General features: G+C 32.4%; 3 protein-coding genes across 13 annotated transcripts; 2 read left to right on the top strand and 1 right to left on the bottom strand.

Annotated features, from left to right (window-relative positions):
- The first annotated feature begins 32868 nt into the window (after positions 1–32868).
- LOC122292030 (interactor of constitutive active ROPs 3) lies at positions 32869–39437 on the top strand. Of its 5 annotated transcripts, none has more exons than XM_043100192.1 (5): positions 32869–33037; positions 34445–34548; positions 35850–36021; positions 37387–39082; positions 39175–39437. In XM_043100192.1, exons 2-4 carry the CDS (start codon positions 34529–34531, stop codon positions 39064–39066), a joined length of 1872 nt encoding a protein of 623 aa, XP_042956126.1. In that variant the 5' UTR covers positions 32869–33037; positions 34445–34528; the 3' UTR covers positions 39067–39082; positions 39175–39437. The 5 variants fall into 5 exon arrangements, with proteins under 5 accessions (XP_042956126.1, XP_042956127.1, XP_042956128.1 ...); XM_043100193.1 differs by having other exon boundaries at positions 37387–39085; XM_043100194.1 differs by lacking the exon at positions 32869–33037 and adding an exon at positions 33485–33635.
- A 5166-nt stretch (positions 39438–44603) lies between these two features.
- Positions 44604–47187, bottom strand: LOC122292812 (dof zinc finger protein DOF2.1-like). Its single transcript, XM_043101334.1, has 2 exons — positions 46766–47187; positions 44604–45725 (listed from the first exon to the last, which is right to left on the bottom strand). The coding sequence occupies exons 1-2, from the start codon at positions 46790–46792 to the stop codon at positions 44841–44843; spliced, it is 912 nt and encodes a 303-aa protein (XP_042957268.1). The 5' UTR covers positions 46793–47187; the 3' UTR covers positions 44604–44840.
- Positions 47188–63817: 16630 nt separating this feature from the next.
- On the top strand, positions 63818–69338 carry LOC122292001 (arogenate dehydratase/prephenate dehydratase 2, chloroplastic). Of its 7 annotated transcripts, none has more exons than XM_043100143.1 (13): positions 63820–64261; positions 64390–64457; positions 64558–64650; positions 66069–66269; positions 66345–66425; positions 66732–66827; positions 66926–67003; positions 67158–67247; positions 67340–67407; positions 67592–67673; positions 67775–67850; positions 69058–69070; positions 69165–69338. In XM_043100143.1, exons 1-11 carry the CDS (start codon positions 63994–63996, stop codon positions 67832–67834), a joined length of 1185 nt encoding a protein of 394 aa, XP_042956077.1. In that variant the 5' UTR covers positions 63820–63993; the 3' UTR covers positions 67835–67850; positions 69058–69070; positions 69165–69338. The 7 variants fall into 7 exon arrangements, 5 of the variants coding, with proteins under 5 accessions (XP_042956078.1, XP_042956077.1, XP_042956076.1 ...); XM_043100142.1 differs by having other exon boundaries at positions 69162–69338; XR_006236837.1 differs by having other exon boundaries at positions 63821–64261; positions 69033–69070.
- Positions 69339–72089: the final 2751 nt, after the last annotated feature.

Here is a 72089-nt window from a genome sequence, read left to right as displayed (position 1 = left end):
ATGCAGTACTATGCTGGTACTATGCACTGTGCTATGTCGGCCATTTACCATGCCAGTTACTATGTAGTACTATGCTGGCACTATGCTAGCACTATGCACTTGACGACTAGATAAATGTGGTCATACAATTCAAGATAGTTTATAACACTTCCCCTTTAGATGACCATATTTAAAGAATATGCCTCGTTAAAACCTTGCCAAGGAAAAACCTTGTGGGAAAAAACCAATGGCGAAGAAAAAAGAGTACAGTATTCATGTGTATCGCCGAGTGCTTTAGGATTGCCTCATTAAAACCTTGCAAAGGAAAACCCAGTGGGATAAAACCTTAGTGAAGGAAAAAGAGTACAATCAGCACAAGTCTTCAAGACATAACTTCCCCTGAAAAGTGCATGATAACAGGTCTTCAAACCTCCGCATTCCAATGTTCTGCATAATCTTCTTAAATGTTGAGTTGGTAGTGTATGATAATAGGTCTTCAAACCTCCGCATTCGAATGTTCTGCATAATCTTCTTAAATGTTGAAGTTGGTAATGCTTTAGTGAATAAATCTGCCAGATTTTTACTTGACCGTACCTTCTTGATATCAATTTCAACTTTCTTCTCATGAATTGCAATGATCTTCTTGTGTGTATCTGAAAAATAACTCCATCTGTACATCCAACTAACTGTGGACTTGATCCATGTTGATAAAATAATCTCAACTGGATCTTTCTGCTCATCACTACTTTTCTGGAGTTGTACTCTTCTGGAGTTCTTGTAAATAACACAGTTAGTGGAGAATTCATCAACATTAAACCGCTAACCTCATTTTTTAATAAAAACGGTGGCCAGCCTTTTAAGATCAGACAAGCACCTCGGATTTTCAACTCCTATGTAGGTGTCAGGCGTGCTGTCAGGCACCGCAAAGCTATGAAGATATATTCCATCTCTTTTCTCTTTCTTCACGAGAGATGCTGTATCATAATTTTCTCTATAAAAGAGATATTCAGCTCATCTTCATTAGCATCTCATCTTCTTCACTTTTCTGTAATCATACTGCATTTTTACTCTGCAATTTCTTTCTGCATTGTTATCCTGCAATCTCTCTCTGCAATGACTCAGCAATCTTCTCAGGGTCAATATATGAGGTATTCGGCACCTCGTTCATCAGTTGTTCCTGCTTATACCACAGGTGCTATCATGCAATATAATGATCTGACTCGTAGGGCAGATAATAAAACTATCTATGAGCTTGTGAGTCTCGGTACCCGATACTCATCATCCATTGTCGCATTTTCTCAGCGACTGCAATCCAGAACTTGTGGAGTTGACGATCTCCACGAGAATATTGCTATACTTCAGCGACTTCTTCTGGAGTCCAACATGAAGATAGAATCAATAAAGAAAGAGAATAGGAATTTAAAATCCTTGCTTAAATCTTCTTTTCGATTGCCCACCCCTTTAGATAGGGATGCTATGCAGATTCTTGAAGAACAAGAGCGTTTGAAGAATGAGGCAAAGTGTCTCAAATTTTTGTAATTCTTGCTTCAAGATAATAAAATAATATTTCACAAATATTCATATTTGTGTTTCTATCTTTTGGTAGATGTTCTGTGTGCTGTTTTTTCTTTAATAATGCACATTTCATATCAAACTCATAATATGAATCTGAAATACTAATTGTATTAAAAGATGGTATTTCATGACTAATAACATCATCCATCTTCCCCTTGAAGCCGCAAGGGTTTCAGATTTATATTTCAAATATGTGCAGTTTTTATGAGCTCTTCTGGAGCCTCAATGACATTTAAATCATATATATAAACTGCAATAATAGCTTGTTTTCATTTGCGTTTGGATTGCTTTAGATTATATAAGGATCTTTGAAACTTGATAGAATACATATTTCCAGATGTATTCATATTAGAAGTTTCAGACATTTTCTATCCTTCATGGATTTTCATATATATATATATCATGATCCAATGATCCATATAAATATGCAGTTAATCATGCATATCCAAACTCTCGATAACTTTCAAGCTAATAAAAATCTTAATATGATTTCAACCACTTTAAAATCATATCAATATTGTTTCTTCGAGAAACTAACTTGTGATTTCTATATCACATTTTCATATTAAAAGTTTCAGGCTTTTTATATCATGTATATAAATATCCACTGATATTTAACAAAAATTACATCTTTAGGTGTTTGGACTTCAAGTCCATATTTATCACATTTTACTTAGTGATATCAATTCTGCAGGAATTGAGAAACTGACTCGTGATTTATATATCACATTTTTATTTCCTTTCCATAAATACCCACTGACATTCAACAAGCATCACCTCTTTAGGTGTTTGGACTATAAGTCCCGATGCATCATATTTTACTAGTGAATCAATTCTGCAGAAATTGTTTCTTTCAAATATTGGCCAATATTTTACGTCGGTATTCTTCGACGGTTCTTGATTCACTTTCTCCATTACTTCTGGTAATGTCAATTGCCATCTCATATGGAAATACTTTATCGACAACGATTTTATTTCTATCCATAATTTCTCCATTATTCATGAAATGTAACAAGATCTCGTTATTTTCAGGTACCTGTCCCTCTTCAAGGGAATACATTTTCATGAAAAACCTCTTCAGGAGGCACTCCTCAAGAGTTTATATAGGAGAATTTTATACAAAGAATTTGGATGGACTTTATTGCTTGTTTTGTGGGTATGACCTCTTCAGGAGTATCAAATTATTTGTGTCTTTCTCTTTTGAGATACTCTATCTTTTGTATCGATAAGTCTCACATGCCTTTATACATGTCTTTAGACTGTTAAATTTCTTAATTGTCCTACAGGGACTTCAATCCTCGCTGGGATTTTAGCAGCTAGAATATGAGACATTTTTATCTTATTGTATCTAAAATTTAATTATCATCTGAACTTCTGGTTCACATATGATAATCAAGATAACGTCGAATAATTTCATCTTATTTGCTTTAAGCAAATTTTTCTTTCCACTTCTGGTGGTAAGACTTTATAGTAAAAGAATCTTCTGGTTCTTTTATGGACGTCCATATGAAAATCATTCGACTTATCGTAATTGATTTTGAATGATCAAGATAACCATGAAAAGATACAAATATTTTGAATCATATCACCTTTTGATGCATCATAATATTTGATTCAATAATTTGTATAATATCATCTCAAAGAGAAAGCTTACAGCTTTTCCAATACGAGTTTTTGGCCTGAAAAGATATTCATTATCACGTCCAATCTCTTAGTTTCTTTGAATGAAACGCATTATTCTTTTCACTTCAGGAAATAGAATGATATAAATTCATTATTATTCACTTCAGGGAATGATGTAGATCTAGTAAGACGTGAATAATGATTCTTATTAAAAACTCATTATTTTGTTCAGTCACTGAAAGACCTGATACAAATTTATAATATATTGTGAAAGTTTACATTTTATATTGTTACTTCAGGAGCATACTCGATATTGCTATTTCAGGAGCACATTCGAGACATTCATTCAAATATATATTCTTTCCACAATTTCAATTATGCAACTTCAGGTGCATAAATCATAATGAGCTTTTGGTACAAGTATCACTCATATGAGATACTCAATAAAATTATTGATTTAGGGCGATCCTTCAGGGATGCTCCATTTTCATTCTCAGATAAATCATATCATCAATAATTTATAACAAGTATAAATAAATAAAACTTTCATTACTACAAAACATTGTAGAATATAAAAATATTTTATAATAAGATAAAGGGAATACATTAATTAAAAAGGAACACTTTCATGATCAACTCTACCACTAGAATCCTCAAAAAAATCAGAAACATCAAGACTTGTAATATCTTCTCCATCTATAGAATCTAAAGCATATGATGGTTCAATAAAATTTGTTTCAAATTTCTTTGTTTTTTCTTTTATAGAATATTGATATAAGTCAACCAAGTGCTTATCTATACGACATATACGAGCCCAATGTCCAGTCATACCACATCTATGGCATCCATCTTCTTCTTTCTTTAAAAATTTGTTTTGGGAACCTCTGCCCTTCTCTGAGTTGAACCACTTCTGGTGGTACGATGTATATCTATTATTGTCCCTTTTAGTGTGGTCACTTCTAGGACCTCCACTTTCATAGTTTTTCCTATCACGTCCACACCCTCGTTTTTTTTTAAAAGATGCACCATTCGTTTCTAGGAATGATGTAAATTTAGTACCATTCATTTCAGGAAATGATATAGAACCAGTAGGACGTGACTGGTGATTTCTTAACAAAAGTTCATTATTTTGCTCAGCTTATAGAAGACAAGATATAAGTTCAGAATATTTTTTGAATTTTCGCTCTCGATACTGCTGCTGCAAGAGCACATTCGAGGCATGAAAAGTAGTATATGTCTTCTCTAATAAGTCATCATTAGTGACTTTTTCACCACATAATTTCAATAGCGAGCTAATTTTAAAGAGTGCAGAGTTATACTCACTAACACTCTTGAAGTCTTGCAACCTCAGGTGCATCCAATCATGACGAGCTTTTGGGAGAATTACAGTTTTCTAGTGTTCATATCTCTCCCTTAAATCATTCCACAAAATAAGTGGATCTTTCACCGTTAGATACTCAGTTTTTAATTCTTCATGAAAATGGTGCCGAAGGAAAATCATTGCCTTAGCACAGTCCTGCAGGGACCCTTGATTTCCTTCTTTAATTGTATTTCCTAGGTTCATCGCTTTCAGATGGATCTCAGCATCAAGGATCCAAGATAAATAATTTTTTCCAGAAATGTCAAGAGCAACGAATTCCAATTTTGTAAGATTTGACATTTTTTACATATATAAATCAGGAATATAAAAATATATTGAAAAACTTACTTGAAGTAGAGGATTACTAGCTTCAAAATCGTCAAAACTTTCGTGCTGATAACGTGTTATAAAACTATCGAAAAGGAAAGAGAGAGATAGATTTATTATAAAACTTTCTAAAATGAGAGAGAGAGAGATAGAGCTCAGAAAAGTTATGAAACTTATGAATTTCTTAAAAAATTCAACGATATATATAGGCGTACAAAGGGAACTATACTAGCTTACTATGCAGTACTATGTTGGCACTGTGCATATGTCGGCCATTCACTATGCTAGTTACTATGCAGTACTATGCTGGTACTATGCACTGTGCTATGTCGGCCATTCACTATGTCAGTTACTATGCAGTACTATGCTGGTACTATGCACTGTGCTATGTCAGCCATTTACTATGCTAGTTACTATGTAGTACTATGCTGGCACTATGCAAATACTATGCACTTGACGATTAGATAAATGTGGTCATACAATTCAAGATAGTTTATAACAAATAATAAAAAATGATAGTCTTATGAGTACATGATTACGAAGGGAGATTATGTTGGGGCCTTGGAGGATATCTGCATGCCCATGTGAGCCCACAACGTGTAGAGACGAGATTGGATAAGATTCCAAGATATTTCTTTCTCTATTACTCGATAACTATAAGACTCGTTTAAATTTAAGAAAGATGAATGTTAGGCACAGTTTTCATTTGAGAGTGTAACGTAAGTATAGGTAATTTTATTTTTAAAATTATAAAAATATTTTTTTTATAATAATAATTTTTTTATTTAATAAAAAATCTGTACATATAATCTCTATTAAAAATTGTAAATAAAATTTCTTTTTAAGAATAGGATAAATTCATTGCTATTTTTGGAATGATCTATTAAACTATTATATACATTATAAAATTGTATCGAGTAATTTCCTTTGAAATTTACGTGGGTCCCCTTTTTATAATTGAAAAATGATTTGAATTGGGGACCAAGTTTTGTCTCGAAAGTTTTTTTTTTTTTTTTTTTAACTTAGTGATTAAGGTTTGATTTTTTTTTATGATATTGTATTTTTAAAAATATATATTTAAGAATATAAAAAAATGAATAAAAAAAATAAAATTTACTTTTTTCGGTGGATATTCAGGCTAAGTTGCAGTACCCTTTATGATTTGAATTAAAAGAATCTCAGCTCATTGTCATTCGGTCACATCTATGTGTGAAAGGATTTTTCATATAACGGCCAACAGTAGCTTTACGAGATATTTTAAGAGAAATAGAAATGTTTTTTTTTTTATTAGAACAAATATTAGATAAAGTTTGAAGATATATAAATATTACGTATTTTATTTAAAAAAAAAACGAGTTTCATCATTGAAGAAATTATTTTTTTATATAATTCTTAGATTTATTCAATTTTTTTAAAAAAATATATAAAATTCTTACGTTCTAAAATTATAAATATCATTTTTCTTTTTATTATTATATAAGTTTGATTAGGAGTTGTTTGGATACAAGAAACCTCTCAACTCATCTTATTTAATTATTATAATTTTTTTAAATTTTTACACAAAATAAAATAAATAATTAAAATTTTTCAAATTTTAAAACTAAAATAATATTTAATAATATTTTATTTAATTTTTAACTTTTAATATCTCATTTAATATCATCTCCAACCTATTCTCTAAGAAAAAATTTAGTTATAAGTATAATTGTGCACTAATATGTACATCAATATAATGTGATTAGTCAAAAAATAAATTTTATCGAAAATAATACTAATTTAAATTTTAAATGTAAAGAAATCAGTATTAATATATAAATTAATGTGTAAATTTACTTGTATATAACAAAACTCATTATCCAAACCTTCCGAAATAAGACTTGAGTAGTCTCGGCTTGCGATCCAAGTAATCATGTTCGACTTGTAGAAGGGGGCCAACGTTCATACGCAAAGGCACTCAACCAATATCCTAAGTACAATCCTTTAAAAACAAAAAAATCTGTAAGTAGAAGGAAAGAGTATGGGATCCCAGGCTGACTATCACCATTCATATCCTTTATTTTTTCCTTGAACATTTGAGTATGTAAGATGAAAATTTTGAATTTTAAGATATTATTATTATTTTAAGATTTAAAAAAATTAAGAAAAAGTTAAATTATTTATTATACTTTACATAGAAATTTGAAAAAATTATAATAATAAGATGAAAATTTTAAATTTAAGATAAAAATTTTAATCAACCAAACCGAACCTAGTGAACTATGAAAAAAAGTCTCTTCTATTATTCCAGTTATTATTCGTAATTAAGAATTTCAATTGAAAAAGAGAGATAATGTATAGTTCAGATCTTATAATATTTATTATTGTCTATATAAATATTTTTAAAAATATTAAATAAATAATAAATATTATAAGATCCCTCAATATGCTCACAAAAAAATAAATAATCAATGAGAAAAAGGTTGAATTTATGCTATTTTTCTCACTCTAAATAATACAATACTTCTGTCTCGAGTGTTTGTATAAAATTATTTAATAAAATGTTTATATGATATAATTTAATTTAAATAATAAATTTTATAATTTTTAAAAATCAAATTTTATGATTTAAATAATATAAAAAATTATGTTAGATGTCTCAGTTTCTATTTTCATGACAATATGGGGCGGGGCCAGCCTAAAAGATAGGTTCGGCTAAAAGATGGAAGAAAATATTTAGGCTGCCTCATGGTGACATTGTAGTCTTCCTTATCTAAAGAGCAACGTCCCTCTGAACTCTGGATCTGGACAGAAAGCCAACCTAAACGTTTGCTAAAAGTTAAAATCTATTACGAAGCTAAGGTCACCTAACAAACTGACTCAGTCCAAGGTTTCAGATTTTTATTTAAAAAGTTGTACGTACTCTCCTTTCGTAATCCACACAAATGGTATTGGCAAATAAATCAAACCGTCCAGAGACAAAATGGCTGAAAGCTACGTACGTACGTAGTTCAAACATATTGCGGAAGGGAAATTGGAGAGGGCTGAATATCTCGACGGGCCAACAAGAGTTTGATTATCAGATCTGGGCCACTGGTCAGGCTTCTGGCAAAATTCCCACTAAGAGCTTGGCCCATATCTCGGGAACCCAATCCACCCTAGTTACCGGCGGGATGAATACTTAAAAATTTGTTGGATGAGAGCGGTTATAATTTGAATATCAATAAACCCTTCATCCCTTGATTTGAATTTTGAATAGCAGATAAAGTCCATTATCTCATAAGCAACAAACTGATTGCAAGTCTTATATATCCGAAAAGCCTAGGTATGAAGATACATCTAATTTATTAGTATTCAAGAGAGTTTATTCGATCACTGACTTATGCATCGGAGGCATTCCCTTGAATATCTTAAGTCGTCTTATTCTTTTATTGTAAGTGATCATGAGTCGATACTGGTGAAACACGTCCATAACAGTTGGTGCTGTCTGTGAGATACTATTTTATCCTACAACCAATGTGCTTTTCACATACCCACCACAACTTGATCGTAGGCAATTAGAGATCAAGAAGTGTCGTCAAGAAATATGGAAGGAAGACTCACAAAAAGGGAAGAAGTAGTGAGAAAACTCACTGCTGAGTTGGAGGCATCGTGGAAGGAGAGAGAAGTCCTGAAGGTGAAACATAGTCCTTTAGGAGAGGACCAAGGGGAGAGAGTGGAAACGAAGGCACACAATGTAGGAGCAAGGAAGACTCCTAGGAGAACGAAGAGACAAGGAAAATGCATCATGATTTACGGAGCTTAATGGATAAATATGAAGACATAGCAAAAAAAATAGGGATGTCTTCCACGGTCAACCAGTTATTATCTAGCACCAATACTAGGGGTGTACAGAAAACCGCTGAACCGACTACCACTAACCAACCGAAACCAATGGAGAACAGGTTGGCCGACTGTTGGAAATATACAAAACCTAGTGTCGACCTGTTTGGTCTCGGTCTAGACCAGGCGAGAACCGAAGAACTAACCGATGTAATGTTATATATATATTACATATTTCACATATAAAACGACGTCGTTTCACATGAAACGGCATCGCCTTGTTTTAATGGGTATGACAACAAAAATAAAGCAAACGGCGCTGTTTAATTGAGATCAAACAGCATCGTTTCTTGGTTAGGGTTAACTTACCCTTCGTCCCCCCTCACCCCCCCAAATTTTTTCTTCTTCTGTGCCGTTTCTCTCCATTTCTCCCTCTTCTCCATTTCTCTTTCTCCAATCTCCTCCCAACGAACACATACCCATAGCGGCACAGTTTTCAAAATTTCGCTAATCCTCCAAGCGCCTCCTAGCCGGGGATGAACCCCCACGAGCTACGGCTTTCCCTCTCCTCCGCCAGCCCTATAAACCGACCATGAACCGGCCGGCAACTATCAAGTCAGTTTTCCCCCCTTACATGGTCAGTTTCGGCCGATTGCCAAACCAAAAATGATAATTTTCGTCAGTTTCGGTTTCTTCATAAAACTAAACCAACTAGGTCGGTTTTCAGCCCTAACCAATATGCCATTTTGCACAGAGATTATGGTAGTACCCCTGCCATCGAAGTTCAAAGTCCCCTCCATAGGTCTATATGACGGTTCAAAAGTTCTAGTGGAACACTTGGAGACCTTCAAAGTTCACATGAAATTTCACGGATTTCCCAAGAAGATTGCATGCAAGGCGTTTCCTCTAACCCCAAGAGGTATAGGGCGAGGATGGTTCAGGGCATTACAACTAGGATCCATAGACGGCTTTAATGAGCTAGGCCAACAGTTTTGACATAGTTTATGGCAACTAGAAGGCATAGAAGGCAGCTGTGTACCTATTGACAGTAAAGCAACAAGAGGATGAAAGCTTGAGAATGCATCTTGCACGCTTTAATAAGGAGAGGATGACGGTTGACGACTACAACAAAAAGATTATGTTGGTCATGTTACTCAGGGGCGTATGACCAAGAAGTCCCTTTATGGTTGAGGTACTGCCACCGAAGTTCAAAATCCCCTCCATAGATCTATATGACGGTTCAAAAGTTCCAATGGAACACTTGGAGACCTTTAAAGCTCACATGACATTTCACGGATTTTCCAGGAAGATTGAATGCAAGCCTTTTCTTCTAACCCCAAGAGGTATAAGGCGAGGATGGTTCAGGGCATTACAACCAAGATCCATAGACGGCTTTGATGAGCTAGGTCGGCAATTTTTAACTTAGTTTATGGCAAGTAGGAGGCATAGAAGGCCAGCAGTGTACTTACTGACAGTAAAGCAGCAAAAGGATGAAAGCTTGAGAATGTATCTTGCATGCTTTAATAAGGAGAGGATGACGGTTGATGACTACAACAAAAAGATTATGTTGGTCATGTTACTCAGGGGCATATGGCCAAGAAGTCCTTTTATAATTGAGTTGGCGAGGAAAACCTCTTCCACGTTACATGAGTTCATGGATAGAGCCGACAATTTTGTCAACACAGAAGATTCACTTATCACCCTAACCGCCCCATCAAAAAGGAAGGAAGAGCAGGTGTCAAAGGGAAGTTAGAAAAAAGATTGGGACAAAGGGCAATAACCGAGGAGAGATCAACATGAACCGAGGCAGGAGAGGAATGCAAGGAGACACAATGGTGGTTACATACACTACTCTAGTGTACATAACTGAAACAAAGCAAAGGAAGAAAGGCAAGATGATGATAATAGGCAACAATCATGTACCTACTATAAAACGAACGGGCATAGGATCGAGGATTGCCATAATTTGAAGTGAAAAATTGAAGACATGAGAGATAGCGGCAAGTTGGAACGATTGCTCGCCCAGAACGCCACCCCCCCAGGCTTACAAACGACCGAAAACTCAAGCAAAAAGCTTGGCGAAGCGAGAGCCCTAGGTGACTGGATTCCCTGAAGAGAGGAAGGAGATTACAGGAACCTTGAGATCGGCGACCAAGGGCGAAAATGGACCGAAGAAACCCCCCTGGGGGAGATACATACAATTGCTGAAGGATATGTTAGGAGTGGTTGTAGGTGATCGTGAGCCGGTGGTAGTGAAATACGTCTATAACAAAAATGATATTCCCCACATACAAAACCACACCTAAAAGTCACCGATTAACCTTTTCTTTTTAAGGTTAAGGAAATACTTTTTATTGAATTTTTTATTTTTTATAAAAATGTTTAAAAAGTTTTAAAAAATATTTGAAAAAAATAAAAAATAAAAAAATTGCTTCTTATCGCTATGGGTGGAGACTTCGGTGGAGAGTCCCGCAGTACATGACAAAGTTTTCAAGACTTTAATCTATTGCATCTGTGTACTCAAAAGGATGATGATATCCTCACCGATGTTTACTACCCATAGCCAACGTGATTTTTTTTTTACCTTTCAGCCTTATGCACAATTATCACCTGACCCGGTCATAGAGCAATATGAATAAACAATAAAGAAAAACACACAAAGCAAGGGCATCTTTTGGACACCCAGAAAAATAAGAAAAACATGCAGCTTTGCATTTTACTAATTTTGAATTTACCATCTACAATTCCATAATAGAAACTTGTGAAAAGGATGGGGGAACGGTTTTCTTAGATTTCCCGAGTGACTTACGAATCTGGCTAGTTTGGATTTAGAGATGAGATGGGATAGTTTTAAATGAAAGATAAAAGTTTAATAAAATATTATTATTATTTTGAGATTTGAAAAAGTTGAATTGTTTATTATATTTTGTGTGTAAATTTGAAAAAGTTGTAATGATAAGATAAGATGAGATGAAACGTTTTCCAAATCTGAAATTTAAACATTTACGTTATGTTTTCACCAAACAAAGAGCACTTAAAAAAAATGCCATTAATTAATTTTCCTACGCTTTCAGCAACCAAACATAGGCAATGGTCAATCAAGATAAATGGCTTCGAAGACACAAAGGGCTCTTGGTCGGAAGGGGAGAGTGGTTGTGAGCCTCTCTGACAACATTTTTGAATCTTAGAGAGCAAAAGACAAGAAAAAGAGAAAGAAAAAGGTAGTCAGCTGGGTAGTAGAGAATAATAGAGAACATGTAAGGGTATAGTTACCCCTACTCAAAAATACATAATCTAATTCCCCATCAGATATCATTATGAGTGTTTAGAAGATGAAGAATCTTGTCCAAGTTAACAAGGCATGAAGAAGTATACACATCCATCCTTGTGTATAGTATGTGGCATATGTTTGACTGTTACTATTCTCCACTCTACTCAAACAAAAATTCATCCATTTTTAGGTTGCTAGGTTTAGAAAGACGTAGAGCCCCGCCACCCAGCCCTAGCCCTTCCCTAGGTCGGGTGGTGGCCCCGTCTACCAAATGCGGGTGGTTGGATAATCCACCCGAATCTTCGCACCCAACGGGTGTGAGGGGTGAGACAGGCTAGGCACCCGTCTAAAAATAGCATCGTTTTACTAAAAGCCTAAAACTCCCCCTTCTCTCAGCTCCCACTCTCTCATACCTCTCTCTCTTTTTGACTCTCTGGCTCTCCCTCTATCTCAAACTCTCACTCTCACACCCTGTCGTCCATCGTTATTGTTGAGCCATTGCCGTTGTCGAGCATCTCTCCCTTTACATTCTGTATATATCTCAAATAATTTTTTTGAGTTTAATTGTGTCCTGAATTTTGGATTTTGAGGATGAGGTTGATGAATGGATTTAGACGATGAGATTGTGATTTATGTGATTATGCTTGAGTATCTAGGGATCCAATCTGAAACCCTAAATTATGTTAGGAGTTTCATAATTGAACCCACAAATTTAATTTGAAATTTCGGATTGAAACCCTAAACTAATTTAGGGATTTCAAACTAAAACTCCAAAACTGTTTTTATGTTCATGATTGTATTATTTTAATTGTTGTTTGATTTTTATATCATCTCATCATGTTAGGTTTTTGTGAATCAACGGAAATGGATAGTGAGCCAAATCCAACCATTAACATTAGTGTTAGCTCTTCTACCCCTACCAAAACCGAGACCCCTACCGAAACCACTACCACTACCCCTATACCTACCCGTACCGAAACCACTACGACTACCCCTACACCCACGAGCCCACCAAGTAAGAAATCAGTTTCAATTGTGTGGTCTCACCTCACCTCACCAAAATAAAAGGTGATGAACCTAATAACCCACAAGTTAAGTATAACCATTGTGGTAAAGTGTACAAATGTCACTACAAGAGACATGATATGAAAATCAATACAATATTTTCATACTTCAAAACAAAGCTAAAATTAAAAAATAATATTTAAATAATTTTTTAACTTTATAATATTTTTATGAGAAATGCTACTTATTATCCCTATACCATACATCATAACGTGATTTATCATTTTTGTCTTGTTATTTAAACACATTTATTTACACATTAATATGTGTTTATTTAAATAGAATGAAAAAAAATGATAAATCACACGTTAGTATATGGTACAGGGGATGTTAAGTAGAATTTTTCTATTTTTATTCAACTTTTTCTCTCTCCCTTCTCAAAATTCAATAAAATTTCTTAATTTAAACCATTTTACTACTATTCAGATATTATTTCACTATTATTTACAAAATTATGAGATACTCCAAGTGTCTAGACTAGCTCTTAGTTTACATTACACTCAAGTTGCGCATGGTCTTTTTTTAAGTGAAATTTCAGCACACGTTTATGACTTTCCTCTCCCCCATAGGAATTGACTTTGGCTATTTTTAGGCTTCGTTTGTTTTCACAATACTTTTTAACTCATCTCATCTAATCTCATATAACCATTGTAATTTTCTCAAATTCCAACATAAAATAAAATAAATAATTCAATTTTTTCAAATTCTAAAATAAAAATAGTATTAAAAAATATATTCTAATAATATTTTAATAAACTTTCAATTTTCATCTTGAATTTACATCTCATCTACAAAAATAATGATTTGGTCATTGCTTCAATATCAAGGCAGCAAAGATTTCCCATGGCTTCATGAAGGGACCATTTTTGGTGATTTCCTGCTAATTTCCTCTCACCTACTTTAGTCTATTGCATCACTCTACCTTTAATATTTTCTCTTTCTGTGGTAAAGTCTAACTTTTTTTCCTCTTGGCTTTTCCTTAATGAGACATTGAAGGTAGGGGTGTACTGAAAACCGATAAACCGCCTCAGACAGTCCGGAACCGACCTCGGGACACCGGAACCGGCCAAGAACCGGTCGGCGGTCGAGGGAATTTATCATGAATCGACATCAGTCGGTTCGGCATGCGGTTCAGGGATAAATAAACCGCTAAACCGACCGACCGTTAAGTTATATTTTTTTTCCTTTTTATACATACAAAACGATGCCGTTTCACTTTAATAATTGAAACGGCGTCGTTCTCTGACGTCTTAACTTATTCAGTTTAAATATAAACGGCACCGTTTGGCTTAAGCCAAACGGCGCCATTTGGTATTAGGGTAAAATACCCCCCTTCCCCCTTCGGCCTTTCCATTTCCGTTTGGGGTTTCCGAGTTTCTGAAAACAGAAACCCCCGATCCTCCATACGGCCGGCGATCGCTTCTCCTGCATCTGGCCCTCTCCCGCTCACTGATCAGCTCCCTGCGTCTAGCCCTCTCTCGGATTCCCAACCTCTGCTCGACGGCACAACGCCCCTTCCTTTATCGGTGATTCGGTGTAAGTAATGGCTATGAGTTGGATTTGGGTAGGATCTTGCTATTTACCAAGTTTCTTTTTTTTTTTTTTGGATAGGATCTTGCTATTTACATTTTACTAAGTTGGATTTGGGTTATAGATGAGTTAGCTCTAATTTAATTTAGATTAATGTTTATTTTTAGTGTTATATAGTCCCGAATATGATATATGTTTAAGTGTTATATAGTCCTGAATATTAATGCTTTTTAGTGTTATTTTTAGTGTTATGATATCTGTTTATAACTTTATATAGCTCCCATGTGCAAATGATCAGGTTCGTGAAGATAGTTTATAGAGTTGGTTTTCCCATCTTACACAAAATGAATCTCATTAAATTAAAATTTCAAATGTAAGGTTGCTTCGCTCTTGTATAACAGTAGTGTGGAAGCATTCTTTATGAGTTTTTAACTTCTTGAGTTTCTTTGTCATTATGCTTATAGTTTGAGGTGCTCTTGCAATTCCTGTTTGTTTTGCTGATGAGGTACTTGTTATTATTTATTTTTATGATTGCTTAATTCAGAGAAGAGGAGGGAGAGAAAGAGAGATAAGACAATAAATGATAAGTTCAATTTCAAATTGTTGGTTTGCTTTCCTGATGAGGCCTAACCCACCCCACACTTTTTCTTGCCTGTATTGAACTGTAATCTTTGTTTCTCTCCCTTTTATATATTATTTTGTTGGTGTCGTGAATGATATAGGCAAAACTTTGTTCTCTTGTTGATGCTATTATTAGTTATTGTTATTTTTATCACCATATATTTTATTGTATCAACTATGTTTCTTAATTAATTTTGAAATTAATGTTTCATATGTTAGATGGATTCCTCATCAACTCCAATTGATCTTGATAATAATGAGCAAACCGTTAATTTGGGAGAGACCCAAACACCAAAACCTTCAAGTGCCCCTAGTAGTACTTGTCCACTTCCTAGGAAACGGAAGGTGAAGGACCCGTCAGTTGTTTTGGATCATTTTACGAAAGTTGAGGTTGTCCCATAGATGATCCGAAGGCTAAGTGTAACTATTGTGGCAAGATTTATGCTTGTCACTCAAAGAGGAATGAGACTTCAACTATGCAAAACCACTAATCTGCATGTCCAAGAAATCCTCATAAACGCGGGCCTCTAGATAGATATCAACAAACATTGGCGGGTGAGGAAGTTGGAGAGAGTGATAGTAGCGTGATAAAAAATCTTGTAACCTACAAATATAGTGAAGATGAAGTGAGGTTGGCCATTGCAGAAATGGTAATTATTGATGAATTACCATTTAGAATTGTTGAAGGACAAGGATTTAAGAAGTTGGTTTGGTTACTTGAACCAAAATTTAAAGTGTCATTCCGTGTTACAGATGCAAGAGACTGTATGAAATTGTTTACATCTGAAAAGGCCAAGCTTAGAAAGTTGTTTAAAGACAGGGAGACGAGAGTTTCATTGACTACTGATACATGGACATCGATTCAAAATTTGAATTATATGTGCCTAACTGCCCATTTCATTGATAATGATTGGAAGTTGAAGAAAAAAATCATAAATTTTTGTTTAATCCATAATCATCGAGGGGATACAATTGGAAAATATATTGAATCATGCCTCCTTGATTGGGGTATTGATAAGATATTTACTGTCACTGTTGATAATGCTAGCTCAAATGATACTGCAATTTCTTACTTGAATCATTTTTTGACGGGGAATGTGTTGGGTAGGAAGTATATGCAGTAGAGATGTTGTGCTCATATTTTAAATCTTGTCGTGAATGAGGGTTTAAATGAGTGTAATGACGCCATCACAATGGTTAGAAATGCAGTTAGATATGTGCGATCCTCCCCTGCTAGATTAGACAAGTTTAAGAAGTGTGCAGAAAAAGAAAAAATTGATTGCAAAAAATTGTTGCGTCTTGATGTGCAAATCCGATGGAATTCAACTTACATGATGTTGGATGCGGCTGAGAAATTTGAAAAGGCTTTTAGGCGGATGGAGAGTGAGGATTATAATTTTCTATCTTACTTTAATGAGGGACACATAGGGCCTGCTAGAGCTGATGAGTGGGAGACAGTGCAGGATTTTGTGAAGTTTTTGAAGATGTTCTATGATGCCACTTGTCGCTTTTCTGAGTCTCTTCATGTCACGGCAAATACAAGTTTTGTGGAGATTTGCATGCTCCAAAAAGAATTGGTTAGGCTGAGTTAGAGTTCTAATAGTTATTTGATGAACATGGCCATAAGCATGAGAACGAAATATGATAAGTATTGGGGTTCATTGGATAAGCTGAACTTGTTGTTGTTGGTTGCCGTTGTGCTTGATCCTCGAAATAAGTTAGGCCTTCTCACCCGCAACTTGAGAAAAATTTATGATAAGACTCGAGGATTACATTTGGTGTCTAGTGTGAGACAGTTACTATTCGACTTATACGATGAGTACAATGCTACATTTGATTCTACTTCAAGTAGCCGAGAACATGTGCCCGTTTCGACATCTATACCCTCAATAGAAAGTGAAGAAGAGTCACAAGTGTATATGGATTGGTATGAGCCAGATAACGAGATTGAATCAGCTACTGCTAAAACAGAGGTGGACCGATATTTATCAGATGGTTGTAAGGCACTCAGTTCATCTTTTGATTTGTTGATCTGGTGGAGACGGAATGAGGTTAATTATCCTATACTTGCAAGGATTGTACGAGATTTGTTAGCCATGCATGTTTTCACTGTTGCTTCAAAGTCAGCATTTAGTACAGGAGGGCGTGTACTTGATCAGTTTCGAAGTTCATTAGCTCCGAAAACAGTTTAGGCACTTATTTGTACTCAGAATTGGTTACAACATCCGTCGGCGCCAATTGATCTTAGAAAGGCCATGGATAATGTGGAGAGCTTTGTAGTAGAATCTGGTAATGTATTCATTCAATATTAATTTATTCTTATAAGTTAATTTCATTTATTTATTGATTATCCAAATTTATTAATATTTGATGTTTAATCTTAATTTGTTTTTTCATATTTATATAGAAATGGGAGCACAATCAGGTGTCACAACTATTGAAGATTGAAGACTTTTTGAATTTGAACTGAAGAATTAAAGATCCAAGATTTTAATGTTTAATTTGTGTTAGTTGCTTTTTTATTGCTTAAAACAATTTGTGTTGGTTTGTATTTGTATTAAACATCTACTCATTTAGTGGATACTTTTATTGATTACTTAGTAGTTAGTTATTAACTAACTTATTAGATTTTAAATTATTATTTAGTAATTATAACTTACTAGTTACTATTATTAGTTTCTAAAACAATATTAGTTTTATTGTTTTAAACTAGTAATGAATTTTAAAAATACAAGAAGAAAAATTTAAAATATTGTGAATATTGACTAATAAATTCACTACATTGAGTAGAAAAAGCCCAAAATGAGCAAGAAAAACCTTCTGAAAAGGGGCCCAAAAGAGGCCCAAAACAGTGGCCCAAACCGCTAAACCGACCGGAATCGGTTCCCGGCCGGTTCCAGCCCCTTGAACGGTCGGTTTTCGGTCGGCAAAATTAGGAACAAATGCTGGTCGGTCGGCGTCGGTTCGGCCCTTTACCGAACCGAGACTATCGGTTTTCAGGCCTAATTGAAGGTCACTCTTTATAATTAAATCAAGCTCGTTGAATTTGCCCCAACATTGACAGCTTGTACAACCCCCAAAGCATCTGAGTTGTTTCCCAAGATGTCTTGAACTCTATGAGTCTGTTGGGAGGCAAACATTTTTGAGAAGTTTGCCATGAATTGTGAGTTTCTCTAAATGGTCCTCTCTCCCACCATATTGCCCATCTTCAAGGCAAACAATCCCCCCTCCTAGTCAAATGCTTCTCTCTCTAGTCAACCAACACCATTAGTGTTGATGCAAAAGGGGTTGCAAAATAAGAAATAGCAAGAGAAAAGTTTACTTGAAGCGCATTACAATGTTACTTTTCTTAAGATAACATTCGCCCCTACCAATAATTGTATATATATGGGTTACAAGCAGATTTACCTCTGAGATACAATGAGGTCCAAAACAAGTTTGTTTGTCTAACTGTGTTATACACACTCGAAATTAAACCCAAATACCCTTAGATTTTACTATTCAATCAAGAAATTAGAAATATATTCTTTGCAGAATGAACATATCCTAATAATTTATTTTGAAGAAATGAAAACTTTTGACAGTGATAATTTTAAAATTGCCTTCTTCGACTTTTTACTTCGTAGGCCAATGGATCTATTTTTTAAGAGTTCCACTTCTGACCAGTTGGGTTGATGTTGGACATTTAATAGCCTTCAATTAAAATATGACACATTAGAAATTTTATATTATAAACACTAAAATTGGTCTCATATGATTATATCAAGAAAATGTAATTTCTGATAGTAGAACGCGAGAAGTCATAGGAACTTCATCTTCTTCAAACCATCTGCCGCCGCACCAAATCAGGTTCGTCGCCTCCACAATCGGAAAAAGCCACCGCACCACCCAACTTCGTCGTACCCACGAAACTCTTTCTCCCCCACGAAGCTCCATCGCCCACCAAACCGAAATCCATTTGAGGAAAAAAAAACTAAATAAAATAAAAATAAAAAACATAAGAAAAATCCCCATGAGCTCTTTCTCCTCCACGAAAGCTCCATCGTGGTTCAAGTGGAGATCAACCATTTTCGAAGATAGAGGCACTAAAAGAATCGGTGTCGGTCTGATTGGCATCGAGAATCCACCATTATTATGGCTTAGATCTAGCTCAGTTTCAGGAAACTATCCAAACAATAAAAATGCTGGGAAATTAGTCATTGGGATTCATTATTTGGGTGGTCCTAATACAATAACTATAATAATTAATGACATCCTTCTGCAAGTGAGAGCAATCCCAACAAGTAGGACGCCATGAATCACAACACTTTCCATTTTTCTGCCATTTCGCGCTTCTTCTTTTTTCTTTCTTTTTGTTTTTTTTTTTAAAATAAACGGAAGCCCAATGGTGAAAGCCTCCCATACCCAGGCTTCGAATCCACCTTCATGTCAATAACTGCAAACCTTCTGGTTGCGGCATCAACCTTTCTCGAGGTATTGCTAAGAGAGGGGAAGGGAATTTTTTTGCGACATCAAACTTTCTCGAGGTATTGCTGAGAGAGGGGAAGGGAATGTTTGCAAGAGTGGGCAGAGCAGAGGGAAATGAGGAAGCTTTTTTCACAACAAGACCAGCTGTAGTAGGCACATGAAACATGAAATAGAAGAGTCTACGTGGAAAATATTTATTAGAGGGTTGTTATTAGAGGTATATCAGATCGATTGGTGGAAAGATATTCTCATTTTTTATTTTATAATAATTTTTCGTTTCACTAACATCTATACTAACCTCTCTTCCGTTCCGAATATATTTATTTTGTCTATGGGCATAAGACACAACCCTTGGACTTAATTTAATAAAAACCCCTCATCTTGTTAGGGGATGACTCGAACCTCTTCCCACTTGTACAATTCAAGTGTTGTATACCATCAGGGTAGACAGTGGTGATCAGGCCACTTACCAACTAGTAGCAAATAATGATAATATAAGAACAAGTTTACTTAATTTCTCTCTTTTCAAAATAGTTCATAACTTTTAAAAATAAATCTCAAAATATTATTAATAATAAATATAATATATATTATTTTAAAAATATTTTCAACAGTGACACAATCAGTGTCGGCACACATGGTTGCCACACACTGCAACACTGCCTCTCCCAAACCAACCCTATATCCCTCTAGGAAAACTCTTATTATAGGCAAATCGTGCACCAAATCATGCACCAATGCTGACATGACATGGCTGGATGCTTAATAAAACGGTGCGAATTGGCAAGAGAATGGCTGGGTATGGGTTTGGAGTAAACCAAAAATCATTCTTCCCTCTAAACCCACGTGTTTCACCCTTCTGCTTGTCCATTCTTCTACCCCCTAGTAATTTCAAGGGAGTAGAATTGAGCTTTTTGGTTCAATGGAAGACACTCTTCCCATCAAGTTATTTTTTCTCCTCCTTCTAAGTTGATGGCTTTTCTGGTAAATAATTAATCAGTAATTATTTTGGTTTTCTTTAGAACTCATTCAAGCATTCTTCATAGAGTATTTGTTCAATCCCTTGAAATGATCGAAGAAAGGGAATCTCATTTTATATCTATGATCTGCAATATCTTTTAATACTCAAGAGAGATGAAGATGGTTGGTGTTGGTATATGCAAGAGGGGATTATTTTACGGAAAACCCATTTAACAAGGGGAGAGTTTTAGAAAACAAAGAAAAACAAATCACAGAAAAAACTTCCAAATTCTAAAGCAAATAGCTTTAGAAAACACTAACTTTACATATTCGTTGCATACTTCTTATTGGATTCGTCGGAAACAGTGGAGACCGTCCATTTACCGTTACCACGGGGTGAGCCATGGAGAGCAGAGCATGGGAAGAAGACAAATCCTCCATAGCCATCTCCATTTCTCGTAGCGAAAGAAAAGATTCGAGGCTATTCAGAGGGAGAGAAAGTGATGGAAATAAAAATAAGAATGAATGAAAATTTTGGGATAGGAAAGTGAAACCAATCTTTACAACTAAATTTGAAGAATAGAAATGTTTCAGATCTTCTTTCTAATGTTTCTTTTTCTTTTATCATGGTTTTCATTTTTTATTAAATAAAAATAACATCTGACAAAATATTAAAGTAACAATTGGTATATGGGTTGGCGCACCAACTCGCTTGTACCTAGAATAACTACTCCCTTCATATCCTTTCCCCTTATGAGTGGCAATCCTATTACATTTTTTTGCTTTTATTTTTGTGTTTTGCATGTGTGTTTGGAGGCTAATTTCATTAGCATCTTCGACATGTACAGCTCTCACACTGTAGAAGATATTATCAAATTAATAATTTGATTTTTATAATCTTTAAGATATTTAATTTATCTTATTTTAATGTAATTTTTTTTTTTTATAAATAGATATGTATGTCTTATATTTAGCAACACTTCAGAATAGTATAGATGTTACCCTAAAAGTTTCTCTCTCTCCTTTTTCTTTCCCCCATCTCTTTTTCTATTTTCTATTTTATTTTTATTTTTTTATCATAGTCTCATTTGAAAATTATGAAAATCAAATCAAGAATATCAACTCATGCTATTTTCTCTGAGTATCGTTACTTTCTTTTGTCTATAAATGGCTTTTGTCTACCTACTCTTATCTAAAAATGCAAAAAATCTAGAACTTATGACATTCTGTACTGTTTGGTCATATAAAATTTTCATTTTAAATATAAAATTCTCATCTTATCATTATAACTTTTTTAAATCTCCTACAAAATATAATAAACAATTTAATTTTTTTCCTACTTTTTTAAATCTCAAAATAATAATAATATAATATTTTAATATTAATCTTAAAATTCAAAATTTTCATCTGAGAATTCTATCTGGCCAAGCAGAACCTTCAAAACATTTAGACTTGTTCTATATATTCTTAGGAAAAAGCTGTTTGAACCAAGAAAAGTGATCGATTAATGTATTACATTTTACTTAATAATTAACAAAGTGATTATTAGTGAATTTGTGTTTTTTATTTTTTTTTTTTAAATATTTAAAAATGTATAAAAAATGGTTGAAAAAAAAAAGTATATTTGCACTTGTCCGTCCAAACTATCGGTACTTTTTATCTGTACAGGTAGCAAGACTTATTTTCTTATTATGGAATCATCTCACAATAGATGAATCATGCAATCCAATTAGTGGGTAGTTCGGTCCAGTCCGGAGAGATTTTGTGGACTAAGATCAGACTGGACCTATTTGGTCTAGGGTTTTTCCACCTTGAACCGGACCAAACTCCATAAGGATCAGGACGGTCCGATCCAATTGGTCCATTCGGTCCACCCTTCCCTTCTTCTTCTTCTTCTTCTTTTTTGAATCTAATGTCATTTTGTTTAATATTTATGTAATTATATTGTGATATATTTAATATATATATATATATATATGGTATACTATTATATATATTATATTTATTAGTAATACACTAATACTAATACTATTAATCTATTAGTATATAGTAAATTAGTAATAGTTATTAACTTATTTATTATAATTAATAATACACTAGTGCTAATATTATAGCTAATAACTAGATGTAATAACTAATAAATAATAATATGTAATAACACTAGTACTAATAGATAATAACTAATAACTAGTATTACTAATTTACTATATCTCTTCATTGTCTTCAAACCCAACACATTTACTAATACTCTATGTAATACTATATTCATTTATTAAATAAGAGTAATACTCTATAGTCTTATAATCTTATTACTAATACTAGCATATTAGATATTAAGTTAACTAATACTAATACTCTTAGTCTCTTATAATCTTATTACTAATACTAGTATATGAGTATTAATTTAGACTATTAGTAATTTAGTCTTAGTATAAATATTAGTATTAGTATAAAATTATAAATATTAGTATTATAAATATTAACCTATTAGATTAGATAAAAATTATAATTATTTATATACAATTATAAATATTATATAAATAATAAAATATATTTTATATAAATATATATTATTTATTCGGTCTGATCCAGTCAGGTCTGAAATGGCCGGTTCTGACCGGCCGATACTCTCTCCTAAATCCGATCAATTGATTGCTCCTACAACTGAATTTACAATGGCCAAATATGGAACCGGATCGATTATTTGGTACTGTTTTTCAATTAGGTTTTAGCTTTCGCGTTGTATCTAAAGCTTTGGACTTGCTGCTTTTTGCAGCATACACAAGCTCAAATTCCCCTATAATTTTGCAGTATTATAGCTCATCTGCCTTTCCTAATCGGATTCATCAAGAACACAGGTCGAAGGAGCTTTGGGTTTCATGTATCATCATTTTGGAGCACTAGGATGTAGACATGAACACTCTCTCTTTCCATATGCTTGTGGATTTTCCCTATTAGATCAAACTAATTGCAAGAAAGCAATTAAAGACATTTTATTTTTTCAAAATTCTTCAGAAATCCCTAATTTTCCTTACAATTGTTATGGTTGAAAATGAGAAAATTATTAAAAGAGCGATGTAGTTTTTTTTCCTCCAATTATCAGGCCCATCTATAAGAATGTACTGAACTCATGGTTAAGCCCATGGGCAATGTTCTCTCTCCAATGGATAGTCCAAGCCGTATATATCATCTGGCCCAAATGGTTATTAACGAGAACGTGAAAAATGTTTCAAAGGGAAATATATTGTTGGAATTTGAAAAAGTATCATCTATTTTATTATTATCTTTTCATTATTACATGATATGGTATTAAATTATTAAAAATTATTTATTATGTTCCACTTATAAATTTATTATTTAATGTCACATCAATAAATATTAAGAGGACAATTATCAAAATGATAATAAATAAATTTTTCCATTATTGAAAAGCTAGTTGTTAAAATTGTTGCCGCATTGGGAATGGGATAATAAGTAAAAATGATATGCATATAATTATTTATATATATAAAAAATCTATTTATCATTATTTTTATTATCATCTTCTCAACCTCTCTTGATAAATCTACAAGTAAATATAATAAATAATTTTTAATCATTTAATATTATATCATGGGATGACGATGAGTATGACGGTAAAATAGATGATTAGTGATATTACTTATTTAAATAAATGTGTTTAAATTTTGGATATATTTGTAAAATAACTCATCAAAGTAACATCGATTCACATAAATATCCTAATTTAAAAATATGATTATAAAAAAAAAAAAATATTGTGCATGTATCATTATTCTTGAATAAATAGGTAAATGTGGTAGTGAAAAGAAAAATAGTTGTAAAATTTGCAACTACATTATATGAGTAAGGGGCAAATGGGAAAACTAAAATATATGGGTACGGACCAAGGTTTTAATGTATTGGCGAAGAAAGATTGAAGTGTCAAATACCATATAATATATTTTATATATATATATATATATATCATAGGAGAGTCTGAAATGGAGTAAAAATAAACAAAAGTATATCCTATAACTACCGTTGATTAGAAAATATTATATTCAGCTAATTATGAGCGATAAGGTTGATTTTTTTAAAAAAAGGTGAAAAGAGTAATATAACACAATTTTGATTTACCAAAAAATGTTAAAAGAAAATATACAAGCTTAATTATTAGATTTTAACAAATACTTTGCGTTATAAATTTTTAATTCAAGCCTATAATTTTAATAATTTAGGATGAATATAGTAAAAATATGAAGAAAAAAAAAACATGAAAAGACTATCATTTTTGGTAATTACTTCCTCATACTACCAAAAATTGAAATCTAACCATCCATTTGAAAAATAAAATAAGATAAATATCTTTTATGAAAAAAAAAATAAAAAGAAAAAGATTCATGGATCATAAAAAAGAAAAAAATTAAAAACTTAAAAAATCAAATTGAAAACATAAAAGTTGAAACCTTATTTTTTCCAAAACAATAAAAAATGCATGAATAATATTTTCAACAGAAATCTAAAAATTAAAAAATATTAAGTAAATCTTATTTTAAATTAACATTTCTTAAAATCATACTTTTATAATATAATATTCTAAAAAAAATTAATTTTAAAAACTTCTTTTTAACCTAAAAAGTTTGCACAACCACAACGCTTCCACAACCACTTGCGATCAAAGAAACCATCTTGGGTGATCCCAACGGGGGATGCCTCGTATGAGTAAGTTGAAGATCAAAAGATGTAATATCTTAATCAATCTAATAATCTCCCAATACGTATATATATGGGGTATAACGTTTGCAGCACCTCACATAGTGAACTCTCCCTCGTAAATATTCGAATATTAAACTCTACTTTTTTTTTTAAGTAATTATATATATAACGTTTACATATTTTACAACTGTATATAATATTATTCTACAAAATAAGCCTCATCGACTAAATTAAGGGCCAAGCGCTGTGATTCCTTACATCATCCTATGACCTCTAAATGATGTATTTAACTTGGTTTGAAAAATTTATCGTCCTGTATCACGAAAACATCTGGTGAACGTTTTTTCGTTCGTTTAGAGGCCTTTGTTCGCTGTACGCTGATACCTAAGAGATTGTACGTTTCAAAACCAAACGGCAATATTAAAAGATCTGTATGGTTGGAATAAAGAAGTCAACAACGGGTTGGCATCAATCAATTTAAAAAGAAAAAAAGATCCATAACGGGGATATTGGTCAACTGGTTGCATGTGTTCGTTGTGTAGCTACAGTAAGTCAGTTAGGTTTTGGTGGCATAATATGATTGTTAACATAGTAATTTGTAATGATCTTCGCCAATTGAAAAATAGAATCTCAACTTAATGAAAATTAGTTACAAATGAGAATGAAAAAAAAATTAATAAGGCGACGTGTGAATTTATGCATGATCGATATCAATCATGTGTTTAAATAATTTATAAAAGGAGAAAAAACTTACTGTATTACCCATTGCACCGAAGGAAGCAAGTACTTCAACTAGACAAATGTCAACAATTGCTGGAAACTCGAGATCATGATCTATCAACCACCACCGATATATTGGAAGAAAAAAAAAAGCACCACCGATACATTTTATTGCAGGTGCTGATTAGCAGGAATCATTATTGAGCCAAACATAATAAAATAACACACACATTTATTTAATACCCATTTAACTAAAAGTATTTTATTTCCCCATCTGATCAAGTGCTTTTATTTAAGATTATATGTACACATTGTTGGGGGATTTTTTCCCGGGCGGGCCCAAATCAGACATCAAGGGAATCTTTCCCACAACTAAGGGCTCGAAAAGACAGGCCCAGCACCCAAAGGCTTAGGCTGGTCGAGCCCCTCGACGACCTGACCTGGTTGGGGACTCATGACTCATATAAGCTGGACACAGGGTTCTAGGTTGGGAGATGGAACGCTACTCAGGAGTGCAAGAAGCTACACCAACGAAAGGGGAAGGAAACATGTCATATCGACGAGACTAAACTTTATAGCAATATGAGAAGATTACGCCGCATTAATTACTTCACCCAAATGATTACATCGCATAAAAGAAAGCACGGCAGATGGTACTCTTGAAAGACACCCATCCACCCAACCGCAGGGCATACCCATCTGGCCCTCAAGGCAAGGTATAAAAAGGATTCTCAGGTATCTAGTAAGGGAATCAGAAAAGCATTACTAAGAAATCTCTTACTCAAATCCATTCGTCAAGTACTATCTTGAAATTTTTTGCTGACTTTGATATTGGAGGCTTCCCCAGCTACCTTAGGACTACCATCTGTCAATCTTTTTTCTGTGATTACAAACTCACAAGAATGAAGACTTGGACTGTTAAGATCTTAACTTTTAGACATATGAAATACGATGTCAACACACGTCAACCAAGTTATAAATGTTTGGATATTCTTTCTATGACAAATTTTCCTCCTCTTTAAAACAAAAAATAATCTTATTTATTTGCAAGAGATGAAAAATCTTAGTGAAATAATTTGAATGAAGACATTTTGACACTTGGAGTACAATTTATTGCATCTTGACCGCACGCACCTCCCCCATGATAATTCTCAATTGCTGATCTTTAAGAAAATACCCTAATCCCAATTATTAGACCATTGTGTGTAGCTCACTCATCCTTTTAAAAATAAGTACTGACAACTTCTTTAGCCTCGTAACTTTAAAACATATTACACACCACACTCTTTTCCTATTCACAAATGTCACAAGTCTGCGTATCTCTTGGTTATCCGGTATAAGGACTAATCAATCTCAATTTAAAAGAAGTTGAAGAGGGAATATCTAAGGATTGAACCAAAAGATTTGATTGCATTGTCCCTTTGCTAGTTGCAGTCTCCTACTATAACAAACTGTCTTTTCTTTTCTTTTTAATAATCATGATCTTAGATTTGTCAAGGACATGGGTTTAGATTTTGAAAAAATCTACACAACCTCTCAACACTCTAACATTCTACTTTTTTTTTTTTTGCATGCATGGAACACCCAACAAACGTCTAGCGCCCCCACTTCTTTAATTTTTTGTGACAGAATCCATAGGATCAAGTTTCTTTATATCCATGGCAGCCGCATCTGGCGTGATTTCAGGAGCAGCATCGTTATACTTGTATGAGACTACATTTGACATGATTACGTTAAGGAGGAACTGGACTACTGCATATAATATTTTTTAAGTGGTCAAAAGTTGACTTAAAAAAAATAAAGAAGAAGAAGAAGAAAAAAAGAAAAAGAAGAAGAAGCTAGCAAAAATAGTTTTCTGCTTTTTTATGTAGTTTGATGACACAACATCTGACCAAGAACATGGAACTATTCAAGTTATTTTTTATCAAAATAAATTTATTCTCATCGTATATAACTCGTCAAAAATATTTCTTTTTCTTATAGTGAGTTCATTTATTCGCATGTCCGTTATTAACACATCACACACCATGCATGAGCTATGCTACTTATAAGGTTTTATGTAAATATAACACTTGTTATTAGACCCATAATCATTTTAAAAGCAGTCAAAATATCCACACTTTTTTATGCTAACTTAAGATACTTTTTAAATTTCCCAATTAATTGACTCGGTCCATTTTTTTAAATAAATAAAAATTGGTCTATTCACTACGAGCATAATCATTTTATTTTTGGAACTTTCTACTTAATTATGTAGTCCATATATATGGAGGCATGTCTCTTAGAATTTATTCTTCAACTTTTTTGTTAATAAAATTTTGAACTTTTTATTGATCACTTGAAAAGGGGTTCCCATGCAAGACTAAAGTCAGAACTAGGGCTAGAATTAGTCTATTCGATAACCTACTCGGTATTTGTCTGGTTTAATTCAAATCGAACTCGACTCATGAAAAAAAAATTCGACTATGAAAGCAGATACATGCTCGATTAGAATCGAACTCGACTTGTGAAAAAAAAGTTCGACCGTAAAAACAGATACATGTTCGATTAGTAAATGACATATACTCGGCTCGACTAAAACTCGTTAAGGTCCGTTTGTTTATGTCCGAGTTGACTCGTTAGCTTGACTTGATTAAAACTCATTCATATTATATTTATCGGGACATACTCAATCTAGTTAAGATTACATAAAAGTAATCTCACAAATTTATGTGACTTAATGTGGTTTGTTAAGTTGTGAAATTATTTTAATTGTAAAGCAAATCTAACGGATCAGATTAAAATAAATAAGTTTGTAGGATTGTTTTTATGTTATTCATTTGTGGATATAACAGTACTTTTTTATTTATTAATTATTAAATTTTATTAAAAAAAAAACAACTTGAGACAAGTTAAGAATTTAACTTACGAATTTAACGAATCGAATAAAAGTTAAATAAAAATCTCAAATTCGAACTCAATTTTGAATTTTTTAAATCAAATCGAATTCGACAAGTCAAAGATCCTATGGCCATAATCAGAACAAAACAATCACGAGTTCTTTAATTTAATATGACTTGAAACGATCTTCGGGCCCATTAATTGGGAGACTAATTACTATCAAGCATGTCTACTCCAATTCAACCAAAAACAAATAAAGAATTAGACGATGATACACACTGACCTTGACAAATGATTTTAGTTCGACGTTAATGTTTCATATCAGCAGACAGATGGTTTCATTTCTCCACTTGCCAACATGAGCGAGCGTTAATTAAGTGGTTTCACACCAGCCATAAATAAATTAATAAATAAATTCCTCTGGCAATGTCCAGTCTGTACATAGTTCCAAACCGATAAACAAAACAGATCACTCTGTATTTAATGATAGCATACCACATAAATCATTTCGGATGTGTAAAGTTATTTAGTCAGGATGTGTAAGTTTTATTTATTCTTTTTTAATATAATGAGATCCAATATATATTAAAAAATAGATTTTTCTTTTTTGTAAATTTCAGATTAATCTATTTTTTTTAAAAAAAAATGCACGGAGTTTATAGGATCTAAAACACTATATACTTAGATAGTAAGTTGAGATAAAAAAAATAAAAGTTAAAAGTTAAATAAAATATATTTTAAAATATTTTTTTTTTCATATTATTATTTTTTTAAAATTTAAAGAAATTGAATTGTTTATTATATTTTGTATAGAAATTTAAAAAATTTGTAATAATTAGATGACATTAGATAGGATGAAATACTTTTTGTATCCAAACCCGGTCTAGTGATTTTAACACATTTTGTTTTGCATGGGAGGTTTAGATATAAAAAGTCTTTTAACTCATCTTATCTTATCTTATTAATCATTTCAACTTTATCAAATTCTCATATAAAATATAATAAATAATTTAATTTTTTCAAAATTTAAAATAATAATAATATTAAAAAATAAAATTCTAATAATATTTTATTTAATTTTCAATTTTCATCTTTTTAACTCAATAAAATAAAATCAAAATGTCTAATGATCTTAGACAATGATATTTTGGTGACATGCCACCTGTTATCAGACAAATGAAAGATGTTAATACAAATCGGTGTGACGAGAAAAGGTTATTTCATTCGTAAATAGGTGTGATGGATGCATCCCTTAGGTCTTATCCTTAAGTTGTCATTTTAAATTGTTATATTTTAGGTAATAATAATTGAGTAATCTTATATAGAGTATCAATATAATCTTATATACAGTAATAATATATTTAAATTTTAGATATTTTATTTGAAAAAAAAATCTAACTATTAAAAATGTTAATTTCATTTAAAAATAAATAAAATCTGTGATTAAAAAATTAATTAATTTATATAAAAATTATATTTACTTTTTTTTTAAATAAAAAAATAGTCTGGAAACTTACACAATCTACAAATTATTTTTTTTAATAATTATATTCGAACATGACAATAAATCAATAAATAAAAGCCTGCTGTCAACCCAACAATCATTACATAAAAACATCAATATCATTTATGTAAGGAATAATCCAAGTGGATAATATTTTTAAGTTAGTTGATAAAAATATATTTAATAAATTAATAAAATATATTTAATAAATTACTTATATGATATAATTTAATTTATAAATTTTATTATTTAAATTATATAAATAATATATTCTATATATCATCTAAGTGTCAATATAAAAATAAAATAATTTATTTTTTTTGAAACATTTTTCAATAAATTAGGTTTGCTAGTACTGGCTGATAAAAAAGCGACGCCTTTTTATGATTAGTTTTGTCGAGCTTTCCACTTTTTCATTTATGTGTAAGTTGGAAAGATTGAAGTCTGTTTGGAGTGAAAATGTTTTCTCTCTCCTTATTTTATTATTAAATTTTTTTAATTTTTATATAAAATATAATAAATAATTTAATTTTTTTAAAATATTAAAATAGTAGTAATATTAAAAAATAATATTTTAATAATTTTTAATTTAATTTTTAACTTTTATCTAAAACTATCATATCTCATCTTATTATTCAAATGATTCACGTTAGGCCCAAAATATCTGTACATGTAACAATATTTAAATTTGAGATCTACTTAAAATGACCTTTAAAACCTTTAAATTTAGACAACAACGTGAAGCGAACATGATCTTGTCGTGAAGGTGAAGTAAAACAAGAAATTAATCATACAACATAAAAGATTTATGTAATTTGCTAATGCCAAAGAGTTTTATTATCTTAAGAAACGTCAAAGTATACAATGGGACGAAATTATAATGTTGAAAATGGACATGTTGTTTATAATATATATATATATATATATATATAAAGTTACACGACAAAAATCTTAATTTTTCAATTATCTCATTATTCCCTTAAGTGATTTGTCAAGTGAACTATCGGTCCAAGCCTCATTAAAAATCTATCAAAAACTCATAATGAATCATTGTTGAATTGGATCATCAAATTAAGCCACCACAAAAATAAATCAAGCTCCATAAACCAACATATCTCATTATATGTTCTCACTTAAAATTTATATATTTTGTTATGTTACATTAAGGGTATATTTGGATAATAATATGATATGAGAATTGTGTGAATAATAGTAAAATAATTTATTAATAATATTGAAATGTTTTGAATTAAGATGTTTTAGGCACTATTTTGATGTTGAGATTTTCTCAATCTATCTTATCTCAACATACATTTCAACATCAAATCACCACATAAATAAAAACACTTTTCAATTTCAAATTTTCAAAATTTTTTGTTTAATTATTGTTTAATCATTACAACCTTTTCAAATAAAATACAAAAAAAATAATTCAATTTTTTCAAATCACAAAATAAAAATTATAATTTTTATTTTGAAGTTTGAAAAAAATTATTATTTTTTTGTATTTTGTTTGAAAATTTAAAAATTTTATAATGATTAGAAAATAATTAAATAGAAAATTTTAAAATTTAAAATTGAAAATATTTTAGGTTTGAATAATATTTTACAAGTAAATTATAAAAAATTTTGAGTTAAAATTTGTCTCAATCTAACTTTCTACACTATGATAGCAACTTATTTTGGTTAGTTGAACTATCCGCTACTTCTAACTAATTATTGATTATATTACTATTTTTTCAAATATTTTATAAAAATGTTAAATTCATCTAAACTTACTTAATATATTTTACATATATATATCAACTTATTTATATTTAAATATATTTCAATAAAATTCAAAAAATATTACTATTTAAAGACCTAATCACATCATTTAAAATCATCTTAATATATAAAATGAAATGATATTTACAATTATAATTGTATAAGTACCGTGCACTTTTAAAAAAAAAAGTAAATTAATATAGAATTTACATAAAAAAAATTAAATTTTTAATTATAAGTCTTAAATTTTTCAAAATGATTACGTGACGTTTACACACTCTACAACTATACGTAACATTTTTCGTATTTAAATATAATCTTTAAGACTGACGTCACTGACCTGCATAAATTAAAATCAATTTTTTTATTAAAATTTAATATATTATAAATATTATATAACTTATTCTGTGTCTATTATTTTATTTTAATTATAAATTTTTGGGGCATGTTCATGATTAGCCGGGCCAAGAATTATCTACAGAGATACATTTCTAAGGAAAAAAAAAAAAACAGAAAATATAAAAAAACAATCCGGACGTAAAGCTCGAGCTTTAAAGCAAATTTATAGTTTCTTGTAACGACTAACGACAAATGTGTACGCCCATGTTTTGTACTGAGTGTCACTCTCACTCTACTCACTCCCCGACCCCACTGTCCCAAATTAAACTACAGTAAAGAGAAAGCGCCTCGGAAACTGCAAACAAGTTTTAAGTAAAGACGAAGAAAGAAGATTAAGCACCAGGAAACAGATGCCACTGAACCTCTTACTCCCCCCCCACCCCCCACACCAATTGCTGATTCTGGGCTTCTTAGTGAACAGCTGAAAATCTCTTGCAAATTCCCCAGCTTCTCCAAAAGATTCGAGATTCGCAAGGTAACTCGATGCATAAATGCTGCTCCTTTTCCGTCTCTTTTTTTACCCTTTTCATGTTTTTAATTTCCTCAGACTCCACCGAAAGCAAAAACAACGGTTTCATGTGCATTGCGTCTTGTTGTCTAGTTTCTCAAGTTTTCTCGGCAAACGAAAGAGTTCATAGGCTTTTTCTATTTCTTTTTTTTGTTCTAATTTCTATTTTTACGGATTGTGAAGTTTCATCTTTTTAACTTTTTGTTTTCTCTCTCTGACTGCAATGATGTTTCTTTTGAAGTTCTTTTTGGACAAAATCTAATTTGATATAGAGAAAAGTTATTCTGCAGAAACTGATATAATGTAACTCTTTCTTCGAGCTTGAAGATAGCAGGCTTTTTTATCTTTTGCAGGCTTTAAAAGCAAATCGAATCTCGAGAAGGATGATTATTTAATTTAAATTTTTTATACATCTTTCATTTTTTCTTTTATCTGAAGATCCGAAAGGGCGTCTTTTAAGTTCTCGTTAATATTTTGTGGAGCATTACTTGCCATTGCGGAGATTTTATCTGATTTCCTTCCTTAAACCTTAGATCTGTTTGTCTCTGTTTCCAGGAAAATTCAGGTAAATTTTCCGGGAGAACTTATATTCATGTGTGCGTGTAAATATGTTCATTTTACTTGAAAAGTTGAACATCCATTTTCAACATGGATAATAAGTTCTCGAGAAGTTAATTCTATATTTTTCCTCCTTTTTATTTCTGGTTCCTTTAAAATTCATTTATATTTTCTAAAAGGAAAAAGATTCCGAGAAACTATTCATTGACGGTGTTTTCGGGACACAATCAGAGCGTAAGAGCAGTTTTGGAGAACTGGTTTTTGCCCAAAAAAATTCAAAACCCAAATTGCACAGTATTCTCATTTCATCGCGGCGAAACTGGAGGGGATGACAGCTTCCCCTTTCGAAATTAGTAAAATGCCCCACTATGGACTAAATTTAACTTTTGAATTTTTTCTGTCATGGGGAGATAAGGGTGATTTCCGTAATTTGCCCACTGTTTCTGTAGCCGTAGGGCCCCTTTGAAGAGAATAAATGAGTAGTGGGTTTTCAGTATGTTATACAGTAAACACCGGTTAGAGTGGGTGGAGGTGAAGGTGAAATCGACTCATTGATCTTTGACTTAACTTTCTCAAAATGCTTGATTCCCTCCCCCCTTTGGGATTTCTGTCTTCTTTTTGCTTTTATTTTTACTTTTTATTTATTTACAAGCAAATTTATGGTAAGCAAATCTTGTGTCTTTATGCCTTCTCATGGGATGATAAGGAGCACATGCCTTCTATCATGAACACATTAATTCTATCTTCTTCATTTCACATTGGATTCCCTTGTCTCAAATGTGATTTTTTTTTTTTTTTTTCTCTGAACTGTGCCAGGCCTTGTGGGTCAGGCAGCATTGAAGTAGCAAAATTCATACATCAACCCCATTTGCAACTTGTTCCCGGGAAGGCTGTTAAATCATGCAGACCCCAAAAGCAAGGTATGCCTCGAGTACTTGTTTTCTCTCTCTCTCTTGGAGGCTTCTTGGAATGTTGTTTTGTGGGATAAAAGGGTTTTATTCTTTTTGGTAGGTGAGGTTGGCTGGGTAATGCAGTTTAAATTCAAATATTATGCTTGATCTTTTTTCTGCCATTTGGGGTTATTTATTGTCTGTTTGAACAAAATGTACTAAAGAAGTACTGCAGAGGCCCAGAAGCGGTACCTAACTTTGCTGCTTTTGAATGGCGTATAGTTTAATTATTGCTACTGCCCGAGATCTGTGATCTTTTAGTGCTTTCTATACGCATGACTTTTTCTTGGGATCATCTTTCTTTCCTAGGAAACATAGGGGGTCTCCACCTAGCGCTGGGGAAAATAAGCCTTGTTATTATTTCCCTAGCCATGTTGGATTGCTTGCTTTTTGTTCAGTCTAATTCCGTATTATCTATACCCCTTGTGAGATTGGGGGCCTTTGGCGTTTAAAGCAAACTTGAGGCATAGTTGACTGCATTCCAGTTGATGTTAATTTAAATCATCGTTTCAGATAGCTAACTAAAACATTTAAAGTTTATGTACGAAGAAACATGTCACTAAATGCAATTTGTATTCAGTGAGGCACTGGAAATCATTTTAATTTTAGGAGTCTAAATGGCGGTGGCTGGGATACATTTTGCTTTGAGGCATTCCTCTAGAAGGTGCAAGTGGCAGACTTCTTAAAATGGACTATAAACTTCATCAAGTTTTAAGAATGTCTTAACAGTTAACAGGGTTGCCATGTGCATTGATCAGCCCCCCGCTCTTTGAAATCTCTCTCTCTCTCTCTCTCTCTCTCTCTCTCTCTCTCTCTCTCTCCCCCCTTTAAAGAGCAAAAATAACATTGTTAATCTAATATAATAAAGTTTTAGCATATGATATATATTGTCTCCCATCAACAAATTTTAGGAACTAAATCTCATGACGGTTGAAATTTAATGCCAAAATTAGTTTTTACTTCTAATCAGTGCCAATATTTGTTTTTTTTTTTTTAATTAATTCATAGATTAAAAGGATGTAACAGCTGTCTAGTTTATACTTTGCCTGTCTGAATTAGAGTACGGTCTAAATATATTGATGAAGTGGCACAATCTCTTTGAACCTAACCAGACTTTCATTCATTTTATGTCATGATTTAAATATTATTTTTAATGGGGACTTAAATGATGAGTTCCCAGTTGCTGAATCTGTAGGTTTTTTTTTTTGCTTTTGATTTTTTATACCAATTATTACCCATACCTGATTCCCGTGCAATTGCCTTGATTTTAGAAGTAGCTCCTCAGAGGTACCTCAAAAGGTTTCTCCTCGAGCTGTGCGCCAACTCAAGCCGGCTGCATTAGAGACTGACAGTGCATCTGCCTCAACTCAAACTAGTAAAGCATCCAAAGATAGAAGCCCAAAAGTTATTGAACGCAGGTCACCAAGAAGCCCGATGTCTGAGGTATTCTTAAAAAATATTTATGCCAACCTTGCTGTAGTTACAAAATTTAGAGAATTTTTTAATAATTTTGGAATCAATTATGAGGATTATGTAACAGCCTAAGCATTTAGGCTTACTTTATTTTACGAGAATCTCTCTCTCTCTCTCTCTCTCTCCCTCCCCCCCCGCGGCAGGGGGGCAATAGTATGTGGTTGGACGTTAGAATTCACAACCAATTATTTCAATGTCAAATTCTTGCTGAAAATATCTTGATGTCTCTAACAACTAGTGATATTAGGCTCTTTTCCCCAGTTTATGTAGATTTTCTGTCCAGGAGCTGTGGTAAGTTGGTTGTGCTTTCTTCATAGGGGTGTAATAAGTCCAATCTAGTTGGTCTTGGAGGAGAAGTTTGGGCAGGGGCAATTCTTTGGTCCACAAAAAGACTGGACCCGGACCGTTAAGGCCTTTGGGCTGGACTGGACCTCTTTGGTTTGGTCCAGTCAGTCTTATCGTGGTGTTTAGGTCCAGGCCATATTTTTGTCTTCTTTTTTCTTGTTCAAGTTTTTGAAAAAAAAATAATTAAAAATAAAAAAAATGAATTGAGCGAGTGATTTAGTCAAAGTTGCTAAAAAAGTATATACTTAACTACTTAAGTATTTTAATTAAGTGTAACAAATTAACAGTGCTAAAAGTATGTGTATTATACCTTTATCGGTCCTGTCCAGACTGACTAAACCGGTCAGTCCAGTCGGTTTTTTCGGTCCGGACTGAAATTCTTACACCCCTACTTCTAAAACTCTTTTGTACATGGTTATTGCTCTATGTTTGCAATATTCAAACATAGAGCAAAAACACAAAAAATGTTTTCAGCAATCTTATGATGTGAAAGGCTTTCTATCTGGAAAAGGATTGTTGCTGTGTCATAGATATCACTTATCAAAAAATAGATATCTTGCATTAAGTTTTTTTTTTTTTTTTTTTAATATCAAGTGTAACAATAATGAAGTTAGGAACTTGGTTTCTGAACTTAAGAAGATTGTAATTCCTTTTTCTAAAGTAGCATTTTCTTGTTGCGCGTGGATATAGGCATGTTATTAAACCTTGTAAAATCTTCTGAATTACTGCATTGTTTCGTTATCTTACGTGATTACTGCATGGTGTATTTCTCTCCATCATTATTTGTGTAATAGCGGTATTTATTTATCTAGTCTTCATCTACATATGTTTCTTCTGTGCCTTTTCTATTTTTCTCTTGATTTAGCATCACATTTTACTGTCTTAGAAATGGAACCGTGGATGTCGTATTGATAGTTTCTGCCTGTTTGCTACAAAGTTAGAGGTCGGAAGTACTTGAGGATTTCTAAAACTGTAATTTTCTTGCTCCAGAAGAAGCGCCCAAGCAGAATATCAGAATTGGAATCCCAGGTCTCTCAACTTCGGGAGGAACTGAAGAAGGCAAAAGACCAGCTGAGTTTGTCGGAATCATGGAAGCAGCAAGCACAGCAAGATTCTGAGGAGTCCAAGAAGCAACTATCAGCCTTGTCCTTAAAGCTTGAAGAGTCCGAGAAGCAGCTTCTGGAGCTGTCCAATTATGGGGAAGCTGGTGTGTTTAACCTCCAAGAGATCTCACAAGAAAATGATCAAGCAAGGCAATTTGAGCTTGAGGCTATCCAGAAGCAGAATTCAGTTGATTCAGCTGCCTTGGCTTCTGCCATGAATGAGATTCAGCAGCTTAAGTTCCAGCTTGAAATGGTAGCTAAATCTGAGGCCACACAAACCAAGCAGGTAGAATTAGCAAATGCAGAGATGCAGAGCTTGAAAGGAAACCTTGCAGAAACTCTGTGTCTTATGGAGAACATGAAAATCCAGCTACAGGATTGCAAAGAATCAGAAGCTCATGCCCAAGCAATGGTTGCTGAAACTCTGCTGCAACTGGAAACTGCTAGAAAAACTGTTGAGATGCTCAGGTCGGATAGCATGAAAGCCATTGAAGCTTACCACTCCATTGGCTCTGAGCTAGATCAGTCAAGGGCACGTGTGAACTTACTAGAGGGACTAGTCAGAAAACTTGAGGCAGACCTAAAAAATGCCAGTGTTGAGCTTTATCAAAATCCTTCAGGTGAAGATGACCTTCAGCTGGAACTCAAAAGAAACCACGAGATTGGGGAATCAATAGACAGTAAAGCAGGACTTCATTCTTTGAAGTCTGAGCTTGCACGGTTAAGATCTGCTCTAGAAAGTGCTGAGACCAAATACCATGAAGAACAAATTCGAAGCACAGTGCAGATACGAAGTGCTTACGAACTCATGGAGCAGATAAAATCTGGATCAAGTCTGAGAGAGGCTGAACTAGAGGCAGAGCTAAAAAACACAAAAGCAGATGTTGAAGAGTTGAAAGCAAATCTGATGGATAAGGAAACTGAATTACAGGGTATTTTGGAGGAGAATGAGGGGTTAAATTCAAAACTCGGAAAGATCCACTCATACCAGAAAGAATATGAACTGGAAAAGGAGCTGAAGAAATTAAATGAACATGTTGCAGACTTGAGGGCCAATTTGATGGATAAGGAAACAGAATTACAGGGTATAACGGAGGAAAATGGAATTCTGAAATTGGAAGTTAAGAAAAGGGAAATGAACGGGGCTAAAGTGAATGATGAGGTGGCTGCAGAAGTAGAGGCAGCGAAGACTGCACAGCGAGAGGCTCTTGTGAAGCTTGGGATTGTGATGGAGGAAGCAGATAAGAGCAACAGGAGGGCAGTGAGGGTGGCTGAGCAGCTTGAGGCCGCACAATCAGCAAATTCAGAAATGGAAGCGGAGCTGAGAAAGCTAAAGGTGCAGTCTGACCAGTGGAGGAAGGCTGCGGAAGCAGCTGCAGCCATGCTTTCGGCTGGGAATAATGGCAAGTTCATGGAGAGAACAGGGTCCTTGGACAGCAACTATAATCCAGTCGCAGGGAAGATTAGCTCGCCTTACTCGGAAGACACCGAGGATGATTTGCTGAAGAAGAAAAATGGTAACATGCTGAAGAAGATTGGAGTGCTGTGGAAGAAGCCACAGAAATAGGAAGACAATGACACAGGTTGTTTGTGTTATACCATGGTGCACTCCTATTATTTCCATAGTACATATTTATTTTTTATTCCCTAACTGCATGTTTGTTCTTTTTGACAGATTTTGGTTGGTCGGTACAACCAAATTGTCTTATTCTGAAGTAAATCCTTGCGCTCGCTCTCCCGAAGATTGTAGGTGTAATGGCAGTGATTTTCTCAGCCTTTTGAAGTCATGTTATGTTAACCCAGAACGTACATACTGTAGTAGCAAATATCTTGCTTTATGCAAAAAAATGAGTTGCCACGTTTTTAAATTCTGAAGGAGATTCGTATCAAGCTCCAGGACAATGATGGAATTAATGATTAGACATGGTTTTCACACGATATAATTCCCTGTATGAAGCTATTTTCTACGCTTTGGAGTCATTATACTATAAACTAAACATATATACTTGATATGCATTCAAAATATTAACGATAAGATTGGTAAGATTTTTAACTGGTTTAGTTGATATCTTACTCTTTTTAGGTGCAGTTTGGACAGTGAGATGAGATGAGGTTTAGATAGTGAGATGAGATGAGATGAAATAATTTTAAATGAAAGTTGAATAAAATATTATTAGAATATTAGTTTTTAATATATCTCATAGACTCTCCATTATTCAACTTTCAATCCCATATCCATCTTTAATCGGAATTTGCTTCTATGCACAAAATCTGCATTAGGAATTGTAATTGATTATACTCATTTAATTCTTTTTTATTAGCTTGATTTGTACAACTCATACAGCACGTAGTTTTGCTATACGTTAGCTTAAGTTTAGGAACAGTTTTTGGTTTGAAAAAGGAAAAAGTTAAACGTAGTAGTCCATTTCGTGCACCCCTTGTGCAGAAAATCTATGTGGATGCCCGACTTAAATGAAACGGTGCGCACAGATAAAGCTAAACGAAGACAAAAATCCATTCCTCCCAAACGTTCGAAAAGTTGCGTACCGAAAGGGCCTCGTCTTCTCTACGCTGTGCGAAATCGATTTGAGGTCCATCTTCTTCATAGCTCCTCTTCTCCTGTATAGCAGTTAACAAGAACTAATAACATTCCTATTGTGCTCATAATCCTCCAAACAGATCCCTTTTTTTTACTCTTCTCAATAATAATGGCACATATAATAATGACCAACGAAAATAATAGCCGAAAACAATTTTGTGGAGATGAAGCTGAATTTGGGTAATCGAATGAGGATATGTACCTTGAGTTCGACAGTGCGTGGGATTAATGGGCAAGCCTGGTATTGTGCAAGAAAGCAGCAGAGCAAGGAATGGAAGCAATGAAGGCAAAAATCCCCATCCCAATAACCAACAAAATCCCAGCAACCAATAAGTCTAATACAGGCTGCAAAATAAAACCTACCATCTTCCTTAATTTTTGTGTTTTCGGTTATTGATTTATGGGGTATGATTTAGATCTGGAAAGACTTTGGACAGGATATTTTGATGCAAGGATTCCAAATCCAAAGTACTCCGTGGAAAGGACAAGGATCAGTCACGGCTAATTTATAAGGCTAGAGAGCTGAAAGGGAACGAGATAATATGTTTTAGGGATTGAAAAGGCTTTCGTTTTTTAGCAAGAACGAAGCTGCACCATGTATCACAAATGATTCACCCTTCAAGATTTTGCAAAGGAAAAAGCTAACGATTTTTCAACTAACGACGGACGGCGAGGAGTGGCAGTGGGGGAAGCCAACGATTTTTCAATTGAGAACATGAGTGCAAAATCCAAATCCGAGGTCAATGACAGTGGCGAGATCACACGGAAATGGAGAAAGCTGAAGCTCTTCCTTTTTGGCAGGGCCTCATCAAAACAGATCTGGTATGCCTTCATGAGCAGTGGGGGAAAGCAACCCGGATGTTCTTGGGTTTGGCTTGCATCCTGTGACAAAAGACCAGGACATGTCCTGTTAAAGAATTAATGGCCATGACAAAAGACCAGGACACGTCCTGTTAAAGAATTAATGGCCATGATTCTTCGTTAGTAACCCAACTACTTAATAACTTTCATCTTTTACATTCCGAACACATTTCATCCCCTCTAAATATTTATTCATTTAACATGTTTATTCATTAAATATAATAGCTAGTATCAAATATATTTATATCTTTTAATTTTATAAGATTTATAATAAATAATATATTATATACCAGCACGTAATAAATAACCTAATAAATATAAATGTATTTTCATTGATATATTTAAACTTATTTTTGAGAAAATTTTGACAAAATATTTATATGAGTAATGCTAGGTATATTTTAGAGTGTATAAATTTCACATATATTTTTTTTAAAACGAGCTTTAAAATTAAAAATATAATTTTTTAAATAAATTTCAAATTTATCTCTTTTTTTTTCAAAGAAAATACAAGATTTACATGTTCTAAAATTAAAATCACAAATATCATTTTTAAAATTAAAAAAAAAATGAAATATGTTAGACACTTCATATGTGAAAGTTATTAAGGAACAATATAAAAGATTTTAATTTGACCGAAACCAGTATAAGTGAACACTAAGAAAAAAGAAAATAAGAAAAAATTTGGAGGGTTAGAATTTTTTATTGGTAGCCAATCATGATCATTAATTTTTTAACAAGAGATTTCCTGTTCTTTTTGCACCGAAGGCAAGCCAGACTCGATGTTCCCTTCACAACAGTGCACAATCCAGATGTTGTCTTCCTTTCAGCTTTTTTAATTTTTTGTTTTTATCTTTAATGACCCGCCATGTCAGCAGGAGTACACAAGGTGTGCGCAAAATAGACTCCCTGTAGCATAATTGAAAAAAAAAAATCTGTATATATATAAAGCAATGCTATATATAGTCGTGGAATTACAAACGTCGTACAATCGCTTTAAAAAAGAGTGAGGTCTACGATTAAAAAATTAGTTTTTTTTTATGTAGATTTCATATTAATTCATTTTTTTTAAAACGACTGCACGCCACTTGCATAATCATAATTATAAATATTATTTTTCATATATATATATATATATATATGTGTGTGTCTTCATCATCTAATAAAAGTGTGTAAATCATTTTCCTCAAATTCTATATAATTCTCTACATTTTAGACCACCAATACCCGATGACTCGATGAGTACATAATACTCTTATTTAAGAAAAAAAAAACAACATATTCAAGGCTACTTAATTTGTCTCAAGTCCTAATCTCATGAACAAGTGCTGCAGTACTATTATTGTCTTACACATTGGATAATTGACAAGGTCACATCGGACACCGATGGTGGTCCCAAACAACGATGGTACTCCTACTAATATTAATGTTTTTTTTTTTTTCACTTTAATTTACTGTGCAAGCCCTTTAAAAGGAGCTAGAAGGCTTCCCACTCTTGCCAGCATGAAAGTGGGAATTAATGCATTTATGAGGAGGTTCATAGCATGTGCCATGCCCCATACCTACCTCACCCATTTATTAGTTAGGAATTAGATTTTTTATAATTTGTTGGCCCCAACACTTCTTATAATTTATACAGATAAATTTAACATTATGGTCTTCGTGTCTCGATATCTCACATATTATAAGAAAAATAGATTTTTGTGATCAAAATTTAGTAATTAAAATTATTATTTCTTACAGTTTTTGTAGAAAATAATTCTTTTGATCACTAAATTTTAGTCATAAAAGCCCACTTCTCTTGTAGTGACATGAATACCTTTCATGATCCATCAAAAAATAGTGATAGGTTATGATTTCTTAATTTATTTTGAAATTGGATGCCGTGAGTTTGGAGTTATTTTATTTTCAAATCGATATGTAGAGCACATCATTTACATCACTTAAATTGTAAGATTTAATTTCTAAAATTTAAATTTTAAAATTTATTTTTTAAATTAAATTGTGTTATATAAACATTTTATTGTGTATACTCTACACACCAGCTTGATAATAGAATTTTTCTACGAGTTTAGATCTTATTCATGAAATACATCTACTTTCTTTCATTTGTGGTTCAAATTATTTAAACAAATTGCAAACTTAATTCACTAAGTTACTATATATTATATATGTAACTTAAATGTGAAGCTAGATACCATGAAATTGCTAACATTTTCTTAATGTGGAAACTGGTGAAATGTCCCTATAAGCTAGATTTAAAAAATATATAAGTGGAAGACACCATATTGTTTATAATATGGCAATGGAAGAGTTGGCGTATTTTTCAGGGCTTCTGATCTTAAGCGAAAAATTTGACAAAATTCTGTCATTTCCCATTTTTTTATAATATTAAAAAAATAAAAAATAAAAAGAAGAAGAAAAAATCCTGAGAAATCTTAACTGGAGAAATTGACAAACAATTATAAATACTCTTGATGTCCCAAGTTGGGACATGCGTTTGGACCTTCTTAACCCAATGGATAATGACATCATGACCTTTCATTAGTAAGCAACCACTTTCTCTCATCATGTCCTCCAAACATATACTAAATATTTATTAGATGTGACTCGATCAAGAGATCAGTTGAGATAAATGCAGTAAAGAAGTAGGGTGGCTGTTTATATAAATATATATATATATATATATATGTTTTTTAATATTTTTAAAAAATAAAAAAAATTATAATATTATTAGAAAATAATTACTTGATCATTAAGTAAAAAATTAATAAATAAATAAAATAAAAAATTCCAACGGTAGCTTCTAGCAGATACCCTCAACGGGAAGCATGGTATTTTTCAAAGAAGTTTTACTCAACACATTTGCACCTAATTAACATGTAATTTATTATTTTTATTATTCTATTTAAATATATATTAATAAGAGGAAACTCTAGAGATCATCAGATGAAAGATAAAATAATGTCTTGAATTGGCCAAATCCATTAGATTTAACAAAGCACGTTGGATTAGGGCAGTTGGGCAAGAAGCCAATACAAAACTACCATTTGGATGGCAATTGCCTGTGAAATTTTTTTAAAATTATGTTCACTGGTAATTGACCTCTGTCTGCCAAAAATATAAAAAATAAAAAAAAAAATAAAAAGGAATTGACCATTGTCCCTTGGAAATTTTCAGTGCCTGTCAGTGTATTAAATATTAATCTATAAATGCATTCCCAATACTTTTCAAACTGAGTACTGACCACACTCTCTCACGCGCAAATCCTAAGTTGGATATTGTCTGCAGGGGGGGAAAGAAAATCCATCCCGAATTTGGTGCCACATGCTTCACTGAAATTCTTATGCTTATATGGACGTAGAGATAAACCCAATTTCGTTTTAATATTCTATCGTTATGTTCGTAGAATCTACTTGAAAATAAGATGCAATCATGGCAGAATATCTTGAAAAAACCACTCATTTAAAACCCAAAGTCCTGCTTCAGATGTACCTTCCAAATCCTTCAGAGAGTTCAGAGTTCAGACTGCAGAAACCACATGAAACATCACTCTCTCTCTCTCTCTCTCTCTCGCTCTCTCTCTTTCTTAATGTAGAATGGTATTTTATCAAGGATCAACCTACGCAAAATTCTTGGCTTGGTTAACAAACAAATCTAAAATTTCATTAGTTTATCAACCAATAAAAGGAAACGAGAAAAAAAAAATTAAAACAAAAAATACAGACGAAAATAGCTAGAGATGATTCACAGTTCATGAGGTGAATCAAATCTCTCTTAACAAAACCCAAAAGGCTAAAAAACTAATATTTGAGTCTAATAAGAGAGGAAATTCTATGCCTTGTTTGTGGCTGCTTGCAAACTTTAGGAACTTCCAGTGTCTACAATAGAGGGCTGTTAATGAGACCATGCCAAGATGGAGTAGCTCCATTATTCCAGCTTTCTCTTCCGGAATCAAGATCAGCCATGCTTCCATTCCCATTGAGCTGCCAAGGGAAGCCCCACAAAACCCGATTCTCATTTTCTCTGCCATTACAAAATTCTTGCTTCATGGTTGTCACCGTCACAGCCGTTGTTGTTTCTGCATTGCTCATTTCTTCGTATGGCAGAGCCATTTCTCCATTAACCCCAACAACACCTCCAGTACCACCATTGTCAGCCTCTCCCATGTTCACATTATCACTATACCCATAATAGAAATTAGGGAAAATGTTCTGGCTATCAAGAAAGCCATTCCTAAGAGAGCCAAGAAAACCAGGAGGAGTCGTGTTTGCAGAGCCATTCATTCCTGCAGGGTTTCCTAGTAAATCAAAATGGGTGGCGGCAGCATTTCCCATTTGGAAATCATGGTCATCGAAACCCAACTGCCCACATGACTGTTTTTGGAGCCTAGCAAATGCAAGACTGAGATCATTGGGAGAGTCATAAGATAGGGATGGGAGGCTTCCCAATGGGTTGGTGTTGGGTGTGAGTGGTTGATCTTGGCTCCTCTTTGATGATGAAGATGATGACCTTTTGTTCTTCCTGCAGCCTCCTCCAACTGGGACATTCCTCAAAGTTCCTCCTTTGGTCCAGTATCTTCTGCATGACTTGCAGAAGTATCTTGGCTGAGAGAGGCTGTAGTTGTTGTAGTAACAGAACTTGGTGTTGGTGGAGTCACATCTTGGACATTTTAGAGCTTGCTCTGGTTGAGGCCTTGGTTTCCTCTGATCAGGCTGTGCTTTTAAGCATACCATCATGTTTTCCAGCATATGGGCAGGCATTTCCTGAATTATACCAATAAAAAAGATAAATTAAGAAACATCTCTAACAAGAATCATTAACTTGAAGCTTATAAAGTCTAGGGTTGATTCTATTCAGGCCGTACACATTAAAAAAAAAAAGTATACATCGTGGGTACTGACATGATGCTATAATACTCTTTTGTAGTAATCATCAGATAGTGATACACACATCGATATATACATAAAATATGAAGATTCAATAATCAATGTATAGTTAGGTCCTCAAGGAGCGCTTACGGTTGCTTTACTTTCTGCATATTTTCTCTGGGTCTGCGTGTGGGAAATCGGTTATAAATCCAATTTACAACTCTAATACTTACTGCAGTGCACATATCAGTCTTGGTGAATAACAAAATTTTGAATTTTCTTTACCACTTTAATTGCCAGGAAAAATTCATTTTCAATTTCCATTTGACTGCCTAGAAAACGAAGCAAATAAAGTGAAATGAAAATTGAGTCAAAGAGGTAAGAGTCTGAAAAGGTTCAAGTTATCGTTTCCCACTGACAAAAAGATCATGTACAAGAAGGTAGAGAACTTGATTATTATATATGTACAGTTTCATTGAAAATCTAAACCCAAAACAACCCAAATTTCCAGCCTTCCGAGGAAAAAAGAAATTAAAGGACCAAATCAAAGCCAAAATTCTTTCTTGTTCAAATCAGGTGTGAACAAATAGTTTATTTATTTGAAACTCAGAGGCGAACCATTGAAAGGCCATATAATTAAGCCAGCTACAACACAAGCTGTATCCTTTGCAGGAAAACCCCAACAGAACGAACAGAAAACAAGGATTAAAAATCAATGACATTTATCTTCTCCAATTACCTTTTAGTGACACCAAAGCAGCTTATTACAACTCCATCATAACTAAAGATTACATCTTTGCAAATAAGACCCAGAACACCAAATCCCTTACTAAATTAAAAGAGAACCATAAAAGGGAAAGAGAGAGAGAATAAAGTACAAGTAGAGAAAGAAAGAGCAAGCCGTTTCATGATTACAAACAAGCTTCCCGTCCTACCTGGTGTTGTTCACTTGAAGGATCCATCCCATGCAAATAATTTAACACCACTCCTACACTCAAAAGAAATCTTTGTATGTCTGTGTTTGTGTGGATGTCTGTGAGAGAGAAAGAAAGAGAGGGGACCTGAGAAAGGAGTACTTTAAAGAAGAGAGAATGAGCGAGGGATTAGGCAGTCATGCAAAGTGAGGAAATAGAGCCACCTCTCTCTGGATATATAAAGCAATCCCCATGAGAGAGAGGAAGAGTTTTAGAGAGATATAAAGTGCTAGAGACGGGGAGAGGGAGAGGGAGAGAGTAATGATGGGGATTCCCGTACGGGATGATCGATGAAGTTGGCTTAGCCTTGCACGCAGAGAAAGCATTTAAGAAAATTCGAGTCCTCTCTCTCTCTCTCTTCTCAAATGATCTGTTCTGCAACGGTTTCATATGAGAGACCAGAGAGAAACCCCACACAGCCTTTGTCTTCGTGGGTCCCTTTCTCGCGTGGATGCAACTATTTTATGGACCCCACACCCTGTCCCTTAGCAGCATCAGGTCCCCACACACCCTCACCACCACCACCACTCCAATTCGTTGCCAAAACCATCCCGACCCCCCCTCTCTCCCCACTCCCCACAAAGCCACCAACACAAACCTCGTGTTCCAAAACCACATTTAATATTAAAACACAAAGATTTTGCCTATGTCTAGGTGATTTGGTCCGAACCTATATCCTGGTTTTAGTTTTTTGTTTTGGACTGTTGTGGGTATGGGGGCGCCCCACATTCTAACTTCTAAAAAAAATGTTGATTGACTCGATATATCTATCTATCTAGGGTGTTGTTCTTTGCTGTATAAGTTGCTGTTGTTGTTTGGTGAAGGTTGTGGTGATGTGGACTTTGGGTAATGATGGCTGTGACAGACAAAGGGGACATTGGTGGCAGTGACAGCAGGATCTTTGATCTTCTTCTTCTTATTCTTCTTCTTCAATCTTCATTCAGCATGATCTTATTTCATATGTTTCACATACAGATACTGTTCATCATGTGCTATCTCCATCCATATATATGGCCCACCATCGAATTTTGCTTTGCTTTCTTTTTGCTTTGGAGTGGTCCAAAATTGTGAGAACTCTATCTGTGTATATATGGTCTTGGTCACCTTCTAAAGTCTATAATCATAGACCATGGTTTAGGTATCCTAGCTCGTTCCCATATTATTAATTGGACTGATATATAATGAAAGAGAAATGTTAGATTTTGACATTCTCAATCATAAATAAAGTAGTAAGAATCCAACTTTGAAAAAAATGATTTTAGTAAGATCATACTATAATATTTACCTATATTATTTTCTTCAAATAGTTTGGAATATGTAATTAATACGAGCAGTTAAAAACATCTATTCCAGGACATGGAAGGAGTACTGAAAGTATATACCTTACATACATACATATATATATGTGTGTGTGTGTGTGTTACTCGATGGTGGGTGTATATCCTGTCTTTAAAACGTACGATCTGATGATCATGTTGTACCAAATTAAAGAATTCTCATCTCAGTACTGTTGTTACTTGTTCGATCTAGGGCATGTTCTCCATGTGTTGCCTGCCTAAAGGTACAATCTCATAGAATATAAACATATTTATATATATATATATATGGGTTATATATGTTGGAAAAAGAGAGTTAACCAAGAGCTTAAAGGAGACATGCATGACTCTGAACATATACATGTTGGTTTTATGCATGGGCCACCCCAACAAAAGAAAAAGAATTTTCAAATGATGATTGTAATTTTGATCGTCTAATTTACTCATCAGTTCATCACATTGGACCACCATACCAAGCATGTTCAAATTACAAATATTCTACATGAATATAATGGCTTGCAACTATACCAAGGATAATTGAACATCAAACGTGCATGGATTCAAATAAATGCGATCCTACCTCGATCCCAAAAGATTTTTTTTTTTTTTTTTCCTTCAGCAAGAATTTTAGTTGATGCTAGCTAATTAGTCAGCTTCCTTCTTTTTCTGTCTCTTTTTCTGGGAAAATACTCTCTTTCTCTCAGTACTGATGATCTTTATATGTTACTAAAGGCAGATACATTTAAAGATGACAAACACGTACCTCTTTAAAAATCTTCATGATCAATTTTCATTTCTCAAAATCATTTCGGAATCACTATTACAATACTACAATCCCGAGAATTCACCAACATTGATCATTATTTTATACATCTTGATCAAGAAAAAGAATTCATGAGGGCGAGTTGTACTGATTGTGCTTTTGGATTTGGACAACATGGGTACGTGCCTTTTTTTTTTTCTTTAATCGGTACAAACAAAATTAAGGCATGCATGCATGCAACATGCATGTTTGATTGGATGAATTCCATTATATATAAGAAAATGAAAAATAATCTTCAACTTGCTGTCTTTTATATATGAGAAATGATATTTACAGTCGCGATTGTGCAAGCGGCGTGCAGTCGCTTTGAAAAAAATGAATTAATATGGGATCTACGTAAAAAAAAACTAACTTTTTAATCGTGAATCTTACTCTTTTTCAAAGTAATTACGCAGTATTTATAATTCTATAATTATATGTAACATTGCTCTTTATATATATATATATATGATCTCCATTTTCAGGATAGCATGATCATTAATCATTCATAGTTACTTATCACATAGCAGTTGAAAACAGCTTTCCTCTTCCATCATTCGAAGTCTATCCAGTTACTTTAATTAAAATCAGTACATGAGTAGGTAACCTTAATAACTTATTTAAAAATAAATAAATAAAAGATTGAAACCCATCATTGCCTTCAATTGTTCCCATAAATAAAATAAAATAAGAACATGTAATTAATTATATATGCACTCATACATACATATGATGTCATTGATGATGATCAGCCAATCAATCAAATTAAAGAGATCATAGACGGGAAATACGTACGTACGTACCTAAATATGCAGTACCTTTACTTTTTTTTTTTTTTCTTTTTTTCCTGAACATATACCATTTAAGGTCCAAGATTCTTAGAGTAGCTGGCGGGAAAGTCGAAGTTGTCAACAAAAATTCTAAACCCTCATCATCATGTATAAATGAGAGCTACGAGTATAATAAGCAAACAATGATTGATTCCACTGATCTGATCTACTTTGGATCCCAGGAAATTTTGCTTTTGGCTCTCCCAATTTCTTCCAAAAGCAAACAAAGGAATATAGGTTTTTTTTTTTTTTTATATCCAATAATTGTTTAAAACAAAACTTGATTATATAAGATTGAGAGGCAGCAAAGCACTTTGGGGGCAGCAAACCTTGTGGTGGGCCAGATCGAGATGAATAATGGGGGCCAATCTTATGAACATAATACCATAGAGATCGGTCAAATTAGTTGACTGGTCAAATTTATCAGTCAAAGAAAACACAGAAGGGAGGGAAAAAAGTGAAAGTAGATTAGGAAGCTGTGCCCAAGACATAGACATAGAGAGAGAGAGAGGAGGAGCATAGTCTGTGAAGAAAAGAATCTGTCATTCCCACGATCTTCAGAATCTAGGAGTGAGGTTAATATCACATCTGAATATGTGCTGGTTTTATCAGCAATCTGAACTGAGTCTGAGTTGGAACAGACATTAGTACTCCACGCATGTTTTATTTTTTATTTTTATTTTTCTTTTGTTTCGATTTATTTTCTTCCTTTCTTGTTGGACGTACATGATCTATGGATAGGGTTTTAGACTGCATGGATCCTCCATGATCAGTCACGACATTTGAGATTTTGATGGGAAAGTTGTTAGAAAAACTTATACGTTGTTTTATACGTTGTTCTTAGTGGCAGCAGCTGCATGCAACACGACGTTGTGTTGATATTGTTGATCGATGCAATTTTGATTTCAATAAAATACATGAAGTACTGGCCCGGACAATTGATTGAGGTGGGATGTTTTTGCTCATGTTTTGAATTTAAAGTACTTGTCTTATTCTATAGATAATCTTGTTTCCGAGCTGTAACATGCATTTCACATTTAATATTTCACATTAAACTATTAAATATGATTAATTTATCTATTTTAATGGTTTCGGATGTTAACCATCAAACATAGTTGTTGAAGGGTTTGAGTTTCTTTGTTTTAATCTCAAAATTACGTCATGGTGTGCAATATTTATCAATTTCACTGATTTTGTGTGACTTACTAGTATGAAGGCTGGCTCAAAAATTGGGAACTACTCCATTGTTGTAATTTCAAACATACATATATATAAACAGACAAAAGACTTTGATTATTCAAAGGTAGAATTACAAAGTTAAGGAAATACAAATTAATGCAAACCAAATTCATGTAATATCCCATTATTGACGATGATTAGGAGTCTATTTAAACGGTTTCAATGACCCGACCGGCGATGATGATTCAACAACATGATTCTTGAGCTTGGAATCTTGGATGAGAAGGAATATTTGAAGGTTGTTGTGATAGATTGGGTAACATGCCCCACAAGTTGGAAAATAGACATTAATGTAGGCCTCATGAGCTTGTCTCTCTTAGGGCAAGAAATGGATAGAAGAGAGCTCCTTGATTGAAAATATAAGATTGTATATTATGATTAGAGACTTATTGGGCCATATCAATTTCTTCTTCAAAAAACTATTTCCAAGGAAATGATAATCCCCTCAAAGTCTTTAATGCGAATGCAGGATTAAGAGAAAGAGAGAGATCAACAGAACATGTTGCGGTTGCGAAAATTGTTTATAATTTTGTTAACAACAGCCATATTGATTGAGTATTCATACACATACAACAATTTTTAAAATATTTTACATAAACATGTTTTAAAATCAAGATATTTTTGTAAAATCGTGTTACTTTTATAAGTTATTTAAAAAAAAAATTGTCCTTGAATTAAAACATAATTTTGTAAAGGGTTATGTGTGTATCATTTTCCTGAAGTTAAAGTCACTTGCAAACTCCAGATCATCAAGCTACTTCCAAATCCAAGTCTCTTCAACCATTCACGAATAAGAAATTATAGTTGCAGTCGTGAATATGTAAATATTGCATAATCATTTTAAAAAAATGAATAAATACGGTACCTATATGAAAAAAAAATTAACAGTGGATCTCATTTTTTTTCAAACGACTGTAAAATGTTTGTATACTCCACGACTATATATAATATTACTCTTCATTAATTGAATAGCACATTTGGTATTGTATAATCCAAAACCGGGTGCCAGCCTCTAAGATATTGAGATGAATCGATGTTGGAACATAACAAATTTGAACCAGCTGACTGGCAATATTATGGGCATGCAATGTTGTATTAGTGTGCCACATACAATAGTGAAAGCACCATTAATAGAGAAAACTTAAATTATTTTGAGAGTTTTGCTACCCATCATCTTATACAACACACCACATTTGTTTTTATTTTTATCTTATTTCTGCTAAACTAATTGAATTATTATCTTCATCATCCATATATCACATAATTAATAAGAGAGAAAAATAAAAAACATAAAAAATTATATGAGATATGTAGTATAAAGATAACGGGTAGAATTTTAAAATCTTTTTTAGCCAGTAATAGAGTAAACGTAAACCTCACAAATAATTTGATACAATTTAGCATATAGTTTGTAACGCCCCCAAATTTCGTTTGGGATCGAACGAAAATTTGAAGCGTCGAGACATGCAATACAGGGTTACCTGCCCCCGTTCATGACATATAAGATACAATGTTCCTAACATGCATCTAACAATATGCAATATTCGCAGCGGATAATTTTTTTTTTTTTTTAGCAATACTATGCACCAAATTGAAAGTATCCCAAATGTTTAAAACATACTTCATACATAAAAACCTATTGAACAACTAAAATCACAACACTAGTCCAAAATAGTTATGATCCAAAAGTACTGGAAATGTAACTCCATCATATAAGTAGTAATTTAACAACTATATTAACATTAACGACGCACCGTCGTTCAATCGACTGTGTCTAGTTGGTCAGCTCATGATCCTCCTTCAGGTCCTGTAACAAGATCTACCATTCGAGGGGAATGGTAGTTGGGACTACCACAGTGAGATTTGATTACAAATCTCAGCAAATTAACAAAAAACTTCCACACATGCTAATGATGCATGGATGACAGTAAAAATATAAATGCATAATCAAATTCATAAATAATTAAAACATAACTTAGCGTACAACATAGCATAATTGACATAACTTAAATTAAAACATGAACTGAACTTGACTTGACATGAACTTGATCTGAAACTTGACATAGTATGAACTTACTCTGAAACTTGAATTAACATGAAAAATACATACTCCACAGTTGTTGTGACCCCATGTATTCTACGTGTAAATACATACTCCACAGTTGTTGTGGCCTCATGTATTCTACGCAAACTTGACTTAACATGAAAAATACATACTCCACAGTTGTTGTGGCCCTATGTATTCTACGTGTAAATACATACTCCACAGTTGTTGTGGTCCCATGTATTCTACACATCACAATGCAGTTAAATACATACTCCACAGTTGTTGTGGCCCCATTTATTCTACACAAACTGAATGTACTCAAGATGAAACGTGACTGGAAAACGAAAGGACTGGAGTCCTGACGTAACATAACGTGATTTGAACATAACTTGAAATACATGACCAACTTGAGATAGAAACATTTCGTAACATGGCATAACATATAATAGACAACATATTTAACATGACATACTTGTAATGTACAGTAATACATGACAGAATATATTATGTAACAAATAAAAATTGATGACAGAATAAATTCTGTATAATAGACAATTACGTGATAGCTTGACATGGCATGACATATATGATAACATACATATATACACTGTAGTTCCTTTACTTAGCACATATACACAGTAGATTGCTAGTAAGTTAAAAGCTAACTTACCTCGATCTCCGCGTTTCTTATAAAACTTCAAGTGCGATCACGAGAAACTGTAATTAGTGATTCTAAAAGTTAGAACTAAATCACTAATAATTTGAAATATGGAAAATACTAACTTAAAGGGTAAATTTTCATTTTACTCTCTACATGTGGGAAAATGACCGTTTTACCCATAACTTAAGGATTTTGCATACTAACTCCAAAAGTTTCCAAAATTTACATTCCTCATGTAAATTTTGTCCTAAACTTAAATATCAACTCAGAAAAATTTAAAACAAAACACAACTATGAAAAACACACTATAGCCGAAACATTCATAGGCCATTTCCCTTGATTTTTTTGTTGCAATTCCTTTCAACTTCAAAACTCATGCTTAAACCAAAATTTTGCAACAAACATCTTCCAATCCTAAGTTCAAAACCATACTTAAAACATCCATTTAAAAAAAGCTAATAATCAACACCAAATTGTTTTTGTAAAAAGATCTAAGCACTTGAATCACAAGTTTTGACCTTAAATCAAAACATATTCATAATATCATCCTAACATCAACCATGTTTTAAATCATCAAACCAAAGTCACCAAAATCACAAAATAACATTTGGAGTTTTTGGTTTTACACTTAGTCCAAAAACAGAAACTTTTTCCTCAACTAGTTTTGATAAATCTCTTGATCTATGACTTATAAATATATGATCTTCAAAACAAACCATCACATGGTTTAAAAAGATGTCCTAAAACATATATAAGCTTCTAATTCAAGATCACATGGTTAGAAATTAACCAAAACATAAATTTAGCCAAGAATATCCACACTTTGGCTTATTTGAATATCTCTTTGCATAAAATTTCATATCTTTGAAATTAACATCAAATATATTCAAAATAATAATATAACATGTATATAAGATACTTAGGATCCTCCAATGAAATTATTAAAGTCATTAGAATAGGTTTAGACCACCAAAGAGTTAAACTTTCTCAAAACAGAAACTGTTTTTCTTCTTCCAGTTTCTAAGTTTCTAAATCTAAGAAAATCTTTCATCAAAACCTTTAATCATGCAAAAATCCTCAACTAATAGTCACATATACATGTTAACAATACTCCATAAAAATTTCGGACCCATATCTATCCATTAGCTTGGTCAAAAATTCCAAACTATAACATATTCTCCAGTTTATCTCCCAGAATGACCTTTCTATAGTTTACACAATATTTAACTGATCAAATGATCTTCAAATGGGGCAAATAAGATATCCATGTAAACTAGACTAAACAAGGAACAACTTATATGAAGGAGACTTTATGATAAAACACTTACAACAGCTTCGAAATGGGTGTGCAAAAAAATTCCTAAAAGCTGTTCGAGAGAGAGTGTTTGATAATATTTTATTGGAAGGTGTAATTAAAGATAAGTTCATGGGTGCTGGCTGGACATACTTATGGACGAGATAAGGGAGGTGATAAGGCTGGAGTTGAGAGTTGACTGTGGTTTTCTCCTACCTAAAATATCTATAAAAGATTATCTCAAAATATTCTATCCAATAATGTCTACAAAAATCAGCTCAATATATTTTTCAAATGTGGAGTAGACTTGGAAGAGTAAGGTGGCTAAAATATTTCCATGTGTCTAAATAAAATTTTGCTAACCTAATTTGGATATTACACACTGTGATTTTGAAAAACACTGCGCTTAGTACGTTTACCGAGCTTACTATTCACTCCAAAAAAGAAACGTAACAAACTTAGTACTGAAAAATCCTCAATATTCAATTAAGCCTAGTGGTGTAGACTATAATGTATTCTGACACTTCTAACTATCTCAAATAATTAAAATCGCATTTCTAGCACCATAGTAAGGGATAACACTAACTATGTTGATATGCTAAAACCTATGCGATTAATCAATTCGTGTAAACTTACGGAATTTTTACGAGGTTCCTAAAGTCAATAGAATTCCACAATTGAATTTCTAGCGACTGTTATATAATTTGTACTCATGATGTGCATTTATTGGACAGAGACATGGGACTAAGATTCGATTCAACCATTAAAAATTCTCATTCTAAATTAAAAATTTTTACCTTATCATTATAATTTTTTTAAATTTATATATAAAATATAATAAATATTTTAATTTTTTAAACAAATTTTTAAATTTTAAAATAATAATAATATTAAAATATAATATTTTAATCTTAAAATTTAAAATTCTTATCTTCAAATTTTCGTTAGCCAAACTGAATTTAAGAAAACAGATATTGCATTCCAAAAATATTTTGTTAAATTAATAATTAAAAAAAAGGGGATTCTCACTCTAGGCTAGTCCCGTACGGCGTACGAGTACGGACCCAAAATCTGAGCGAAATCGTAAACACCATTCTAATTTCTTCTATAGTTGTTTCGAACCTAATAAATAAATAAAACCCAATATATATATTTAATTTTTTAAAAAAGATGAAGGAAAAGTGCGTCAGCGTGAGGTAGAAGCAAGGAAGCAAACAAGACGGGACAGGCGCGGAGTGATTTGGTCGGTGTAGAGTGGGGTCCGCGAATGATGCCAGATATCTGACCGAACACGTGGCAGAGAAAATGCGGCTACGTGACGAATATTGCAGATTACGAGGAAAGAACAACTGGTCGGACTCGTAACCCCCCTGGGTGGCTAGCTGCCTTAGTGGGGCTTTTGGTGGGCCCCTCTCCACCCGATACTTCTCCTCCCTTCCCAAGCAAAGGATGATTCGATCTTCTTGAACGAAACAAAAACCTCGCCAAAATTATAAGAAAATTTAAAAAAGTAACGTTACTACGTTATCATCTCTCTTTTTTTTTTTTTCAACAAAGTCCACTTCTATTAAGAGAAAATCCACATTACAAACTATTAGTACGTATCAGTAGGCATAGTATTTTAACTAATACAAACAGACAGGTGGGTCTTTTCCATTATAAAAATTTAATAAAAAGAAGGTACAAAGATTAAAGGTATGTTTCCAAAAATTAATTTGGATGCTGCCCATTGCGCAACAGAGTGCGCGTATCAATTCTGATCTCGATGTATTTTTTTTCAGCTGCCAGCTATTTAGTGTACTCAGCATATGACAAATGTCTTGCATTATCGGTTAAGTCATCCAATATAGATTGTGTGATTCTGCATTTGCTGCCATAATAGTATTCAAAGAATCACCTGCAATGATTAGATTTTGTATATTTGCCTCCTTTGTAACTTTAAGTCCAATAAGTAATGCTGTAGCCTCTCCTTAATTAGGATTTGTACTGCAATATGTAGGAAAGATGAGGGAGATATCGACTTTATTATATATTTATTATTATTTAACGATAAACAAGTATTTGATAATACAATATATAATATCATAATCTTACTTATAATTTACTATATATAATATATTATATTTATCATCATTTAATAATAAATAAGCACATTATATAAAAAATTATTTAATAATAATAAATATATTACATCTTATTTAATAAAATATAAATAGAACAATAATATAATATATAAATTTTTTTAATAAATAATTATTTAATAATATTAAATATATTATATTTTACTCAATAAGATATAAATTGAATGATAATAAGATATATAAAATTTTCCGTTAACAAAATAAAAAAATTAGTATCAAATGCTACCGAAGATGGCCGAAAATTTGTTGGGAAGAAGCCATTGGTTCTCCTGGCTTTGTCTTCCAGCAAGGGATCTCTCATTTCAACCCTAGCATCTCTACAGTAAATTATTAATAATAAAATAAGAAAATTAATTTCAAGAAAAAAAAGAAAAATACGATTTAAATAATAAGATGAGATAAAATGAAATATGAAGATTTTAGATAAAAATTAAAAGTTAAATAAAATATTATTTGAATATTATTTTTTAATATTATTACTATTTTAAAATTTGAAAATTTTGAATTTTTTATTATATTTTATGTAAAAATTAGAGAAAGTTATAATGATAAGATAAAATAAAATAAAACACTTTCACTATTTAAATGAAATGAAATTTTTTATTGAGTCAAATTTGTATGTATCTCATATTCATTATACTACGCTAATTTATAGATAACATGTTTTTAAAATCTACTCCATATGATTTTTCTCAAAAAGCATATTACCCTAAACTCAAATTTTTTACTAGAATTTTAAAAATATATATATTTACAATTCTAAAATATGCAAGAACCATGCACTCTTTTTAAAAATTGGATAAATTTGAAATCCACATGATAAATAATTTTTTTAATAATAAATCTCACATTTCTTTAAAAAAAAGTGTGCAAAATTTACATATCTTAAAATTGTATTTTGTATTGCTCTAATTTTAATAAATAGCACATAGATCTCTCCGTCAAAAATATAAAACTAAAATTTATATTAAAAAAGCTTTAAGAAAATACAAACTTTCAAAAACCCCTCCCTATGCTCCCCCAACCCCACGACCTCTTCTTGCGCTGGGAAGGGTTAAGATTTTATTTTAAGAGTAATGCCATTATAGATCTTAACTTAAATCACTCGTTTTGCCCCACGTGACTTATTAAACAATTTAAAAAAGATATATATATTCAAAATAAAATGAAGTCTGAAAATACAAATAGAGAAAAATTAAAAACTCTATATTTCATTTACCCTTTAATGGTTGTGTTTTAAATTTTTTAATAAGTCACGTGATAACGAGTTTGTCACCAATGGTGTCACTTTAAGAGACAAAATGAGTGATATAAATTAAGAGGCATAGTATTATATCTATTTAAAAAAAAAATTATTTCTTTAATTTGTTAAGTGCTTTCTTAATCATAAGTCGTTACGTATATATAATATATGTGTGTATATATAATATATGTGTGTATATATATACACTTTTTAGTCTTTAAGTGGCACATGCCAATTAAATAAAAATTAGTGTTGATATGACACATCTTACCATTTAGTAACGGATATTTGATGGAGAAACCAATTTGATCGTAGTATGAGTGGAATAGAGACACACCATCAATGCACCATGGAGGCGTTTTATATTTAATCCCTTTTTTATTTTTTAAATACCTAAAACTATAGAATAAATGGAATAGGCCAGGTTACCCGGCCAGTATCATAGCCACTTGTTTCTAGGGATGTAAAAAAAAATCGTTAAATTAATAAACTGGATCAGACCGGACCAAACCGGTGGCATTGATCCGGTTCCAAGGTTGGTTCGATCCGATACCGATTTTAGTTTTCTAAAAATCAGTCAAAATCGGTCTGGTTCTAATTTTTCTTTTTTTAAAATTAGACCGGACCAATTTATATATATTTTTTAATTTTTTATATTATATATAATATATAACTATATATAAAATAGTTTTGTATTATATCATAAATTACTAATTAATATAATATTAAATTTTAAAATCTTATATCATTTTATTTATTGTATTAATAGTTATACTAATAGTATATAGTGCATATTAATAATTATACTAATACTATATCATTATATATTATAATATATTATAATATATCATTATATTATATATTATAATATATCTCTAAAATACAATTATAAGATATATTATAATATATTACAATATATTATCACTATAGTATTATATACAATAATATATTATATTATATAATATATTAAAACTGATAAAACCAGACTGAACCGGATCGAAAAATTTGTAAAATTGAAATATCAGTTAAAGAGGATGACCAGTACATAATCGATTTTAAAAAATATAAAATCAGTACATATCAGTTTGATATTAAATTTTATTTAAAATCAAATTAAATCGGACCGATTACACCTTCACTTGTTTCAAACAAGCTTAGGGGCTGGTTAACGACACGTGTTGAAAAATTGAAACGTCACGCTACGCACGAGAGTGGTACGTACAATAACGACACGCGTCAGAGTTGGGGCTTAGTGTCGAAGAAGATCACGAACAGACGGTACTGCATGTAGAACAATGCGTCCGTTTTGAAACTAGTGCTAAACTCCAAGCTTGCGTTTTTGTAACGGACGTGTCGTTTAGTACATCATGATCATTGTATGTGACATTTTATCAAACGTGATGAGTGCATGTTGTGGCCGCGGAGAGAGAGAGAGAGAGAGAGAGAGAGAGAGAGAGAGAGAGTATTAGCTCTTTGATTTATTGGGTTTCCCTGTTCTAACTAAATGCTGTTAGAGAAAGACGCGTGTCCTATACAAACAAACTCAATTTGATTTTAAAAAACTCAAAAAAAGAAGAAGAAGAAGACAGCATTTACATAAAACAGTACACACATAAAAAAAATATTAAAAATCCGACCCAAAAAAAAAAAAACATTAAAAACACCAAATGGATGCGGCAAGCTAAGGAGCAAATTAAGTTCGATCCTATGAAAATGCTATTCTTGTTCTCGAAGTATTCCTACTTATCATGCGGAGTGTCGGCAAGCTGCTTTATTGAAAACGATAACATATTGATAGATATATATATATATATATCAGTGGGAACAGAAGGCAATGAGAAATAGTTAGAACATTGGGGGCCGGGATTGAGAAGAAAGGTGCAGCAAAGTCTAGCCACAAGCATTTGTTTTTGAAGGAAAAATGAAAAGTGTTTGTTAAAATTCAAATACGGTGAGCGAAGCAGATTTGCGTTATCCATTAAGGAAACTTTGCCGGTAAATTATAATCAAATTGAGACGTACGCTGAGGAAGGTCAAAGGGAATATTTTTATTTATTTGCTAAAGTAGATATGGAGGGAAATTCTTGTTCCCTCCATACATGAAAGTCCAATCAGTTTTAAATATTACCGACTCTCTATTTTATAAAAATACATGATGTATAGTCTCTATTTAAAAATTGTAATATAAATTTAAGTAATTTTATTTTTAAAATTATAAAAAAATTTATTTTAAAATGATATTTTTTTATTTAATAAAGGACATACACATGCCGTCCCTAATACAAATAAAATTTTTCATAATATGTATATATATAATGATCCCATTTTGTTGTATAGTAATATTATGACCACAGCTCGAAGGTTCCATCCGTTGAGCAGCAGGAATGCCACTCCAGCTCGTGGAGGCCGTAAATTGGGCTTAGGTTGGGCTGAGTCTGAAACTCAAGCCCGCTGTCTGAAGGTAAAGTCTCCAATGATCATTGGGCTGGACCGGAGTGGGCTCGAGCTTATTTAAGCTTGACTGAAAAAGATAAAAAATTGGATAGCAATTATATTTATTAAATTTCACAACTTTTAGAAATGCAGAATTTGAATATTGAGATGATTTGATATATTTAAATTGATGTCTGAATAATAATATTTTATAAATTTTATTGAGATATATTTAAATATATAAAATAAATTAAGATGCGTTTAACTTTTTTAGAAAAATTTAAAAAATTAATAAATGATATCAATAATTAATTTAAGACAAATTGACTTCATTTCAAGTTTCCAACAACGAAACATGCCCAGTCGATGTCAACTGGGATACGATTGTATCTCTCTGTCGGAGCCGATCTACCCATGCATTCTCATGCTGATTTGTTTCCATTCAAAATGGAACATGAATCTGAATCTAGTTCTTGATAATTAAATAAACCAGAGTTTTTTATTTTGAATTTTTTTTATTTGATGGAGATTATTCTCTCCCCCATCCACTAATCAGATTCTCCAATTCGTATGCTTTTCACAGTAACATAAATGCTATTGTCATTGAGACTTGGGTCTCGATTTTGTCCCGACGATTTTTAGTTTTTAGTTTTTTTATTTAGTAATTAAAGAAGTAATTTTTAGTTATGTTATGAATTTTTAAAAATAATACTTGAATATATAAAAAAATGAATGAAGTAAAATAGTAAATAAAAAACAAAGAAAAACCTTTTTGCTGTTGTCGGATCGTCTCATGCTATATCCTCGGTAGATATAGCATGGCTCTTCACAATAATAATGGGAAGCTGATCATTTTACATTTGAATTTGATGGAAGGGTTTTGCTACATATAGTCGCCACATGCAGTTGACGTGCAGTCGGCTATACGGAATGAATAAAAAAAAATTATAAAAAAATTTTTTTATATTCAAGGGGACTTACATGAATTATAAAAAATTATAAAAATAATTTTTTTCTTCATGTAAGTCCCGTATTAATTTTTTTTTACAGCCGACTGCACGCCGACTGCATTTGCCGACTGCAAAAAGTATTTCTCTTGATTGGAATGATCGTGGCAGCAGTAGCTCACCATTACCACGTCATTAATATAGAGAAGAAGAATTATAAATAAAAAAATGTTACGTACAGTTATTTAGTGTGTGAATATCATATAATCATTTTGAAAAGAGTGAAATTTATTATTAAAAAATTAATTTTTTTTATATAAATCTCATCTTTATTTATTTATTTTTTAAATTGACTGTGCAGCTTAGGATTTGTAACTATCGTTTATCTCATAAATACCAAAACAATTCCAAAATAAAATAGGTGAGTCCTTCCTATGAGTAGGGGTGAGTTCGGTCCGGTCCGGGGAGGTTTTGTGGACCGGACCGGACCTATTCGGTCCAGGGTTGGAAAACCCTGGACCGGACCGAACTCCATCAGGACCGGTCCGGTCCGGTCCTGTCCGTCCATTTGGTCCAAGGTTGATTTTTTTTTTTTTTTTTTTTTTTTTCTAATGACATTTTTTTTAATATTTATGTAATTATATTGTAATATATTTAATATATATACATATAGTATTATATATATATATTAGTAATATGCTAATACTATTAGTCTATTAGTAATAATACTATAACTAATAAATATATGTAATAATAACTATACTATAACTAATAACTATATGTAATAATAGTAATAGTGATAACTATATATTTATATAATATGCTAATATTTAATGACATTTTTTTTAATATTTATGTAATTATATTGTAATATATTTAATATATATACATATAGTATACTATTATATATATTAGTAATATGCTAATACTATTATATAAATAATATATATAAATAATATTTATTTATTTTTATTTCTATTCGGTCCGGTCAGGAGTGAAAAACTCCCGGACCGGCACCGGACCAAATCTTTTCGGTCCTTTAAAAATGGGACGGACCGGTCCAAACAGTGCCGGTCCGGACTGGCCGATGCTCACCCCTACCTATGAGCCATTAATGAGACGCGAGATACATGCAAGTAATTAACAACTATTGAAATAGTTACATAATAATATTATATATATATTTTTTATGCAAACATTTCAAAGTCAAAATAAAAGTTAAAGAAACATGAAGAGAGATTAGTATTTTATTAAGTAGATGCGTAAAAGCCATGGAATTTCGCTGGGTATAACTTTGTACGTTAATACATCATTTATTATATAATTTATTATAGTCTTGAAAAGTCAAAACATCCATTATTTTTTATAATAACTTATATAAAATATTTGAGTGCTTCTAGAGCTACAGAAATTTATACACATTTTTGTTTATTAATTAGTGTAAATTTTTATTTTTTTAATTTTTTAAATCCATTTAAATATTTTTAAAAATAAAAAAATTACAAACTCATTAAAAAATAAATCATTAACCGTTAATTAAAAATTAAAAATAAATAAAAATAAAATTCAGTATAAAATATCTTTAAAATTTGGACAGCGGTAGGGATCCGCTGCCTCATTCCGTTAATGTTTTTTATTTTTTTACATCATTTTTTTAACACTTAAATATTTAAAAAAAATTTACAATATTATTTAACAATATTTTCTTAATCATTATGCTAAAAAAAAATTGGAGCGGGAGCTCCCAGCAACATCCTAAGCATTTTCCATAAAAAATTTCGGTGGATCTATCATTCTTCAAAATGTTTTGACGATAACGATAAAGAAATGCTGTAATTACAAAATAATTTTATAAAAATAAATTTATAAGTTAATATAATTTTATATTATATATTAAATTTATTTTATAATAAATATGACATAAAAAATTAAAAGTTACTCTAAAACATTTAATTATTGACTTCCACGTATTCTTCTCATTTATGTTTTTGGCATTTTGCATGTGAAAACGAAATACGGCATTCTAGATGCTAGCTGCGACCCAGCCCACTTTTTTCAAGAATCATACGGCTGAGTCGCTGATAAGATTACGGACCTGTAACCGCGTAATCAGCAGACAAATCCGGAATACAGAAGCCTCGAGGAAACAAAGTAACCTATTTTGCCGTTCAAAACTCGCCAGACTCTCTCTCTCTCTCTCTCTCTCTCTCTGTGATGCGCCCGAGCATCGAGTCACATGGCGGCGTCTTCAATAGCACGATCCCCTGTAAACCCTATTACCCGCCACGTCATTTGCAGACCCTCGCCGTCCGATCACCTTTCGAAAACGAGCGTCACGATTCACGGGCATTATCCAAAACGCTGTCGTCATGTCCCCCTTGTGGCTTCTCTTCACGGGGACACCACCAGAAACAACGACAGGAACGCCCAGGCCCTCGAGTTGCGGAGGGTCCTAGATGACTTCCCGTACGACGTCATCCCCAATGACCCGACTATGCTTCCAAGTAGTCTCAATTCCTTCGTAGGCCTTTCTTCTTTAGTTTCAATCGGGTTGTGAAACTTTAGGGGTTTTCACTGTAATTCAGTTTCGAGTTTGCTTTGCTCTTTTGGTAATTTCTCTGTTTGATTCCAGCGCCTTTATCTTCAACGCAATTATCTAATTCGGTATCCGATGGGTCCCGTATTCGGGTTGCTTATCAGGTGCAATATTTATATTCATGGATTTATATGCATGCATGTGGATGAGTTTGATTATCTACATTGATTATCTACATTTGTTGAATATTCCATTAAAATCCAGGGAGTTCCCGGCGCGTACAGCGAATCCGCTGCTGAGAAAGCGTACCCCAATTGCGAAGCGGTGCCCTGCGAACAATTCGACACTGCTTTTGAGGTGAATTTTAGAACCCCTTTGCCCTTACTTATAAATCTCCACTCATTTTCTCAAACGGCAATAATATATGATCTTGTTTACACCCACTAGACACTCATATATATGTCCGTTGATATGAGTTGCCTTATATCTGCCAATGGGTATGGGACTGGATCTAAATTTTGCTGTAAATGCTTAATTCTTTGGAAGTCATAGATTTACTGCAGATATTTTTTGATAAGTAAGAAGATATTTTATTGATATAAAGATAAATAGATATACTGCAGAATAATGTTTGTTGTGAAGATTATTGTATGAATTTGCTGATTTGTGAAATTTTAGATTTATAGGTCTTTCTGTGGGATCTTATACGGTCTTTTCCTAGCTGCCCACACGGATCTTTGCATTGCTCTAACTTGAATTTGGCAATAACATTGGATTCATTTTTCTCTGTTGATGCTTTTTATCCTATATCCTTCCAACAAGTGCTGCTTTCATTTTGATGAACGCGTGATTTCTCGTTTTTGATGTTGCATTTTTATTAATTAAAAATACTTCAGAAATCTCATCAGCATCTTTCCCCCTCTAGTCAGGAATCTAAGGCCTGTTTGGGGTTGCGGTAGTTTTCTAGTTTTTGATGTTGTATTTTTATTCTTAAAAAATACTTCAGAATCTGATCAGCATCTTTTCCCCTCTCGTAAGGAATCTAAGGCCTGTTTGGGGTTGCGGTAGGAGTCTTAAAAAATGCTTAAATATCCTTAAAAGCTCTTTAATAGAAAAATTAGGTTGTTTTACATTTGGGTGTTAAATATTAAAGCACTTTTTTCACTTATTAAAAAAAAAAAAAATTAAAGCACTTTTAATCTCAAATAAACTAAAAAGTACATTTCAGGATTTTGATACTTTTCCTCAAACGTGCTTTTTCGGATAATGTAGAACATAATTCTCATTTTAAAAAGACTATTAATGGACAAAAATACCCATACAATTTTCAGATATAAGATATAAGCCCTAACGTTATAAGTTATATTTCCCACCACAATCCCAAACATGCACCTAGTATCCACCTATTTATGGCCAAACCCACCTCTCAAAGAAAAGCACAATTCTCTTCCATAAATCAACTTGAATAGTTGATATGAATGTGGAAATTAGATATCAAGGTAAACTTGCTTGGAGCTGTTGGGGGAGCACTTAGAGCATCAAACTGCATCTATAATAACATATAGTCCTAATTGTTGCATGGTAATTGTTGATCATGTCAAAGTTTGATTAATCCAAAGCCCCCTTTCGTGGTTGATCCATATTTTTGAGCAAGAGCTGACAAATTAAAGTTTCTATCTGTGTTAGGAAAATAACTTCATTTTCCACTGAATGAGTATGTCATTGTCTTAATTAGCGATCGCTAAACATCTTCATCTGCCTTCTTCCCACTGTAGGCTGTTGAAAGGTGGCTTGTGGACAGAGCAGTTTTACCAATCGAAAATTCTTTAGGTGGGAGCATTCACAGAAATTATGACCTTTTACTGCGGCACAGGTTGCATATAGTAGGTGAAGTTAAATTTGCTGTTCGCCATTGCTTATTGGCTAATCATGGTGTTGAAGTTGAAGACCTGAAAAGGGTTCTTAGTCATCCCCAGGTGTTGTATGGTATACATTTTGCTTTGTTTTTCTTTTTTTGCTGAGATCTAATCAAAATCTGGGTCATATTGAAGGCTCTTTCTCAGTGTGAGGACACATTAACAAAGTTGGGATTGGTCAAGGAAGCAGTTGACGACACTGCTGGAGCTGCAAAGGTACACCTAGATTTGATAGTGGAGCAGGTGGTTTGTTCGCCTCCATTTTTTTTACTGGTTCTGATGGTACGTAATGGTATATTTGAGATACTCTGATTATTGGGGGAGGAAGCTACTCTTCTTGCCTCTCAGTCGGGTCAGAGCCTTCTGGGTAAACCCAGTTTTTTTATTCCTTGTCTTATGTTGTTGTACTTTATTATTGGTTTTGGGCTAATTGAATTTATTTTAATTAATTGTGACCATTCATGGCCCTTTTGTTAAAAAAGAGTGCTGTTGCTGACTTTTTAACATGCTCTAACTACGTAGCATATTGCATCATACAAACTAAAAGATGCAGGAGCTGTGGCTAGTGCTACCGCTGCGATGATATATGGGTTGAATATACTTGCTCAAGATATTCAGGTGGTATTTAAGCCTTTTGGTTTATTGATTTCCTCTGCATATCATCACTATATTGGATTGCTCATATGCCTTTTCCCCCCTCTTTTTCTTTTTGATAGGATGATTCTGATAATGTTACTCGATTTCTAATGCTAGCAAGGGAACCCATAATTCCAGGCATTGATAGGCCATTTAAGGTCAGCCCTTACAAATGCAAATTTACTGGCAGTTGAAAACTGCTGTTAGTTTTTTTAATATAAGTTAAAAAAAAAACTGCTCTTAGTTGGACATCATGCCTACCATTTTTTTCAAACTGACTTTAATTACTGAATGTGGTATTTACTTCTCAAGACAAGCATCGTTTTCTCACTAGAGGAGGGTCCTGGAGTTCTTTTCAAGGCACTTGCTGTTTTTGCTTTGCGTCAAATCAACCTTACTAAGGTATGTTCTATCATACTCTTTGTATGGTACCTTTTCATTGTTTCATATACTGGTATATGTTCAGGCTATGCTAATGCCTTTCTTTTTACCAGATTGAAAGTCGTCCCCTGCGGAAGCAGCTGTTGGGAGCATCAGATGATAGCAACAATGGGTATCCAAAGTATATATGCTTTTTTTGTACAAGAACTTAGCCACCTTCTGTTTCAGAGTGCTGATATATATATATATATATATATTTATTTCATCATATCCTGAATTTTGGCAACATGCTTTTAAAAGTGTATCTATGAGAAGCTTGGCTGTTGAACATTTTTTGACCTGATCATGTCGATTTGCTCTCACAGATATTTTGACTATCTTTTCTATGTGGACTTTGAAGCATCAATGGCTGATGAGAAAGCACAGAATGCCCTAAGGCATCTAAAGGTTTGTTTTTCCCTACCCTGGCCCCATATCCTCCTGCCTTAATCTCCCCTATTAGAGGAAACAATCATAATGATTAATTATATGGATTTTACTCTTTGCAGGAGTTTGCTACCTACTTGCGAGTGCTAGGAAGTTATCCTGTGGATACTAGTATGATATAAATGACCTTTAAATGTGGTAAGAGTCCATCGCATTGGAGGAAAAGTGTTATATCCAATTTCTGAAAATTTTCATCTTGATCCCTTACAGGGAATACAAAATATTAAAACAAAAAGAGGGGGAAATGTCACCTTGCATCCCAAACTACCAACGTTTTTGCAATGTGCACTCAAATTACCAACTTTGTCATGTTGCATTCTCATACTACCAAAAAGTTATGTACACCTCCATTCATCTTGACGACCAAAATATTAATAGATGATGCTTATTGTAACTATGATGATGAAGGAAGCCCTAGCAACATATGCGTTGTATACTCCCAAACCACCCAGTATACATCCCATGTGGCACCTGATGCTCATGTGACAGTTCATAACTTACCGACTCAATGTAGTTGAGTTCCTTTAAATCATTCATGCATGTAACTTGACAGCTATGCAGCCCTCTCATACCTCAAATACAAACCCAATGTGGGATTTAACTTGAATCGGGGAGTTGCAGCAACATTTTGTTAGTTTAAGGATGCAATGTGACAAATTAATAGTTTGGAGTGCTTAATAATTTGTAATGTCCATTGCAAAAGGGATAGTAGTTTGGAGTGCACATTGCTAAAGGGGTATTAGTTCCTGCATTCATATACATGTAGTTTTGTAGTTGATGCTTCTGCAGATACTCTTTCTTTTTATAAGCCAATTTTTGGTGAAAACTTGGATAATCATATTCAGTTAATGTAAATTTGTTCTGATGTTAAGTTTGCTCTATTGCGATCTGCTTCTTGCGAAGTTTAGGTCTTGTTTGGATTCAAAAACCTTATCATCTTATCTAATCATTATAATTTTTTCAAACTTTCAAACAAAATATAATAAATAATTCAATTGTTTTAAAATCCAAAACAAAAATTATATTAAAAAATTATATTCTAATAATATTTTATTCAACTTTCAATTCTCATCTCAACTCAACTCATTATCCAAACCTCCCCTTAAGCCTGGGTTGTTTTTACAAATTATCTCATCTCATCCAATCATTACAATTTTTTAAAACTTCCAAACAAAATACCAAAAAAAAAAAAAAAAAAAATCAACTTTTTCAAATCACAAAACAAAATAATATTAAAAAATAATATTTTAATAATATTTGATTAAACTTTCAATATCTCATTTCATCTGTATAACTAAACAAAGCCTTTTTGATATGCAGTCTGCTCTTGCCAATGCTTATGCAGGGCCCCTGGAGAGGTATATGGTTTTATACAAACGTGGTTTTCCTTCGCAGCTTTTGTTTGTCTCTGCCCTCAAATTTCAGGAAATTGATTAAATTTCTTCTCAGAAGAGCCCACATCTTTTTCATCGACGAAGTGGATCACTGCCACTACAGAACTTGGTTCTTACCCAATTTTGTAGTTTCTTCTCGATATAACCATGTAATTACCAGTTTCAGTTGAGGTATTTTTAATAATTCTATTGTATCCATGTTGTTTAAATCAAATATATTTCTATTCATTCATTTGGTCGGTCGTATTTGATATCTCAGTTATTTCTCTTCAATTCTTCTATCTTAGAAATGATAGACACAATCATTTCCAGGACCATTTTTAAAGCTATGTTATAAATGGGGATATTTTGGTAAAATGACGATACTTTTGTAATTATTTTATAAGTTAATTTATAAAAATTTCATTCATTCAAAATATAGTTATAGAAATGGTTGTATTTATTATTTTCCATCTTGAAATCCTTGTGTGTCCTTCTGAGTCCATGGAAGATAGAAGGATGTCATCTCAAACTAGAAAGATGATAGGATCTGACGCTTCACAATGCTTTGAATTAGTTGAAATTCTTGATAAAACTAGGGGTGAAAAAAAAAAACAAGTGGAACGGGCCGGTCTGGTTCAAAATTAATTCAGTTTGGTATTGATTTTATATTTTTCAAAATCTATCGAAATTGGTCTGGTTTTATTTTTTTTTTCTAATACTGGATCGAGCCGGTTTATATATATATTTTTAATTTTTTGTATTATATAAAATATTTATATATAATTTTTATATATAATATATATAATAGTTTTATATGATATGTTAAATTACTAATTATTATAACATTAAATTTTCAAATCCTATTATTCATGTATTATAATAATAGTCTAATAACATAAAATTAATATAACATTTGATATAATATAAAATTAATCTTATAAATCTTAATATAACATTTGATATAATATTATCCTCAGAAATTTTGATGTTATAATATAACATTAATCTAACATAAGATTTTAATTTTAAACGTAAATGTTTGATCATATGTTATTAATATAAACTATTAGGAAAAACTTATTTGCCGCCTGGGGTTGACCGCCCTAGTTGACAGTTGGTCAAATTTTATTTATTTATTTTTTAAATTTAGTGATTAAAGAAGTAATTTTAAGTATATTGGTATATATATATATTTTAAAAATATTTAAAAATATTAAAAAAATGTGAAAAGAAAATTCAAAAAAAACAAATGAACTGGGTGGCACGCCCAGCGGTAAGAGCTGGGCAGCACAATAGCCCGACTCTAAACTATATATATATATTAAGGATAAATATATTTTATAGCATAATAAATTATAATATATATTCTTTTTTATAAATACATTTTGATTTATTTGATCATATACACTTATATAAAAAGTGTGTGTAATCATCATATTATCACTAACATAAATGTAGCCAAGCATATTATCAACAACATATATAATCAAATATATAAATAAGTTAAACACTAACATATTATCACTAACATACATAATTAAATAATATATCACTATATGATAATATTATATACTAATACTAATATTATTAGTAATCTCCTATATATAAGTAGTTATGTTAATACTATATCACTATATAATCTCTATATATTACTATAGTATAGTTATACTAACTATATAATCTACTAATACTATATTAAAATCGAAAAAATCGGAAGTACTAGTTTAGAGATGTGACCAATATGATATCGATGTATATCAGTTCAGTTTTAAAATATGTTCAAAATTGAACTAGACCGGATACACCCTAGGGTTAGCCAAAGAGGCTACTTAGTATATTTTGGCTAAACCATTTAAAATGCACTCAATATTGGATTAATTATTACTTTCTCCATATTATCATATATTCTTCTTTTATCTAGTTTTGAGTAGTAATTTTGGATTGTTTGAAAATAAAAGTAAAAAATGTTTTTATATAATGAAACACAAAATTGAGGGCTAGCTTCTTTTAGAAAATGCAACAACAACTAACATTTCAATAACATATCTATGTATAAATCATGTGTAGTTAATACTAACATTTCTAATTTTCTAATGAGGGAGGAAGAAAGAGAGATGAATTAAGAAAATTTTGGTTTGTACTACGATGCCTCTTGAACCCAATGAAACCAACCTATTAAAAAGTGCATGACTGATACGTTATTATCATATCTAAATGTGATACGTTGGCTGCCTGTCGAGCTAAATTGTGACAATAAGGCAGCCATACGTATAGCCTTGAATAAGATATTCCACGAGCCATATATATAGAACATTTTACTATTATTTACAAATAATTATTTAATATTTATAAATTATTTATTTTTATTTATAAATTATTTTGCTATTATTTACAAATAATCTGATATACTCTTAACGTCCAAATGCACCCTAAGCTAATAATATTTCATATCATTTCATCTCGTTATTATAATTTTTTTAAAATTTTACATAAAATATAATAAATAATTCAATTTTTTTAAATCTAAAAATAATAATAATAATAAAAATAATATTTTAATAATATTTAATTCAACTTTTAATTTTTATTTTAATTTATTTTATTTCAACTCACTATCTAAACGTCAACTAGTTAACAGACGCTGGAGTAAAAAGGAAGTTACATACCATGCGTGGATCATAAGCAATATCTTGCCATTTCAGCACTAGCATTCTAAACATGATGTATTCCCTAGTCCCTACTCGACTCCTCATGTATAAATGGAGCCCCACATATCTCATTCCATCGTGCTTTCTCCTGTCTCATTCCATATCTTATATAAAATATTTTATGCTAAAAAGGGTGAGAAATTTCTTTGGAGAAATGGCGGACTCGTAATTTGAGCCTTTTGATTTTTAAGTCGTGGATTTATTTCTTTTGCTTTTGTGAGTCCATTTTTTACTTTATTTTTTTAAAATATTTTGATCATAAATTTTATCATCTAATCTTACTCACATTGTAA

Source organism: Carya illinoinensis, chromosome 13 (assembly GCF_018687715.1).
Source record: "Carya illinoinensis cultivar Pawnee chromosome 13, C.illinoinensisPawnee_v1, whole genome shotgun sequence".
NCBI lineage: Eukaryota > Viridiplantae > Streptophyta > Magnoliopsida > Fagales > Juglandaceae > Carya > Carya illinoinensis.
The sequence above is the reverse complement of the archived record's forward strand: the minus strand, read 5'-3'. Positions and strand labels throughout refer to the sequence as shown.

Coding starts and splice junctions, on each gene's coding strand:
- LOC122292030 (XM_043100192.1), top strand. CDS start 34,529: ATGCAGACCCCAAAAGCAAG. Junction 34,549..35,849: donor ATGCAGACCCCAAAAGCAAG/GTATGCCTCGAG, acceptor CCTTGATTTTAG/AAGTAGCTCCTCAGAGGTAC. Junction 36,022..37,386: donor CAAGAAGCCCGATGTCTGAG/GTATTCTTAAAA, acceptor TTCTTGCTCCAG/AAGAAGCGCCCAAGCAGAAT.
- LOC122292812 (XM_043101334.1), bottom strand. CDS start 46,792: ATGGATCCTTCAAGTGAACAACACCAG. Junction 45,726..46,765: donor CTTCAAGTGAACAACACCAG/GTAGGACGGGAA, acceptor GGTATAATTCAG/GAAATGCCTGCCCATATGCT.
- LOC122292001 (XM_043100143.1), top strand. CDS start 63,994: ATGGCGGCGTCTTCAATAGCACGATCCCCTGTAAACCCTATTACCCGC. Junction 66,828..66,925: donor TACTTGCTCAAGATATTCAG/GTGGTATTTAAG, acceptor TCTTTTTGATAG/GATGATTCTGATAATGTTAC. Junction 67,248..67,339: donor GTCAAATCAACCTTACTAAG/GTATGTTCTATC, acceptor TCTTTTTACCAG/ATTGAAAGTCGTCCCCTGCG.